General features: G+C 36.1%; 3 protein-coding genes across 9 annotated transcripts in view; all 3 read left to right on the top strand.

Moving 5' to 3' along the window:
- Nucleotides 1–17,924, top strand: part of tdp1 (tyrosyl-DNA phosphodiesterase 1) — a 73,956-nt gene extending 56,032 nt beyond the window's left edge. For both annotated transcript variants that reach the window (XR_012393304.1, XM_695082.9), the window contains one exon: nt 17,599–17,924. Coding sequence is in view for 1 of the 2 variants with exons in the window: in XM_695082.9 (XP_700174.2) it covers nt 17,599–17,672 (74 nt within the window). In the remaining variant the exon portion in view is untranslated. The remainder of the gene's footprint in view (nt 1–17,598) is intronic.
- Nucleotides 17,925–24,359: 6,435 nt separating this feature from the next.
- Nucleotides 24,360–30,478, top strand: kcnk13a (potassium channel, subfamily K, member 13a). The gene is given in 2 exon segments (NM_001110117.2): nt 24,360–24,890; nt 29,021–30,478. Coding segments are annotated over 2 exon segments (1,230 nt in total). The 5' UTR covers nt 24,360–24,553; the 3' UTR covers nt 29,914–30,478.
- An 11,716-nt stretch (nt 30,479–42,194) lies between these two features.
- Nucleotides 42,195–69,624, top strand: hmbox1a (homeobox containing 1a). Of its 6 annotated transcripts, none has more exon segments than NM_001030264.1 (9): nt 42,195–42,406; nt 54,985–55,518; nt 60,585–60,670; nt 60,963–61,073; nt 63,096–63,252; nt 66,156–66,238; nt 66,346–66,441; nt 66,697–66,812; nt 68,500–68,958. In NM_001030264.1, coding segments are annotated over 8 exon segments (1,326 nt in total). In that variant the 5' UTR covers nt 42,195–42,406; nt 54,985; the 3' UTR covers nt 68,644–68,958.
- The last annotated feature ends 2,465 nt before the right edge of the window (nt 69,625–72,089 follow it).

Genomic DNA, 72,089 nt, shown 5'->3' with positions numbered 1-72,089 from the left:
ATAATTTCACCAGATGATTTAAATAGCTCTATTTGGAAGAAGTTACTAGTTTAGATAAACTGGGGTGACCAAGCCTATTTTTAAGCAGAGCATCTGCATAAAATAGAATTAATCACAAGCATTTATAAAAACGACAGAGCAAAAATAAATGTTTAATAAACAGTGCTTTATGGTTTTCTGGACATGGTTGTCCTTGAATAAACAGTTTTATACAATAATATAAAAATGCTCAAGCAATATATTGTTCAACTCTAGTATTATTGTCTGGCTTTGGTTCCCTCGATACCTTTAGCGTATCATTTAAACACCTGAGCATCTCTATCCTTTTATGACCACAATGAACCCATTGTGTGATGCTACTTCCAGGTGGATGACACACTACATATGTCACATAGCTTAAATCATCTCAAGCTGTTTTCTTGAACATGAAAATGAGTTCACTATACTAAAATTTGCTCCACAGCAGCCAGGGCTGTCTCCAAAGTCACCCTCTATACCCTTAAATAATTGAAAGGTTTTCAGAGTTTACCTCCAACCCCAATTAGATACACCCAAACCAGCTAATTAAGCACTTATTTGTCAAAAGAAACTTCCAAGGAGGTGTTTTGAGGCAAGTTTGGGGTGCAATGGTTGAGGGTGCAGCCATTTCCAGTGGATGTTCTGATGTTTACTCAGTCACAGTGAGACATCACACACCGAATTAATTTCCACATCAGACCATAAGCGTATAGCGTAATCCTATCAGTGAATGTTTCTAAATAAATTATTATTTGCTTGATGTAATGTTTGTATACATGACAGAAACATAAAAAAATAATAGTAAATTTTATTTGTAATGTACTTTTTTTTAGACTCAAAGTGCTACAAGGCAACATACCAACAATACAAGGCAAGCAGAAACAGCACAACAATAAAAAGATGCAATAAAACAATAAGAATATGAACCATTAGAATAAAAAAATTACAAATTGATCATCCTAAGTCCTAAATAATGTTTTGTTATTAATAGACCACTTGATAAGTGTTAATTATTAACACAGGTTCTAACCAAGATTTTTAATTGAATGGATTTATCAACCAGCAAAGCTCAAACAAAACGTCATTCTTTCTGGTCCACTCAGTGCTTCAATTCACTCACTTGTATTCATTGTCTTTTCCGTGGACAATATCAGTAGACTAATATAGGAAATAGGGAATGAGGCTGGACTAATTCATATAATTAATTAAAAATGTTCCAATTATTTTAATAGTCTAACTATGCTCTATGTATGTGAGTTTTTTGGGACATTAATTGATAATGATGGTGCAGTCAGACCCAAGATCCGGCATGTTACTGCTAAGAGCATGCTCAAAAAGCTCCACCTCGATGAGAAGAATGCTGAACATGTTATTATCTCTTATATAATGTTTGACACAATCGAGAAGAATGTTTCCTAAGAGAAGGTAAAATTACAGGTTGAGTTCACATATCTGTTTGTATTTAATGCCAGAAGTGTATACATTTTAAGTAAATTAGAAAATTGAGGATGCAGTTTGTTGTCAATGCATCTTGATATACAGTACTGTGCAAAAGTCCTAGGCCTTATTTACATTCGGATCGACATTATATATTACTTCTCATTCTCTTTATTAAAACACATCCAAAAAATACTGGTTCTAGTTGGATTTTAATTGGGTCCAGCTGTTTAAGACAAAAAAAGGAGTTAGAGAAAGATGGAAGATTGAATAAAAAATACTGGAGTCTGGTTTGATCTGTTGTCAATATTGCCTGAATTGATGGGTTTGAGAATGCTAAAAAATACAGACAGGTTTTAATTCATCATGTAATTCCTACTAGAAAGCACCTAATTTGTAATAGTTATTTTTTTCAGCATGATCCCAAACAGACTCCTTTCAACAGCTAATGAAACAAAAATAGTCATGAAATGGCCTCCACAGAGTCCAGATCTGAATATTATATACAGCATGTATAAGTTTTGACTCCAAAAGTAATTTTGTTTTGAGTATCGTGTACATTTCCCATATGTTTGTATATTATAGGTATAGTTTACCTAGAAGCAAGGACTTGCACTTGCTCCATACCTTTTAGATGGATAGATTTGTGCAAAAAGTCTTAGCCTCCCGAAGCTGGTGGTGGCCTAAGATTTGTGCACAGTACTGTAGAATTGAATCGAATCGATAACATGATAATGGTAATCGAACCAAACCTGCATGTTTTGCTTTTTCCTTAGTCAAACACATCCGATTTAACTCTGATTTAACTCAGCTCATTATCAGAGATTCTAGAACTCTATCAAAATGGTTGTATGAGATGAAAGAGACATGCAAAATGTGCAGTGCTGTGGGCGCTTCTCGAAAAAAAAAACTCTATTTAGTCCATATATGCTATCATACAGTTTTTCCTGGGAGTCTCCTTTATTTTAGACCCACCTGCTGCCTTGCGTTTTGTTATTTCTCCCAGAAAACTCCCATAATTTCACCCCACCCCTGGTCCTCAGCTTTTTGGTACAGTCTGTAACATTAACACTCCTTGGTCACCAACTGTTGGTATAGTATCTGATCGCAGCAACCGCTCGAAACCCGGTTCACAGTACAGTTACAACACCACAGTGCAGTTACTAATCTGGTTCCTACCTGTGTTATTCCGACAAACACACACCGCCATCATACCCTACTTCCCCCACCCCGTGGTTTCCAGAATTTCAGAGACATGTTAACAGGTATGGTTTAGGTTGTTTTGAAGGCAAAATTGGATCACTGATAAAGTTGCCTATGAGTGCGTTTCCCAATATTTACACTAAACATTTTTGAACAGTACTGTGTATATCTTGAAGAAGAAAAAGGTCAGATGTTAATTGCCAGTTTTCCATATGCCAGAATGTATAAACGAACAGCCTGGTATTTAATGTAAATATGCATTTTGGTCATGAGTCAAGTATATGGCAGCTTTAGTAAAGCTGCATTGTTTTGAATGACGGCTTGCTTGCAGATGAACCCAAACTATAGCCTGCAGGACATGCTGATGACAGTAAATTAACTCATTATCATCTGCTGGGTAATTACAGTGTTTGGTAGCTGACACTACTGTGCAAATACACTGATTCAGAGGCAGGATGCTTTACAAGGCCGTTTCACTATTTTTGCATTAAATACATGCAGCTTTGCGGTAATGTCAGTAAAAAGATCCCACATTAGCATTGGTGTGATGACATGGTCAATTGTGCTGCTAAAACCTTTATATTTGTGTTAAAAACATTTCAAATAGAGTCTTGATATTTTAAAGAGCCCCTATTTTGCGTTATGAAAAGCCATATTTTGGTTTAAGTGGTCTCCAACAATAGGCTTATATACATGCAAGGTCAAAAAACACTTTCATTGTCTTATAATATGCATTTATTTTTAACTAATTGTCCCAACGACTCCCATATGATTCGTTTAGCGATTCATTTGTTCCCAAACCCCTCCTTAACATTAAGCTAATCAGCGCTGATTGGTCCGAGAAGCCAGTCTGTTATGATTGTTTAACTGCATGAGATAGCAATAGCACACAGAGTATGTGAGAGCCCAGTGCAGGAATGCATTAAAGCAATGCAGTTAAACACCAACATTATACTCCACTCTTAAGCCTAACCTCAATAAACAATGACACACATTCAGTATTAATCCACAGAGTGGCAAAAGTTAAACTGTTTTGAAAATTGACCGTGCCGCATGTGTGAGGAACAGCTGATGGTGGCCATAGCAAAGGCAAATGGCAGAGGATCACAAGTTCAGAAACGCATTTAAATTGGTTTTGGACACAATATGTGAACAGCCCCATGACGGTTTTATCTGAGAGATACAGTACAAGCACTGATCTATAAAAGATATGTGATTACTAGCCGCATGTACCGATTACAACTGATAACATACAATTAAACACATATTTGGCTACACAAAAAACTACACAAAACGAGGCAACAATTTTTATGACCTGGAGGTAGAAGAAACTGGTCCATTTGGACTGTAAAGGTTACTGACAAAGTCCATGTCAAAGTCTGACAAAATCCCAAGCATAGTAGTCTCTGCTACTCCTTCAATAGGAAATCCTGCGTTGCAGCATAGGTTATTGAATCAATCATCCGAAAAATGGCAGGAAAAGAGCACACAGTTGGCTATACTGTAGTATTGTTGTGAAAATGAACTTTAACCTTTTATTCCCAGCAGCCGAATCTCCATTTGTCAGTAATAACTACCTTTTGTCATGATCAGTCCCGTGGTCACCTGCACTCCATTAGTGTCTGAAGGTTCACGTATTTACCAAAACCGGCACTTCATATGTGGTGATGTACCCGTATCGACATCGTCACATTCAAGCTAAAGATCCAAACCCAACATGATTCATTTATTCGACTCTTGAGTCGACTATTTCGTTAAAGAATCAATATTTTTCAACGGGTCAGATTTAAACCTCAGCTGTATGTTTTCATTCACTTAGTGCTGCGTTACACACTACATGAAAGGACATTTTCAAAAACCCATAATACACTCTCAGAAAAAAATGGTACAATGTTGGACCAAAGAAGGTATAAATGAATGTCACTAAGGCAGTACCTTTTTATGGGACAGAATTGTACCTTAAAGCAAGAAACAAATGTGTGCTATTGCAATTTGTAACTTTAAGGATTTGATTTCTACCATAGGAAAACAAAATGTATTTTTGGTTTTTAAAACATGCAGATACAATATTGTACCTTCATCAAAGGTACAATCTGAACCATGAAGGTACATTGACATTGTGTTCCTTTAAGAACTATTAAAAGGCTTTTTGCCATATCCAAAGTTTTATTTTCAGTAAAACATCAAATGCATTTTTGATTAATGTTTCAAAAAAAATATTTTTGTGTAAACCCACCTTTTCCTCTTATAATGAAGAATAGAAAATACTTGAACATAAATCAATAGATCACGTTTTTGCCAAACATGTCACAACACTTTTCACAAAAATGCTACAGAAATACATTCTCCCATGTACAATATAAAACATTGTTTTCTTCGATGTTCACACAATACCTTTGTAATCACTAAAAAGTTAATTTAATGTACTTCATTTTAAAATAGAAATAGAATTATGCACAAGTATTGTAACAAGACATGCACAATGTTGATTAGTTTTACAATACTAACATGTCTGCATTAACACTTCGTATATGCAGGACTTTTGCCAGTTCACGTCCGTGTAAAGCAAACGCCAAAAGGTGCAGATATCAGTAATGAAACTGTATTTATCAGAAAATGCTGAACAAATCTTTAGTTAAAATGCCCTAAATGTTTATTTAAAAATCTATAGTTTTGTTTTACCAGTAGTTTTGTATTATAGAACTTAATAATTAATGATTATGAGTTTCTTTAAACATATACTTTTATATAACGATTTATGTTTTAATATGGAATTTATTCATAATCACTTTGCTTATTCAGTAATATTTAGAGTCGTCGTCCAACACTTATGTACTGTTTTTATAAGAACAATTGTGTATTTTCATTTAAATTGTACCACAAAAGGTACAGAACAGTATTATAAAAGGTATTTTCTGTACTATATAAGGTACAACTTTTACCAAGGTACAAAACTGGTCCTTAACTAACATTATTTCTACCACTGTGTGCCTTTTTTTCTGAGTGTAGGGGCTCTTTAATATTTAGGAATATTGTAATATTTATGCAGTTATTGTTTCACAAAGCCTATATCTTCAGTTTTAAAGAAAGCACATTATGTCATTTCATATTTATCTCCAATTTTTAAACCAGGTTCATAAGTAAAGGGTGCAGGAAATGCCATTGCTTTGTTTGGATGTGACATGATATTTAACCATGCCTTGCAGGGTAAACCTGAAATGATAGGCTCTGAAATATGGTTGTAGGTACAGCCGTTTGCAGAAAAAAAAAGCGCCTGAAGTTGTCATGGCACCTAATGCTGAAAGAAGAGCATGCAGACTGAACGTGATCGTGTGTAATTGTTTTTTTTTTTTTTTTCTGGTATTTCATTCTGTTTCTTGGTGTCAGCTGTCTGACATGCTACTGATAACATCAGGAATCACTAGTACTTATGTCAGTCTTTGTCACAGACCTTTTGATTGCTCTATAATTGCAAAGTAAATCCACTGGTCAACGTAAATGAAAATAGCAGTGCTTCGGGTGCTGTCGTCAGTTTGACGACCTTTCATCATTTTGAGAAAATGGAGGCGACAATTGATGGTACTATTGAAAGCAAAGGGTGTCATCAGTTCTTGAACTGAAGCAGAAACCCTCTGTGTTGCCATGGCAATGCAGGTCTTTTGATAACAGAGACTTTAAGTGGCATGAGTGGGCGTGGCCTGCAGATCAAGAGGGAAAGTGGGCGGTCCTCAGTGTGTTTAGTCAGTTTCTGCACTGATTACGCACTGATTAAAGTTAAGTTTCAATCAGGTTTTTATAGTGATCCCATAGAAAAGCCAATTCGACTTTTCATTCTTTTTTTAATTAAAGAAATTAGTACTTCAATTTGATCACCACTATCACAAGGAAAAAAAACATTTAAATATAATGCATTTTATATTTTTACTGTAATGTAAAGACAGACACTCATCATTCTTAAAAGCATTCACGTCAGTTAGACTACAGGTCTGCTATTGTGTCTTTCCATTTCATTCCATTAGGCCAGAGGAGAACTGGTTTCCCAGCTGAGCCTGGTTTTTCCCAAGATTTTTTTTTTCTACTTCCATCAGTTGGTGCAGTTTTAGTTCCTTGCCACTGTCGCCTTCCTTTAACAGTGACATTCATACTAAACCTAAATAAATCTGTTTTAATTTAACTAGATCTACACTAGCATTCCACCACTATTCTGCTTTCTGCCTGACATGCTAAATGTGCTTCACAAACTGAAAAAATTATGGCTTCTTATCCATGTACAGTATAGTGACTTTGACAATCTACATTGCATAAAGTGTAGTATGAATGAAAGTAACTTGACTTGATTTCAAATAAACAAATTATTACAAATAAACGCAACTTTAGTAAACAAAGGAGTCTTTTTTTTCAAAAACATAAAAAAACATTAAACAAGATAAACCCTAATCTTTTGAGCTATAGTGAATACTGTGTACAGTATGATCAGATTATAGATGGTATAATAATATGCTCTCATTTTCCCATATCTCATTATTATTTTTCTTTTTTTATCTGTTTATATTCAAAGTAAGCTAATCCCTGTTAAAATCAACCCTGTTAAACTTGCCAGCCATTAGAGTATACATCACAACACTATACTAAAGACGCAAATGTGTTTGCTTTACGTTTTTGAAAGGTTTCCAGTACAGACAGCAAAAAGATCCATTTACATGGACTTGCAAAAACCTGAAGAAAGCCTCTGGCCGCTAGTAACACCATGGGTCTGCACACATACGCATTCATTAGGCTTGTGCGTGGCGTAACTGTTTTCTCAGAATTGCATTTTTGTAGTTTACATCAGTAATGGCATGGTTTTCAAAAACCTTTCACTTTTTTTTAAATAACAAGATCAACAAACCCCTGGTCACCACCGTTTTTCAGCAAGGATCTGTCTAATTTTTTCGATTGCATTTACATGTGAAAAAGCTTTGATTTGTTTCACATTTTATCTGATGGACGATAAAATAATCTAATTTGAGTGTGTGCAAATGACTGAATGTGGAAGACAGCTGTTTTCATGGTCTCAAAGACTTTACAAACACACTGTAAAAAAATCCTGATTGCCTTACATTTTAAGCGGAATCAAATTAACCTGATAAATCCATTGAACTTATACTATGTAAAACTGACTTAAAACAGCTTACGTAACTTATTTTTAAGTTAAAACATGATTAACTTTGTTTATTAAGCTACAATGACCTAAAAACATATGCTGTCAGGACTAATTGATCATATAATTGTTTTACAGTGCAGCACTCATAAGATGCTCTGATGAAAGTTGTTTCCAGTAAGACCTTATGCAGCATTCACCTCATCTATCAGTGCACAAATGCTTAATAACAGCACTTTTCCTACCAATATTTTCTAATCCAATCGAATTAAGTGTGTCCTGCCACTGTCCCTGCTCAAACTCATTTGTACTATATTCTGTTTCTCATTGGACCTGTTCCAATGTCATCGATTTGCATAACTGTGTAACACTTAATATAATCGAGTAGCACAAACGGTTCTGCCTCTTCAGGTCATTCAAAGCTTTACAACTTTGCATCCCTCTGTAAAGCAGACTTCATAATATACCCAGAAGTCCATTTAAGAGCTATAATTAAACCTTTTAGGACACCGACAGATAACCCTGGGTTTTTCAAAGCAGATGTGCATTGCAAACTTTCATGCGTGCACCATGGCAACCGCTCTTCCATTCCTGATCTTTTTCACACAGAAGTGTATGATATTAAAATGTTCCAACGAGGTTAAAAAAAAGACTTTCTCTTGCACTTGATTTCATTTTTGCCTGGGAAATAATCTCGTCTCAAGTGTTATTTCTGCTGCCTGCTTCATTTGCTCCAGCATGAGGTTGAATTAATAGACTTTTGTAATGAATAATTTTGAATGCAAGATCCAAACTAATCCTTTTTAATAATTTATTATTGAACGTTTTGGAGAAACAGCTTTTTCTGTTTTTATTATTATTATTTTGAGAACAGATTACTTCGAGTTATGATTATTGCTGTATTTCACTAGCAAATCAAAAGAAATTCATCAGTTTGTGTTTTGGGACAGTAAAGATTTTCATCATAGATGCTTTTTCCTAACATTAAATGGGATAGTTCTTCCAAAAATCTTGTGATCATTAGTTTTATTTCCATTCATAAATCGCATTATCTCATAAAAGACGTGCAAATAAAGCAGCATTTCCATCCAATGAATCAAAGAGAACAAAATCGTTACTTTCTGAGTTACTTGTGTCAAATATCAACCATAAAAACAGAATTTGCTGGGGTAGGAGAAGCTGCGTGAATCTTTTCTTTATTTAATAAATGACTTTTACCTCAGAAGACGATGCCGACATGCAGTGAACATTTCAGATGTTTTACAGTGTGCTCAACCTGCTGGTTTGTCCATTCACACATTTTTGTCATCACATGATCTCTTATAACAAAATCACATGATCTTTTAATGTGCATACTAAAATTTGTTCAGTAACAGTGTTTCCATCATAGTTTATGTGCATTTTTTCCTATCGAATAAAAAGTTTATCCTGCTTAGTTATGCGCATGTTTTGTATGTACATTTTCAAAATGTATGCAGATCTTGGCATTTCTATCAACCTGCTTGACTTTTTCATCTGTTAAAAACAAAAGTAGATATATTTTGAAGATAAAAGCTAGTAACCTGTAACCATTTACTTCCATGGCATGTTTTGTTTCTACAATGGAAGTCAGAAGATTTATGTTTTCGGCTTTTTCAAAATACCTTCTTTTGTGTTCAACAGAATAAAGTAATTCGGATTAACGGTTTGAAACCACAAGGGGGGGGGGGGGGGTAAATCATGGGTAAATAAAACATTTGGGGTGAACTAGTGCATTTTCACCCCATTTATAGTTTTTTGTTCTCTTGTGTAAAAAATAGTAAAAAACGTTTTTTTTATTATTATTATTACTTTTTAATTCAAACACAGATAGAAAAGACAGGTTCTAGTTGGATTTTTTGGACATAATTGTTTAAGAAAAAAAAAGTTAAAGATTGAAGAATGACTGAAAAAAAATGGGGTATCTGTCTGGTTTGATCTGTTTTCAATATTGCCTGAATTGATGAGATTGTGAATGCTGAAAAATACAGACAGATTTTAATTTGTCATGTAATTCCTACAAGAACCTAAATTGTAGTAGTTTTTTTCAGCTTGATAATGATCCCAAACACACTGCTAATGTAATGAAATCTTATCATGGAGAGAAAACCATCTTATGAAACAAAAATAGTCATGAAATTGCCTCCACAGAGTCCAGACCTGAATATTATATACAGCATGTATAGGTTTTTATTCTAAAAGTAATTTTGTTCTGGATATTGTGTACATTTCCATATTTTCTTGTATATTAAAGGTATAGTTTACCTAAAAGTAATGACTTGTACTTGCTCCATACCTTTTAGATCAATGGATTTGTGCAAAAGTCTTAAGGTCTTAAGCGGCGTCAACGCAAGACGCAGATGAAGCGTCAAGCACAAGTGATTTACATGTTAAGTCAATGCAAAGACACTAATAGACATCCTGCGGCACAAATCACGACAATGAGGCGGCGAGAGTGACACAATTTTAATTATTTTTTATAAACTTTTTTACAGTAATAAGTACAGCAAAAAATGAAGGAAAAAAAATTACTTTCAAAAAAATGTACAGTAGCACAGTAATGACAATTTACATATCAAACTGTCATTTTAAAATAGGGAATGATTTTATTTAATTTTATTTTAGATGATGTTTTCATCTAACTTTTATTGTCATTTTACATAAGTTGTTATATATATATATATATATATATATATATATATATATATATATATATATATATATATATATATATATATATATATATATAAATATATATATATATATATATATATATATATATATATATATATATATATATATCAGATTAATATTTTATTTAGTAAGAACATCTGTCATTCTGACTCAGTTCTGTACAGTTCATGTAATCTCAGCCCCCGTCATCAACACCTGTGATATTAATACATGCTGAACCCAGTGACAGACGCAGACTTTATACCTCAAGTGTACCTGCACCTCTATATTAAGACTAACCTGATGCATCTCTGTGTCTATTTCTGACTCGACCGCTGCTGTTTCTGCTCACTGATGAGAATAGGATGGTTTCATTTTGTATTAAATCAGCTCAGAACTTTCCATCAGTTTCTGCTCCTCAAACAGACTCACTCTCCGTTTTGGACTAAAGGAGGAGGATCAGGCATTGTGATTGAGAATCACCTTCTCGAGTCTCGTTCTCTAATTCAGAGAGGAGACCGCTGAGTGCTGCTTCACATCCTCTCGTGGGAATCACTCACACAAAATTGAGAATTGCTATCTTCTAAGCCTTGTCTTTTTTGGGATGCATTCATAACAAAAATGTCCGAGCTGCAGTTTTCCATATCTTGAAAATGGATAGTGACTAAAATTATACATTCATTTTTTTATTGGACATTGTTATTTTCTGGAGATATTTTGGGGGGGATTTTGAGATTGCTTGCACTTTGGATGCTAACGGTTAATCATGATTGATTGAGCATCGATAGCCCCTTAAAATCAATTAAGTGTGGATTTCATTATTTCCCATTTTAAATATGGGGAGGAAATGAAGCAAGCATGCATAAATTTTTAATAACACTTGCAGATAAGTTGGAGAAACAGAACGGGATATCAGTTTACTGTGTGGTTTGTTCATACCTCATTAGCTAATTCGATTCACCAATCAGATGATTGCTAAATCACTTTAGTGGTACAGTACGGTGCGGCTTGGTAAACTTTTACTGCTGTTTCCACTGACAAAAGGGACCAAAAAGTGAACCGTACCGTACCACTTTTTGGGTACCCTTTCTGAATGGTACCTAGCACATTAAAAGGGTAACAAAAGGAAGAGCAAGACGCACAAGTGAACACTATTGTTTACAAAGATACGTCATCAGCTCGTGCACAAGCTAGAAGCATAAAAACAAAGGAAGCGTCATTTTTGAATACACAGCCGAAACTTTACACCGTAATAATACATACATATAGTAACGAGCCATGGTCGACCTGAGTGCAAACAAACCTTGTCGTCGTCTTGATGAACAGCCACAAAGCCAAGAATCTACCCTGCTGTGTTTACAAGGTCATCTAAAGAGCGAGCAGTTTCAATTTCTCGCTTGCGTTCACCGCACGTCTCTATTTGAAATAACAAACTTCTTGAGCTGATGATAATAATGTGCACGTGATTATTGAAGTGCTTTTTGACATCCGATCCTTTCAGGAACAGATAAACATGAAAGTAAAACGCGAAAAAACAAAGGAGAAGCCAGAAAAAACAAAGGAGCAAATTATTCTTATAGCAAACATAAATAAACTGCCGTGTTTAACTATTGTGTCACCTTTTGGACTATTATAAACTCGGAATGACGGAAATACTTTCTAACAGAGGTTACATGTGCTGGTGAAGATTAAAGATGCAGATACTGTGGACTATATGTTGCATGTTGTTTTTGAACCCAAAAAAGGACTAAATGTATGCTGTCTGTAGTTTTTCTGTAATTGGTAACATATCAAAGACTGTAAGAGTCTACATGTGTTCATATATGTTGCATTTATTTATTTATTTCATATAATTGCAGACGTCACAGTAGGCTATTTTGCTATTTTTACACCACGCCCATTGGTATTCTTTTGGCAGTGAAAACTCAAGCCTAATAAAGGTGACCCGTACCGTACTGTAGCACTCAGTGGAAACAGGCCGTTAAAGGGCCATGAAACCCCCTACTTTCGGTTCAAGTCTACCTCAGAATTTTTTTCAAAAAATGCTTCATAATGGGTTGCTCTGCAAGCAGAGGCAGGAGTGGGTGTGGCCAGCAGAGGTGGGGAGCGAACAACTTTAGTCAGTCGGCTCACAAAATGAGACAAACTGTGAGTAGATGCATGACCCTATAGTTTACAAAGTTGAAATTCAAAGAAATAAACATTAATTTAATGCCCTGCTACTTTTGTTATTCGTAATTTCATATACAGATAACCACAATTTATATCATTATAAAGATAATCATGTTCATATAAACACTAAAAATGAAGACTTCTCCCTCAATACACTGGTCTGAATGCAGACTCAATGCAGCAAGTCTCTTGCCCTGCTTGTTGCAACCATTAGCCCTGCTGGGAATCTGGAGGATTTAGGCAAACTCAGCAGCACGGCGATGTGTCTAAATGTGAACAAACTCCACTGATAAAAGATGAAGTCCGCCATTCTCCAGTTCTCGTACTGCTCTCCCGACAAAAAATGCTTGCTGGACACATATAGCTTTGCTGTATCGACCCTGACAGGATCGCGGGGAAAAACATGCAACAAACCCCATGGATCATGGAAATAATCACATACGAACCTACATGAATGGCTAAATACTGTGTGCTGTGGGTCCGTGGACGCGTCCTCACCCAGTCATCAATATAGGGTCTTACAACTCAGCACTGGTAAGTCTGTCTTGCTTTCGGAAAGCATGTGCAGTCATAAATAATTAGGATGAGCTCTTAGTTAGCAATACATCTCTCCATAGCAGTTCCTAATTTGCCACTAGCCATAAATAAGCAGGGGAGTTCTCGAGACCTACCAAAGCTCAAACTTCCCCCTCGCCCTTCAAATGGGAGGCAGCCCCGGGCGCACGAGGATCTTATGATCTAAGTGTGAACTCTTGAAAAGAGGTTTACTGATGTGTTGTGTCTATTGTGGATTATTAGTAATTAGTCGGATCATTAATTATCTGATTATCCATTAGCATATCATCTAACACAACTAATACATTGTAAAATGTTAATTTTACCCTCATGGAGTAAAGGCTTAACAAGGCTAATAATTAGATGACATTAGCCTTTACCACACTACGGACATTCATGAGTAAATGTTGGCCTTTTCACATTAAGCAATAGTTCACTCAAAAATGAAATCGTTGTCATCCTTCACTAGTTCAAAGCCTATTTGAATTTCTTTCTTCTCTTGGTTGCTGTGACACCAATTGCCTTTTTTTTATCCTACTATCGAAGTGAATGAGTACCAGCAACCAGCACTCTTCAAAATAACTTTTGAGTTCAGCAGACGAAAAACTCATAAAGGTTTAAAACCACATTAGGGAGAGTAAATGGTGGAGTCGTTTTCTTTTTTAGTATGAACTATCTCTTTAATATGTGCAATATTCTCTGCACATTTGGAAAGAAAATAATACACTACACACTAAACATGAATTTAGGTATTCACATGAGTAAATTACATACACAGTCAATGTAAACGCGCAAATAGAGGTCAATTACAAAGTGTTTACTGCAAATGTATGGAATTTACCTCAATAACATAATCAGTGCTCATTCAAAATATTCAACTTTCACACAAAAATTCATTCAAGGCGAAAAACATATCATGAGTAATCTAGAGATAGTGAGTGACACAATGGTCCACCTCTGATGTGTGAACCGAGAAAAGCATTAACTAAAACTATTTTGATCATATAAACACACACATGCTGCACCAGTGTGTACATGTCACATATTAACACATTGTATTTTATTCATTAAACGTGATAATTACATTAGCAATCATTGGTTCTTTCTTTGATTGATTATTTACAGTAAAACCATTTTCCTTTGGGTCAGGTTGCTTGCAGTTTTAGTGTCATTTGCACATTCTGTTATGTCAGTGACAATGAGCCACTTTCCCTAGCTTGAGCACGTATGAACAGTTTTTCAAATATGCAGGGCTAGATTAGCTCATCAAAGATATGTGTGTTTGTTGGCGCAGATAACCTAGTGGTCAGTGCACCAGCATATAGCATAACTGTGAGTTTGAGTACCAAATCACAAACATTTCCCAATCACTGCATCTCTCTCTTCACTTCCTGTCAAAAAAGTACTGTCCAATCAAAAAAAGGTGCCAGAAATAAAATAATGCCACAAATAAAATACTAAACATAAATGTCTGCACGTTTTTTACCCACTGATGATTAATTTTGTAAGTCACGGGGCATTTTTATGCACCCAATTCTGGAGTATGGAAGGTTTTGATGAGTTTTGGCGTCTTCACATATATTGATGTGGTTCCAGGCAACAATTAAGCCTGGATGTGAATGTCTGTGTATAGCCCTACCGCTGTGTGTTCCTGCTGTTAGAGGAATAGACTGTCTGTCATTATTGAAGGTTCTTGAATTTGTTGTGCTAATTAAATTATTAAGGCAGTGATGACTACAACTCATCTGAACAAGTCATTACAGGGTCACGGTCTGTTTTATTTTACAATATTACATTTTTAAAAATTAAGTTGCTTGAAAATTTGTATATACAGTTGAAGTCAGAATTATTAGCACCCACTGAATATTTTTTCCCAATTTCACATTTCTAAATATAATATTTTTAAAAACTAACTTTGATATCTTTTTTTCTTTGCAATCATGACAGTAAATATTATTTTACTAGATATTTTTCAGACACTAGTATTTAACTTAAAGGTGCAGTATGTAAGTTTGAAACCCAGTGATTGAACTAGGTATTGCATTCCTGAATCAAAACAAATCCAAGCGCAGGTTGCCAGATTGACCGACAGGAGCAAGTCTGACTATCGAGCCTAAAGGCTAATTAAAACTGTGTTCTATATAAAAGCAACGACATGCAATAAAAGGAAAATTCTCCATATTAAAATTAGTTTTTGTCCTAAATAACACCTTGAATTGATATATTAGAAACCGCTTCTATTTCTTGCAGCTGAACAACAGAAAACTGAAAATGCTCACCTCATGTATTCCTCCTGTGCTTTATTCAGTGTTAAATGCTAACAATATGAGTTTGAATGCCATTTTACATGACATTTATTGCCATACTAATGAAAAGAGCAGCAGATGGTTTACCTCAGATCTTGAAAATAAACCGTTTGAAATTCACCTTTAGAACTGTGACTCAGTGCAAGCCAACACATATCAGCGATTCAGCATCTGCATTTAATAATGTTAATGAGGTTTAATATGTATTAATTAGATTATAAACCTTATCATTTCTTGAGTGAGTGCATATTCTGTCCTTCTGAATGGCTGTATTTAAATTTCTGTCGTGTTTTGTCTGGTGCAAACAGCCAAACTACAGACAAAAATAAAGAGTGGCTAATAATTCTGACTTCAACTGTATTTGATAGTTTTTAGTTTTTAAATAAAAAAAAAAAAAGTGGTCAAGAAGTTTGTTTCTACATCAAATTTATCTTCTGTGAAAATCTTTATATATTTTATAAAGTGTTGTTAATGTTTAAATAAAATAACATACTTTGCTTTTGTTCAGCTAGTTGCCAAGAAATTTGTTTCTTCAATTTCTTTTCTTTATCGACAGTATTTTAATTCACCCAAGGATACAAATTTAAAAGGTTACAAAGTTTGATTTTTCTCTCAAAAACAAAAGGATATACTTTAAAGACCGCTAGCCAATAGCTATGTTTCTATCCACCTATCTTTATAAGCATTTTGGATATGCGCATAAAAAATTTGGTTCATGGAAACACCAAGATGGGCATTAGTTCTGAAAATGTGCATAAAAAACGTAAGCATAACTGAGTAGGATAAACGTTTTATTCAATAAGAAAAGATGCGCATAAACTACGATGGAAACACTTTTACTGAACAACAATCAGTATTAAAGTATTTTCAGTATTAAAAAACGTCACGTGATTTTGTTATAAGAGATCATGTGATGATCAAAATGTGTGAATGGACAAACCAGCAGGTTGAGCAAACTGTAAAACATCTACAGTGTTGTTTTGCTCATTATATAATACATGAATCATTTTAGTATTAGTGTTATTATATTATTAATTACCTTCAGAACTGTTAAGAGTGTCTGCGCTCTGCATCTCATGGCTTCAAACACTTTAAAGTGTTATTATATTATAAATTACCTCCAGAATCAAGAATGTCTGTTCTCAAACGCCATCACACATTCATTGCATATGCGCATTGTCTTCTGAGGCGCAAGTAATTTTTTAAAATAAAGAATAGATTGACACACCTTGTCCTACCACAGCAAATTCCGTTTTTACTTTTGATCTTTGGCACCAGTTTATTAAAAAGTGACCATTTCGTTCTCTTTGACTCGTTGGATGAAAAAACTGCTTTATTTTCACATCTTATATACAATATTCCTGTTTTGGGTATAAATTTAATTTCATCTTTGAATGGAAACATAGCTATTGACATATATAGTAGAAGTTAGGTAGAACTGTACCTTTAAGACCCAAATAAAGACTGGGCATGTTTTAACCATAAAGCAGTCCAATGATTTATTCAAACATCTCTAGTACATTACACCAAATATTCATCACTCGCATAAATACATTTGAAGGCAAATGTTTTGATGACTGACTGTAATGTCCTCAATTTCACTCAGTTGAAAAAAACTCCTTTGTGGAAAGTGACTCACTCCCATTTTCCAGTAAGTTATAAACATGTTTTACACAAAACCGTTTGACAGATCCTCCAAATCATTTAGTTTCATGTGCTTTTCATTGGCATTTTAACTGATGTGTTGTTTTTGTGACTGACTCCAGTTGTGTCAACTAGTTACCATGGATACCGCTGGTCTACAGTCTTTCTAGAAGTCTGTATCCTGCAATTCATTATTTAGTAAAGCGCACAGTTTGATCGTGATCCTCCATACAGATACAGTCTACACGCTACAGTATTAATGCCACAGGTAAGTATGGAGAGGTCAGAACCTTCACTTCTCTCTAGGAGTCATTGTTGGCCTGAAGCAAACATGTAATCCTGCGTCATCTCACAAAGCATAATGAGTTTCCAATGATTCCGTTTCCAGTAATATCTGCTCTTGCATTTATGAGGTTTTTTTTTTCCTTGCAGATCGGCCTTGGATCTGGAACATTCCATACACTCAAGCACCAGACACTCATGGAAATGTATGGGTGCCTTCTTGAGCTGCTGAGACCATCTGAACAAGATCGTATTAACATGGAAATCAGATCATCAGCATCTCTTTCTGGGTCTGTTCAGTTCGTCATATAAGCTTTAAAATTACATGCTTTTACCTTTGATATCAGTAGTTGTTAGAAATACACTATAATACTGTTATGGTTATAGTTATAGATACGATAGTGTATAGTTATTACTTAATAAAATGCTTTTTGTAAAAAAAAACATAATAATAAAATACAACAATAAAATACACCGAACTATGTAATCTTTTTTTTCAGTTGCGGTGTTCTCCTTTGTCTTAAAGGGCTGGTTTTTCAGTTTTTGACTCATAAAATAGCATAATATGTTTGGAGATATTTTAGAAACATGCAAAGTGATTTTAAAAGTCAAAAACGTACATACAGCAACTTTAAAGAGCAATTTACAGACTTAACTAGGTGAATTAGGCAGGTTAGGGTAATTAGCCAAGTCATTGTATAACAGTGGTTTGTTCTGTTAACCAGTGGTTCTCAAAGTGGGGGTCGGCACCCCCTAAGGGCAATGATGGTAGGTCGCAAATAGAATTACCATATTTTATCCATAACCTAATAAAGGGAAAAATTTGTAGTTTATAGTTACTATATACTACATACTACAGTAGCTTATAGTTACTAGTTCTATTGGATTGCGACCCCTGGGGTAATTACATTATATTAATGACACACCAATGGCGTCAGATGCAGCAGATGGATTTTATGACACCAGGTTAAACTTTCTGGCCCATTTACAGCACCCACATACATTAAAAAAAATTAAACGAAGAATAGACTATTGGGTATTGGGTGTCGCGAGTCACTGGCATTGTCATTTTGGGGATCATGAAAATGTTGAAATGTTTAGGAACCCCTGCTGTAGACAATCGAAAATATATATATATATATATTATTGACCATAAAATGTTTTTTTTATATATATATAAAAACTTTATTCTAGCCAAAATAAAACAAATTAGACTCTCCAGAAGAAAATTTCAAAAAATACTGTGGAAAATTCCTTGCTCTGATGAAAATCATTTAGGAAATTATCAAAAACAAAAAAAAGAGTGGCTAATAATTTCAACTATATTTTATAACTTTTATTTTTTTATTTTAAAGAAATAAGTTGTCAAGAAATTTGTTTCTACATCAAATTTATCTTCTGTAAAAATCTTTATATATTTTATGAAGCGTTTAGTTAATTTTTTTTTATAAAATAACATTCATTACTTTAGTTCAGCAGCTTTTAATTCACCCAAAGATAATTCAAAAGTTCACACTTAGATGATGATGGATTATAAAGCTTGTTTGACATGCTTTAAAGGGAAAAAGCCCTGAGCTTATAATGTCCTCGAGCCCGGCGCTCCCTAGTAAATTAACTTAAGTTGCATGTTTTTGGACGGTGGGAGGAAACCAAGGAACTCGGGGGAAACCCTTGTGAGCACAGTGGAAATGTGTAAACTCTGCACAGAAATGTTGGCTGGCTTGATAAGGACTTGAACCAGTGACGTTCTTGCTGTGAGGCAACAGTGCTGACCACTGGGCCACCGTGCCACACATCTAGAAAAGGAGGAGGGGTTAAATGGTGGATTCTTCAAAACGAAGATGACTGTCATATGGCACTTATAGTGGCTTAGGAATCGTCTGATTGGTGTATCATGAATTGAATAATGCGGGGCCAGCTGCAAGCAATCATAAACACGTGATCCTCTCCAAATTAGTTTATAAATAAACTTCACAAATTTAAAAGGTTACAAAGTTTTATTTTTTCTCTCAAAAACAAAAGAAAACACTGAACTATGTAATCATTTTTTCAGTAGCAGTGTTTTCCTTTGTCTTAAAAGGGCTGTTGGTAAGTTTTTGACTCTTCTAAGAGCCAGGACACACCAAGCCGACAGCAAACAACACTAGCTTCAATGAAACCCAACTGTGTTGTTGCCTCGCATCTGGATCAAATAGCTGTGCCTAAACACAGCAAACAGACAAAAGCCAACTAAAATGAGAGCCACATTCTGCGTTACCACACAGTGGGGGCCAGCAGTCTGGTTTAGCATTCTGCAAAAGGAAACCGAACTTCCGACGCACACAGACAAATTAATAGGTGCGTTTGACTTCATGCAGCGCTGCGCAGACTAATCGAAATCTGTCTTAAAGCGGTGCATGATGGTTAAAAGTTTTGTTCGGCATGTGAATATCATATGTGGCATTAAAGTACCGAGATTAGCCGATGCTGCATCTGAAGAGCGACTGCGGGAGCTGCGATGAAGACTTCGGTATTACACGATTGGCTGAGTTCACGGGATGACGACAACTACGTGTATTTCAGGTTTATTATTGGACAACTTCCATCTCACAAACTTCCAAACAAACAGTTAACTTTTTATACTATCTCTATCTTGTATATATCCAGCTTATTAAAAAACTTCAGGTATTTTACTAAAGTAAATCTTTTTTTAAATATTTGTTTATTAAGGCTAGATTGTTTGCATAGGTTTATTTTTGTCCATTTTATACAGACCCTTACTGTATATAGCTCCATATACGATTTAAATGATGTATATTTTAGCGAATAACCAAATATCAACTCAAATAAGTCTTACAGACTAGTATAATAGTCATCATTGATCATGCCACCCCATAACGTTTTCTTAACAAAATGTGATAAATAATTATAATTATAAAAAACTATAAAATAGTTCTAAAATAATTAATACTTTTATAAAACAGTTTTATCCTGTCAAACTATTAAAAATTAAAAGAAATTTAAAAGTAACATTGATATATCTTGCCTTTTCTGTGGAATTTCCACTGAAAGTGTAGTTCGCTTATTTAGGATTGTCCTTTTGTTCAATCTTTTTGGATTAATGTGATTGGATCAATAAATAATAAATCATTGATCTCGCCATGTGAATTGTGATAATGCAGAGAACTATGAGCTTCGAGGTGTCCGACCTGACAGCCTCATTTGCAGCTCCGCTCCACCTGTGCTCGGCTAATCTGGTTGATTGCTAGCTGCAGCCGTGGTTCAAGTCGAACGCACCTAAAGTTTACTCGCTTTGTTGCTTCACTACCTCACAGTCGTGCACTTAGAATGCTCTCTTCAGCCAATGGTCTGATGCTGATTCTACATGCTGAATCAGGGAGGCGACATGTGGAACACACCAAACCAACTAGCCTGACCAACGAAACTAAATGGCCAACCATCAGCTTGGTGCTGCCTTTCAACTTAAAAATACCATAATACTTTTGTAGATATTTAGGAAACATGCTAATTGAACAAAATAGTTTTTCTGGAAAGACTATGAAATACACAAAACAGTTTTGAATGTAGCAAAATTCAATGGGTAATATGGTGATTGAAGCCCCACCTTCTAGTACAAGAGCCAATCATCGATTGCTATACACTGACAATTCTCCTGAGGAGGAGCTCAGACCAGAGATGAGTGAGTTTCTCCAGATTTTGTGTGATTCGAACATTTAGAAATGAAATTAAAGACACAATTGTTGTTTCATTTTGTTAGTGATTCCGAGTATGAAATTTAATCATAAATTTGCCAAGCGATTTTGGAGAATTGGATGTTTGCACATTCAATCAGAATGCCCAAGCATACTGCCCGAAAGGTGTTTCAAAGATGGCCGCCGAGTGAAATGACTTGCCTTAAAGGGACTTTGGCTGAAGTCAGTTGTTCTCCTTTGAAAATCTGCATTCCAGGTTAGGATGTCTGTCTTTGTTTTGGTCAGTGTTTCTCAGCCCACTTCCAGTTTACCCAATTATAAATAGACAACCAGGGTTGCCTTAATTGGTAAGATTTGTATTCTGTTGAAAGAAAGTATGCTTATATTGAAGCCCAGCGATGTAGGTAAACAGAAGTAAACCAATCTATTTTCATTCATTGAAAAAAAAAACATTGTAAAAGCCTTTAAACAAGTTGTATTTACACCTTATTTTATGAACATCAGTAGGTAAAAGGGCACAATACACAAAAAAAAGGCAATCTTTCAAATCTATTTTCAGACTGATTTGATAGAGTTAAGATAAAAGAAGGACCAAATAAAATGGTGAAAACATCTTAAATTGGCTTTTTTTTATTTATTTATTTATTTTTTTAATGTTTGTCTATGGACATGTCCTTGTAAATGAATTTCAGGCGAGCTCCAGGGGCGGATTGATTTTTTTATTTACAGCTACAGTGAAGCAGTAATGTGTTTGAGGAGGACTCTGCTCCCCCGGCATCACTGATATATCCAATGTGATCAAAATAAAGAACAATTGCTGCTGTTTTTGCTCGTCCTGAAATTGTCATGTTGCCTGGCAACATTGGAAAAGTTATAGCTCGACATTGATATAAAGGAATTCCCTGTGGCCCAATCATTTTAATTTTTTTAAATAAACAATTATTGGGATTCTGTACATTATTTGAAGGTTAACTGAGACCTAAAACAACTGTACAGAAATCTTACAGCCAGCATTTTTCTTGTAGAACTTTTAAATCTTACATAACGAAACTGAAATATTCACTTTTACCGTGAACAGTCTGAATTATGTATATCTCTTGCACAGCCATCTGTGACATTTGTTGGACGCGTTTCAGGCTTTGATCAGATAAATATTAGAGAGCGCTTCTTCATTTTAAAAAGGTCTTTTTAATATTGATCTCGGATCATTAGATTAGATTTATTCCTAACAGAGCAGCCTGGCAGAAATAATTACTATCATTATAGGTTTACCATTCAAATGAGTGACTACTGTGTTAACTATTCCAATTACATCCCGGCTATTACTAATAATGGCCCCAGTGGTGCTCATAGATTTTCAAGCTTCAGTTTGAATTTAGATGCCCAAGCAGAATTAACATGTGTTGTTTATTATTCTCTTTTAAATCTTAAACAAACCTTTTTATTTTAAGCATTTTGGTTGGTAAGTATGCTTGTAATATATTTCTTTGAAAGAAATTTGTAAACCAAGCTTTTTTATCTCCCTAAAAAAATAAATCTTACACATAACTCATTTCCTTTATGTCATACCTTAATTGTGATGTTGAAAATATGTCTAAGCCAGGGGTGAGTGTCAGTCTACACTTCACAGGAACATTTTATTCTCTCTGATTCTGACACTGATGAAGTTGCATGCGCAATCGGGCTATAGCTGTCTCTTGTGACGGGTTTATGCTTCAACTGGGAGTCTTGGCTGAAGGCATTGTGTGGCAAGCTGGATTTACATTTATTCTTAGAAACTAAATCGATATATTGTTTGTTTCTGATTTTACTGAAATCTATTCCATTATCTAGGTTCAAATTTGTATTAGTCCAGCTGTGATCATATTTATTTTAGCTTATTAGTGTCTACCCAATATGTACACCAAAGGTTTTCCTATCTCCACAGAAGAACGCTAGAGCTCAAACAGAGTGTACATCGGGTTATTGATCACCTCCCTGACCCTTCTCCCCCGATCACTCAGCTAAGGTGTGCAGCCAACTCTAGAAAGAGTCCTGGAGGTTCCAAACATCTTCCACTTATGGATCATGGAGGCTACTGTGCTCATTGGAACTTCCAGAGCCGCAGAAATGTTTCTGTAACCTTCCACAGCCTTGTGCCTCAAGGCAATCCTGTCTCAGAGGTCTACAGACAATTCCTTTGTCTTCATGCTTGGTTTGTGCTTTGACATGCACTGCCAACCCTGGGACCTTATATAGACAGGTGTACGCCTTTTCAAATCATGTCCAATCAACTGAATTTACCACAGGTAAACTCCAATTAAGCTGCTGAAACATCTCAAGAATGATTAGTGAAAACAGAATGTACCTGAGCTCAATTTAGAGCTTCACAGCAAAGGCTGTGAATACTTATGTACATCTAATTTTTCAGGTTTTTTATTTTTAATGACAATTTTAAAAAACATTTTTCACATTGTCATAATGGGGTATTGCATGTAGAATTTTGAGGAAATAAATGAATTTAATCCATTTTGGATTAAGGCTGTAACATTTAAAAATGTGGGAAAAGTAAAGCGCTATCAATACTTTCCAGATGCACTGTATATGTATTCTTAGGGGGGATTAAAATATTGACCTTAAATATTATTTCAGAAATTGAAAACTTATTATCTAACAAAAACAAAGATGTTTTCCACGAAAAAAATATTCTAGAAAATTTTCTTGCTCAATACATTAAAAGTCACAGGTAAGATATTGCCAGAAATATTCTAGCTAAATTTGGAGTGGGAATACATTCGAAAAATTGTAAAAGATTTTTTACAATGTTAGAGTAATAAATAATAATAGTTAAGTAGATAAATAAGTAGCTACTGGTAACAAAAAAAATAGATGCGTTATTTTTAAAGCCTAATAGTTAAAACGGCTTGCCACATGCGCCGGTGCTCCGAGTTTTGTTCAATCGCAGGGAACGTGCGCTTCGTGTAATGAGGTCTGACTATTTAACCTGTGTCACTTCGTGAATATGTCAAGAGAGTTCATTCGAGTTTAGCCTACATAAACTGCTATTAAATGCTTACTGAAATATTGAACGCAATGCACGCGGCCACCTGATGGACTCACCCGAGACTAAAGTGGACTTAAATAAGGTTTTTCGATGAGACCCAGTGAGATGCATCACACGAGAAGAGCCGAACCACCAGATCCACCCACAATCTCATTCATCAGGATTTCAGCCTGCATTCAATGCACTGACAGAGGATGGTATGAGCATCTCTCATCATCATCATCATTGCTCATCTGCAACACATTTGTTGTACATGCAGCCCAAGAATAATGGAAGACGAGGAAGTTTCTTGCAGTTTCGTGCCCACTGTCGCCGTGAAATGTAAGATGTGGAGACTTTATTACCAGTCCGGTCCAGCAGTAGTCACATAATGGCATGTAGAGGCTCGTGCTGTTGTGGCTGTGGTCCAGTGAATGAAGATAATGCCCGGTTCATCATGTTGCTACTCCTCATCATCCTCTACCTTCTGTGCGGAGCCGCGGTGTTTTCAGCCCTGGAGCATCCGAAGGAGAAACTGGCGAAGGAAAGGTGGGCTCAGAGGTTTGAGCTGTTCAGCCAAAAGTACAACCTCAACAAAAGTGACCTGGAGAACTTCTTGAGACATTATGAAGAGGCGAACATGGCAGGGATACGGGTGGACACTCTCAGACCGCGTTGGGATTTTACCGGAGCCTTTTATTTTGTCGGGACTGTCGTTTCTACCATCGGTAAGGATAAAAACAAACATATCTCGAGTAGTATACATGAAATATTAGTAAATATATTTTACTAATCAAATTTAATTCACTTTATACTTTATATTTACAATTAAGGTAAACATTTTATAATACTACAATATTTTATAATACTAAATGTATATATAGGTGAGGCTAATAGTTTAATATTAGGTAACTGAATTACACAGCCAAATAGATTGATAGATAGACAGACAGACAGACAGACAGAACAGGCTATAAATGGATAGATAGATAGACAGACGGACAGACAGATTAGACAGAACAGGCTATGGATAGATAGATAGATAGATAGATAGATAGATAGATAGATAGATAGATAGATGATAGATAGATAGATAGATAGATAGATAGATAGATAGATAGATAGATAGATAGATAGATAGATAGATAGATAGATAGATAGATAGATAGATAGATAGATAGATAGATAGATGACCTTATAGGCTACCCTAATAAATGGATAGAAAGAACTGTGGATATAGTGACCTTATACCCTAATAAATAGATATAAAGGACTGAGGACATGTTGACCTTATACACTAATGGTTTAGTTTAGAATGTCACTAGGAAGTCTTTCATTGCAACCTGTTATAAGCTAATCAGTGTAATGAAACAGAAAACAGGCATGTTAAACCATTGCTTTGGCCTTCACATATTTTGAACGTGTAAATTTCAATGTTTTATCACTGTTTATATATTGGATGTTTCCCTTTAATATGGCAACAGAAAAAAATGAGTTAAGGAGTATTTAAGCTAAACAGTGCTGGGGAAGTATATTATTTTGGGTTCAGAATCTTATGTGATGGTAATTAGCATTTTACTCTCCTCTACTATAGGATAAAGCTATTACTGACTAATGTACGTCACCCACAGTAATTGCTTACATTGATTGGGCCAGGTTTGTTCATTGTTCATGTTGCTGTGTGTCAATAACTTGTATATTTGTAAAAATTCATACGGTTTGAATATGTCAAAGATACCAAGGTTTGCAAGCATTAAAACTATGGAAGTGTAATAAATATATTCTAGCAAAAACTTCTACCATTTTTTTCATGATTTAAGTATCCATTAAAATGTCATTCAGTACTTTAAAATAATTTATCAAAACATTTTGGCAGGCATATTTAAATCGTTCATGGAGCTGAATGCAGTAAATAGTCTCTATAAAAAAGGTGGAAGATAAACCTGTGCAAACAATCTAGTCTTTATAACCAGATTATTTAACAAAACATGATTACTGCAGTAAAATATTTGTAGTTATTTTTATAAGCCTGATATATACAAGTTAGAGATGGTATGAAAAGTTAACTGTTTTGAAATGTGTGAATCAGAAGTTGTCCAATAATAAACCAGAAACACATGTGGTTGTTGTCATGTTGTGAACTCAGCCAATGGTGTAATATTGGTGTCATCATCGCAGCTCCAGCAGTGACTCTTCAGATGCTGCTGAAGAGCATCTTTGGAGTGCTGTCGTGATGCTTTGATGCCACATGTACCAGTTACGTGGCGTCAGCACAGCGTCAACCCAGACAAAATTTCTAACCAGCATGCACCGCTTTAAAATTTTCGATTGATTGCGAAAAAAATTCCATCGATCTGCGCAGCGCTGCATGAAGTCAAATGCACCTAATGGTTCTCTGATTCAAATGATCTGTTTAGAGTGAGTCTCCAGTTATTGATTCACTGATTCAAATTATCTGTTTAGAGTGAGTCTCCAGTAACAAAATCAATGATTAACATGATCAATTCAGAGTGAGTCTCCAGTTAATGATTTACCGATTCAAATGATCTGTTCAAAGTGAGTCTCCTGTTGATGATTCACTCATTCAAACGATCTGTTCAAAGTGAGTTACACGTTATCAACTTGCTGATTAAAATGATCAATTCAGAGTGAGTCTTCAGTTAATGATTCACTGATTCAAATGATCTGTTCAGAGTGAGTCTCCAGTTGTGTATTAACTCGCTGATTAACATGATCAATTCAGAGTGAGTCTCCAGTTATCAACTTGCTGATTAACATGATAAATTCAGAGTGAATCTCCAGTTATCAACTCACTGATTAACATGATCAATTCAGAATGAGTCTCCAGTTAATAATTCACTGATTCAAATGATCTGTTCAGAGTGAATCTCCGGTTAATGATTCACTGATCCAAACGATCTGTTCAAAGTGAGTCTCCTGTTATCAATTCACTGATTAAAATGATCAATTCAGAATGAGTCTCCAGTAAATGATTCACTGATTGAAATGATCTGTCCACAAAGAGTCTCCAGTTAACAACTCATTGATTCAAATGATCCAGACAGAGCAAGGTTCCAGTAAATGATTCACTGATTTTACAAACTGATCTGAGTGAGGTTCAGCGTATAAAAGTGGTTTCACATGTTTTTACTTGAATTATCATGCATCATCAGTGTGGTTATAAAAGTATACCACGTTTTGATCGTTTCTCCACCACTTTCTTGCAAAATAAACACTTTCATACTTTCATTTTTATTCATTTTTATTATTGAAGTAGTTCAAAAACCAAGTACTCTTGTACTTTGATCCAAGTAATATTGAAAAAAAGGACTTTATATTTCAACTGGAGTAAGATTTTATGAGGCTATCTGTACTTTTACCATAATTTGTGTACTTAGTCCACCACTTCATAAATGTATGTGTTGCTGAATGACCATGGAATATGTATTCAGACATATTTTTTATAAATTCTATTAATATATGTAACATGCCTGAATTTAAAAGTGGAAAATTGTTACTATGCCTGTAGTGTAACAGGATATTGAGGTCATTTTGAACATAGAGAGTAAATTTACTGTTTAAATTGACAATAAGGTGGTGAATTTATATAGACTACTTACTAGAATTGCTTTTATTGTTTTACTGTTATTGTATGATATAAAATTGTACTAATATTGTATGAGTAAACTGAAATTCTTTGTTCTGTACATAACAAATTCACTTCATCCTATGAATACAAGTTGAGAAATATTGACATTGAGGTACAGACCTAATAAAGACGATGTTTATCTGCACTGAATGCTGTGGATCATGTGTTTAAGCAATTTCCCAGTTCCCCTTAGCCTATATTCCTCACTAATTCCTCGAAAATTTCCCACAGGGAAACCCAGAACTTCACAAACAAACCACACTCTCAGAAATAAAGGTACAAAATCTGTCACTAGGACTGTACACTGTAAAAATATCTTTAAATAAGCAGTTTTCCTTAATAATTTTCCATATTAACTTCTTAACTATGCTTTTAAATTGCATTATAGGATTTTGATCTATCCCCCAAAAGCTTTTAATGTTTGATAAGTGACTTTTGTTAACATTTTTAATAGTTTGAAGTGATATTTTGTCTGTGTTTGTGTTGTAAAATACAGTTCAAAAACCTGGTTATAAGCTGGCAGTACATTTTCTGTTATTTTACAGACTTAATTCTCTTTAGATCACTTCACTTCTCTATCTTGTCTTAAACAACTATTAAAAGTCACTTCATTAATCTACTTCATTAATCAGAAGTCGACCGAGCAGAGATAAAAACTCCCATAATGCAATTCACAAACATAAATAAACAGAAAACACCATCTCAAATATGAAACCTGTTTATTGACGGATATTTATTTACCTTTTACCTTTCAAAACAGACACTTTTAGGTGCTAACGTGTACTTTTAGCTTCAGTACATTTATTTCTAAGACCTCTGCTTCTGCTATTGCCTTGTTTTTTTTCTCCCCCACATGCAGTTTAGTGGTTTCATTGCATATCTCAGTGATCACCATGTCTTCAGACCTTAACTGAGGATGTTAATGAGCTTGTCTTCACAATGTCCTCCTCAATGGGGGCTTTTATGTGGAGGGGGGAAACATCTATGAGAATAATAATAACGCAATCCACTTATTATTAGCATTTCAATCAGCACGACAAGGAAAAGGTTGGAGAAGTTTCAGAATCTGTCACCAATAGCAACACTTTCTTCTCCAGCTTCGAGGAAGAAGAAAACAGCGTGAGACGGTTGGGCTCAATAAACAGCCTGCGGCAAATATTGTTTATTCGGGGTATAAATTAATGCTTCTTCCTCTCGTATGTCCCACAGGGTTTGGAATGACCACCCCCGCCACGGTCGGTGGCAAAATCTTCCTGATCTTTTATGGCCTCATCGGCTGCGCAGCCACCATTTTATTTTTCAATCTCTTCCTGGAGAGAATAATAACAGTGTTGGCGTTCGTGCTGAAGTCGTGCCATGAAATCCAACGTCGACGCAAGGGAGTTTTACCTCACGACAGCAGACAGGACTCAAGGCTAAACCATGAAGACAGTCTTGCAGGATGGAAGCCCTCGGTTTACTGTGTGATGCTGATCTTATGCGTGGCGGCAATAATCATTTCTTGCTGTGCTTCGGCCATGTACTCTTCAATCGAAGGATGGCGATACTTGGATTCGCTTTACTTCTGCTTTGTGGCGTTCAGCACCATTGGTTTTGGGGATATGGTCAGCAGCCAACGAGCCATTTACGAGAACCAAACCGTCTACCGAATCTGCAACTTCCTGTTTATTTTAATGGGCGTTTGCTGCATTTACTCCCTATTCAACGTCATCTCCATCGTGATCAAGCAGGTGCTCAACTGGCTCCTGAAAAAGCTGAAGATACCTTGTCGTCACTGTCACAGGAGGTCTCTTCGGCCCCGCAGGAACGCAGTCATGCCGAGCCATCTCCGAACACGCGTCCGCAACATATCCATAGACACGGACGCAGTGAACGACAGTGAGACGGATGGACGCAGACTGTCTGGAGAGATGATCTCCATGAGAGACTTCCTGGCGGCTAATAAGGTCAACTTGGCGATCATGCAGAAACAGCTGTCTGAGACTGCCAATGGTCATCCCCGGCCGGGCGGCTCAACAAACAGACACAATGGATTCTCTGGTGGAGTCGGAGCTTTGGGTATAATGAATAACAGGCTAGCAGAAACCAGCGTGGACAGATAAATATAACCTTTGCTAACAAACGAACACTGTTGGCTTCATGAAAAGCCAGATTGCACTGCCCGTAGTTTAGCTACACTGGAAAAAAATAACTGTTAATTAACAGTTTCCTTTTTTCTTGTGATTCACAAGAGTTTTCCGGTTATTTACAGTTGTGAATTGCATTTGATCTCTGCTCTGTCATCTTTTTATGTTGAAAATTCAACTCTTAAAGTTTAACAAAGTGACTTTTATTGACATTTTAGTTGTTTGATATAACATATATAAAGAAGTTAGTCTGTAAAATAACAGAAAATGTACTGGCAGGTTATTCTATAAGGTTTTTGTATCGTGATATACAACACCAACCCATACAATATAACACTTTAAACCACTGGTTCTCAAAGTGGGGGACAATGATAGGGGGGGTCGCTTGGTGATTTCAAATATATTGGTGAAGGTGAAGTCAAATAACTATTAGAATTGCCATATTTTATCTAAAACCCACAGAAAAATGGTAGTTAATAGATGAATTACTGGTTTGTAAACATTCAGGATGCGCTCACAGCGAGGTTGCAGAAAAAAAAAACGGGAGCACTAGCATTTACAGCGAGGGAATGACATTCGATGCGGAACAGAGTTTGTTGTTGTATTGGAGATAAGTTATATTGATTACATATTATTATATTGGATAAGGATAAGATATTGGATATTGCATGAGTAAAATGGCCAAGCATCCAGCCCCAAATTTACAACTATATCATTGAAACTCCAAGTGAATTTACAAAAGAGAAGTTAAAGGCCTAACTAGCAAGTCTTTGGATGCCTACAACTGTGTTCTGTGTAGTCATGTGCAAGAAATAATGTTTCATGATTACCAAATTCAAAACTTTCTGGTTCTGCCTAGCCCAAAACAAGAAAAGAAGACAGAGCTATACAAGGCCTGGGTAATCATCAACAAGCAAAACAACTACATTCTGACAGTGAACTGCACCTGTATGGCAGGGTATGTGAACGTACATGTTTACATTTTATAAGCATTCTGTGTCCGCTGTTTAATTAACCATATGTAACTGTTTTTGCTGAAATCATTGGCGCAATCAAAAATGAATAATGTGTATGATTCAGGATTGCGTGAACTTACCTGATATAACATAAGAACTGCAGAGTCAAGCATTTTTAATTAGGTCCTCATTCAATTCAGCTCTTATGATGGCTGTTAGCCACAGATGTCTGCAGTTGGTATTAAAAGCAAAGTGGTGTACAGAATTTTTTTTTTCTATTTTTGGACTTCAGAATTTGGCATCCTACTGCACAACATGACATGTTTGCTATCATAACCGGTGTTTTTTTGCAAACGGTATGCACGGTTAAACCCGTGTGACGTCATGAGTGATGTAGGCTGGCAATTCCCCTATAGTTACTCATTCATTCATTTTCTTGTCGGCTTAGTCCCTTTATTAATCCGGGGTCGCCACAGCAGAATGAACCGCCAACTTATCCAGCAAGTTTTTACGCAGCAGATGCCCTTCCAGCTGCAACCCATCTCTGGGAAACATCCACACACAATCACACTCATACACTACGGTATATTTAGCCTACCCAATTCACCTGTACCGCATGTCTTTGGACTGTGGGGGAAACCAGAGCACCCGGAGGAAACCCACGCGGAGGCAGGGAGAACATGCAAACTCCACACAGAAACGCCAACTGAGCCGAGGTTCAAACCAGCGACCTTCTTGCTGTGAGTAGACAGCACTACCTACTGCGCCACTGCCTCGCCTCCTATAGTTACATTAAAAACAAATTAAAAAGCGACAACATGCAAATAAAAGGCCATCAGCCTTTTAATTTATTATCATAGGACTGTGTGTTTAAGTTAGATTAATAAAACAGCAATAGCGTAAGCGGCAGCAGATTTATATTATTATAGCACCATGTTTAACTTGACACAACTGAATATGGAGGATGATCGTGGTGGTGGTCTCCAAAATCAAACCAAGAATACACTTGTGCTGAAAGCTATTCGCTATCATTAGATAGGGTTAATATTAAATTAAACAAATTAATATGACTTATTATAGAATGACTTATTATAGCCTATGGTTGTTAGACTGTTGCACTTTTTTGTGTTGTCAATATGCTCGTGTTTATAAAGGCATATTGTTGTGTATGCAACATTTGTATGTTTATAAACACTTCTGAGAAATGTAGGGGTCGCGAGTCACTGGCATTGTTATTTTGGGGGTCGTGGGCTGAAAAGTTTAAAAATCCCGGCTTTAAACTATTCAAATGTTAATAAAAGTCACTTTTTTAACATTTCAAGGTTAAAAGTTGTTGTGAAGAAAGGTCAATGTCTTATAATGCAATTCAAAAGCATAAATACTGTAAACTGGAAAATGACATTGAATACAAAATAATGAAAACTGCTAATTTATGGATATTTATTACAGTGTATTATTACTTTTATAATGCAGATGTAGGCTTGTACACAAAGTCTCTTTTATGTGCGGAATGCTGTAATCTAACCATCCATTGCTGCTCTAAAGGTAAAGAGAATGGAGAACTGAAGCTCAGGGCTGTTTATGAGATTGGGGTGCTTGGAAAGGCTTTGCTGCACCCCCTTTGACAAACTCTTTTGGTTGATTGGAGTATTTTTGTAGTCGGAGGACGTTATAATTGGGTTTGTTTGCCAAACTAGCACTTTTTAGGATAATAAAAATGCACAGATGTCATTGTGGGACATTTATGGTGGGGTCCAAAGTCTGAGACTTTCAGTAGTACATGTACATGTTTAGTCTGAAGGTGAATTTCAGAACTGTTATTTCATGGTTTGGGTTAAACCCTCTTTGGGTTTAATGACAGCTGTGCTCACTTTCCACAAGTCTCTGTAAAATGTTGAATTTCTGGTATGATTCGAGATGATCCAAACTGCACTGCATGGCCATCTGTACAATACAAACTGCCGCATATTCAGCTAGCCGATTTGTGAAATAAACGTAACATTTTATTTTAGTCTAGTCTAGTCTGACCTAGAATCAGTGTCACTATATGGTTGATGAGTTTTGGGGTCAATAAGATTTTCATTCAATAATTTTTCTTCAGCTTAGTCCCTTTATTTTATGAGGGGTCGCCACAGCGGAATGAACCACCAACTTATCTAGCATATGTTTTACACAGCAGATGCCCTTCCAGCTGCAACCCACAACGAGTACAATAATACACACTCATTCACACACATATGCTATGGCCAATTTAGCTTATTCAATTCACCTGTAGCACATGTCTTTGGAAATGAAAACTCCACACAGAAACGCCAACTGACGCAGCCAAGGCTCGAACCAGCGACCTTCTTGCTGTGAGGTGACAGCACTACCTACTGCACCACTGTGTCGCCCATTTAATAAGGTTTTACATTATTTTATTCAGTAAGGATGCATCAAATGAAAAGTTACGGTATTAACATTTAGATATTTAAAACAGTTTAAGTCTTTACATCATATATTGTTTATTCTGTTATTTATGGGTATAAATGAATGCTTCTTCCTAATATATTTCCAAAAGCGTGGGTAAGGGTCTCGAACCAGTGACCTTCTTGCTGTGAGGTGATGGTGCTAACCACTGAGCCACCGAGCCAAAGCGTCATGAAAAAACTGTATCATAACTTTCCAAAAGAATGGATAAATGTTTTTTGAACACCAGATCAGCAGAAGGTTTTTGAAGAATGGTTGATGAAAAATCTGCTTTACATTCTCCTAAATAATTAGTGAAATATCACAAACTAATTTCGAGAGGAGCACCTGATATGATTGGTCACGGCTTGTCTCTTATCTGTAATCATTAGTAAGCCAATTGGATTATTCCAAACTCACTATAAATACGCATGGGAGTCAGGTGTTCTACCAAGGAGGCTATAGACCAGGACCTCTAGCATTTGTCGCTGTCCTGCACAGGACTTACTAGCTGGCCTCTGTTTCACTAGCATTACTCCCTCGTCTTCTTTTTTTTGAAGAATGCCCCCCATCCACCCTATCTCCCCCCTTTTCCTACTTTGTGAAGTTTATTTATAAACAAATTTCGAGAGGATCACGTGCTTATGATTGTTCACAGCTGTTCCAACTTTAGCTAATGACAGATTATCCAATCAGACGATCCTTAACTCACTATAAATAACCAGACTTTTCTCATCTCAATATCTTCGTCTTGAAGAAACCCCCCACCCTACCCGACTTTCCCTCCTTTCAAACGGGCGTCACGGTGGCCAGCGATTAGCGCTGTTGCCTCACAGCAAGAATGCCCCTGGTTTAATTCCTTTCCAAACCAGACGCCATTTCTGTGCGGAGTTTGCTCGTTCTCCCTATGGTCGCGTGGGTTTTCCCCGGGTCCTCCGATTTCCTCCCACAGTTCAAAAACAAGCACTCTAAACAATTAATCCAAATAATTTAGCTAAACTCTGAGTACACCTTTCAGCATCCATATCTGACACTTAGCTACAACAAGCAAGAGGGGGAGTCATCGAGATCTACCTGAGCTCAAACTCCCCTCTCGCCTTGCAACGGGAGGGAGCCCAGGGCTCGAGGAAGCTCAGGGCTCTCTTCCGGGACAGCACGCCAAACTAGCTTTATTATCAATCATTAGCTAAGTGTGAACTCTTGAAACCAATGGGATCTCTTGAGAACTAACTGATCTCGTATCCCCTCACATGCTCATTGACCAAGCGGGAGCCCTGGGTTCTCCAAGCTCAGGGTTCTCTCCCGGGACAGCATGCTAAACCTGCTATTATTATCAAGCAATATCTAAGTGTGAACTCTTGAAACATCTTAAAAACCAGAAGATAGAAAACTGAGATTTTAAATGTGTAAAATAATTTCACAATTTTCTTTAAATGTTTAGCTAAGGTTTTCAGAGTTTAAAAGGTCAAAAACATGGACTCTTACACAATCCAAATTTGGAATGATTTTCATTGAAAAATATTCACATATCAGTTCAATTTCAATGTAAATTTCAATGTTGTCTCAGATTTTGGACCTATACTGACTCCCTTTTCCTCTTCTTAAAGATGTAAGTGATGCAAATTGTATTCATCCAGCAGTAGCTTACTCTCCTCTACACTGTGCAGGCAGGTTTGTATATCTGGGCAAGAGGCACAAGATGTGACAGTTAGAAGAGAGCCAGAGAGCTCACTTGCCATCTGTTACATGACGTTTTACTGCAGAATCTTCCGACTGTCTAACAGCTGTACAGAATGAATGTCTCCACAGCCTATTGATTGCTTGAATTGCATATCAGGTATTTCAGATGAACTGAAACCAAGTCAGAAGCGCACAGAACAAAATGAACCATGCCGTTTAGAACTGTTCCTGAGAAATATGTGCAATGCCAAAATGGGTATGATGCAGGACATCAGATCATTTTCTCCAGCACTTTGTATGTTGGCTTTTGAAACCTGCTTATTTGATTGTGAGATGAATGATTGTATGTAGAGAAGTAATGCATGATCAGTTACAATAAAAATGATTTGCCAATATCTTGTGAAAGGCTAGAATTATTATTTTAAACATATAGTCTGAGTTGTGACATTGCTGTGCACACGTGGAATGCAGAAGGAAGCGATTTGCTTTGAATGTGCAGGACTTGTTATTCATCAGCTGCTAAGTACAAGAATAACACAATGATAGTGCTTGCGCTAATCCAGTTATGCTAACATTAATATAATATATGAACAATTACCAGTTTTCAATTTCAAGCCGCACAACTTCAAGGTTAATATGACTGCTATTTTAATATATGACTTCTGCTTCAAATACAAGTTATACCATGATAAAAAAAACAAAGATAATCACTTTATGACACTGTGTATTAGGCATTTTTTATGAACTATTAAATTATTCACCTGACTGATCAGATCTATACTTTGCCAGAGTATTGAGTCAATATTTGCCTTCACCCCTACAATCACAGGTCCCTAGCCAGGGGGGATTCGGGTGGTTCAGAAGACCAACCCCTTACTGACAAAGGTCCAGAATTTGCCTCATTCATGAGCTCATTTGTCCAATTTTGACCGCTGTGCCATCATAAATAGGGAAAATAACCCTTCAAAAAAGGCTTTAAGACCAAACGGAATTGGATGTTGCTTCGATGTGACCAATGCTAACAAATATTTTTTTTAATCTGACATAAGAGAAGTCTTTTTACGCTACTGTATTGTTTTTAAACAGAGAAAACATTTTATAGGTAACTTTTATTTTAAATCTTTTTGAGACAAAAATTAAGCAATAAAAAGTTGTGACGCAGCAAAAATGGAACATATTGAAATCAATTTGAACATTATTTTGACTATTGTTGTTATTATTTATGAATTTATAAATGTACCGTTGTTACATGAAAGGATAGAAAATTTATATATATATATATATATATATATATATATATATATATATATATATATATATATATACACACACACAGTATGATGTAATATGATATAATTTGATATGATATGATTTGATGTAATAAATATGTATTTTAAAAATAAGTATTATTACACATTTCTTTATTCTAAATCTTTAAAAATATTTTTGTTATATCAAAAAGTGTAATTATGATGACTATCTGACAAGCTAATTCAGCTAAAATAGGGCTTAAAACATCACTAAAATGCAGTATTTAAATCTCTTAATTAAATAGAAAATGTGGCATATGACTGCAAAAAGGTTCACTCCTTTCACCAGGCTGGCTACAGGCCTGAATCATCTCTGGACTTGTAAGATTTGTGTTATTTTTATAGTCACCTGGTTGGTGGTGAAAGTCTTTTAACCAGAACCTGTCATTTAATAATCTTTCAAAATATTCATTCAAAACAGCTGATTCATCTAGGAATCAAGCATTTGACTCGCTGACATAAATCAGGCCAGAGAGTTGCATTTATTAATGAAATTTAAGCTAGTTGGTCATCCAGACAACATGGGATGGCAATGTCTAAATTCCACAAACTCGTACTATAAGCAGTAGTCAACAGTTGAAGAGGATCAAAAAGTATTTTAATTGCCCTAAGACAGGAATGGGTGCTTTTTAATAGTTTCAGGACAACTTTTAATGAAATGTTTTTAAATCCACTTCAAATGTTGACTTGACTATACTGTATACAGGGTGCGAATTACAGGGGGATTTGAGGAGATTAACCCCCCTAATTAACGCTTGATCCCCCCTGAAGGACATAAAAACAAGATGTATAGGAGGTCAGACTTTTAATTGTAAGAAATAGCTTTCTCTGATCTCTGATCTATATCTTCATTCAACTTAGTCCCTTTATTCATCAGAGATCGCCACAACAGAATGAACCAACAACTCATCCAGCATATGTTTTACACAGCGTATGCCCTTCCAGCTGCAACCCTTTACTGGGAAATGCTTTACTGTTGAAGTCAGAATTATTAGCCCCCCTTTGATTTTTTAATTAATTTTTTTTATATTTATCAAAGGGGCGAGGCAGTGGTGCAGTAGGTAGTGCTGTCGCGTCACAGCAAGAAGATCGCTGGGTCGCTGGTTCGAACCTCGGCTCAGAGGGCGTTTCTGTGTGGAGTTTGCATGTTCTCCCTGCCTTCGCGTGGGTTTCCTCCGGGTGCTCCGGTTTCCCCCATTCATTCTGCTGTGGCGACCCCGGATTAATAAAGGGACTAAGCCGACAAGAAAATGAATGAATGAATATTTATCAAATGATCTTTAACCGAGCAAGGAAATTTTCACAGTAGGTCTGATAATATTTTTTCTTCTGGCAAAATTTGTTTATTTGTTTTATTTTGGCTAAAATAAAAGCAGTTTATAATTTTGTAGACATCATTTTAAGGACAAAATTATTAGCCCTTTTAAGCTAATTTTGTTTTCGGTAGTCTACAGAACAAACCATCATTATACAACTTATACAATAACTTGCCTAATTACCCTAACATGCCTAGTTAACTTAATGAAATCATCATGACAAAGATAAAATAAATCAGTTATTATAAATTAGTTATTAAAACTATTATGTTTTAAAATGTGTTGAAAAGAAATCTGTTTTTCGTTTAACAGAAATTGGGGGAAAAATAAACAGGGGGGCTAATACTTCAGGAGGGCTAATAATTCAGACTTCATACCATTGTGAATGTATAATCGTGCCGATCAATGCTAGGAAAAAATATGATCCAACAGTCTGAAACTGGCAGTTCTAGACCACCGAAAGACATCTTAAGTATTTACAAAACATGTTTAGTGTAAAATAGGTGTTTATATCTGCATGTAGCTTTAAAAAAAAGAAAAAAGACACATAATTTATCAAATTTGACCTACAGTATCCTCTAAAATAGTCACAAAATATCCACCAAAACACTAAAAACGTATACATTTTATTAATAAATTGGATGTAATTTAAATACAATAATAAACTTTATTCACTGATGCCTGTATTAACAAACTACTACCAAAAAAATTTACCCCCTGCACCCTAACTCTGTGTATATACTGTATATATATATATTTATTTATTGTGTGTGTGTGTGTGTGTGTGTGTGTGTGTGTGTGTGTGTGTGTGTGTGTGTGTGTGTGTGTGTGTGTGTACATATATATACACACACACACACACATACACACACATACACACACATTTATTTATTTATTTGTTTATTTATTTATTACATTATTTCTTAATTGCCATACGTTTAAAGTCCAATGTAGTACCTACTCAGTACAATTTTTTTCCAAACAAACAGCTTTGACTCGTTTAAATTTTGCGACTACCCCATACATACAGGCTACTATTATGCAACAGGAAATTAACGTTCCATATTGTCATGAACACGCTCAAGAAGAAGACAGCGAGTCTCTAAATCTTGCATATCATGATGAACATGCTGAAAATGTGTCACCTCTTAGACGGTCTGAGAGAGAATGTGTATTTTTTGGGTAGACTATACCTATAATGTTTCCTTTATTACTCTTTGTTTTCGCTCCTTGTTCCTTCACAAACGGCCCATAAATATTGCAGTTAATTAATGTGAATTAAAATGACCTCAGAGTATATGTAAATGCATAATTTCACTGAAATTGGTGCATTTGCATTGTAGTGTTTAACAAAAAACTCTAGTACCTAATTATTAGGGATTTTAACCATACGAAGGTAGCTTATTATACAGTACAGTACATCTATTTGTTAATGCATGCTACAGCTTACTATGGTATTAGCTAGAGTGAACTGATAAACTGCATTAAATAATGTTGTATACTTTAGTTCTATCTACATTAGATGTATTGAATAATGTAGTTGTAGTAAGCATTTGTATTACCATAGAATTAGCACAACATCATAGTAGCCTATTTTACTATAGTAGGCTATGGTTCAAATACTCTATACAGTATTGTTTAGTATTCTATGGTCATTTTGCCACAGCCATATCACCCTGCAGCCCAAGACCGGTTACTCACTGAAGCTAAGCAGGGCTGAGCCTGGTCAGTACCTGGATGGGAGACCACTAGGGAACACTAGGTTGCTGTTGGAAGTGGTGTTAGTGAGGCCAGCAGGGGGCGCTCAACCTGTGGTCTGTATGAGTCCTAATGCCCCAGTTAAAGTGAAGGGGACACTACACTGTCAGTGGGCGCCGTCTTTCGGATGAGTCGTTAAACCGAGGTCCTGACTCTCTGTGGTCATTAAAAATCCCATGGCACTTCTCGTGAAAGAGCAGGGGTGTAACCCCGGTGTCCTGGCCAAAGTCCCTCTGTCGGCCCATACTATCATGGCCTCCCAATCATCCCCTTCCACTGAATTGGCTCGATCACTGTCTCTCCACTCCACCAATAGCTGGTGTGTGGTGTGCGCACTGGCGCCGTTGTCCTGTGGCAGCCGTCGCATCATCCAAGTGGATGAGTGCTGCACACTAGTGGTGGTGTGGAGAGACCCCCCCTCATGATTGTAAAGCGCTTTGGGTGTATGGCCATACACAATAAATGTGCTATATAAATACACATTACATTACATTTACATTTACATTACATTTTCCATGAGGGTTTTCTTAGTAGAAGCTTTATAACAAGATAAAGGTAAATAAATTTTGCTCAAACTGATCTTTCATGTTCACGTTGTAAGGTGAATTGATCACGACCTGGCTATTGAATTCACGAGCAGGAAAGTGGGATGATGCTGATTATTACTGTGCAAATCAATAAGTTATAATGAATGCTAGAGTATCTTTCACTCGTTTTCTGACCTAGCAACCTGTAAGTGAATATCAATTTCTTTAGGGGTTTGTGTGAGGTTTGTCATGTCTGTGTATGAGTGTCAAGTCATGACATTTTCTCTATCAACATCTGTGAGCAGCAGCAGCAGACCTAAGGCCTTCAGCAGCGTTCACACCCAGTAGATGTGACAGAGTCAGAGATCCTGCTGTCACATCAGGGAATCTCACAGGTGACGAGAAACACAACAGTTATATAAAGGATTTCCAATCCGCTTTTCCAAACGGCAAAGAATTCAGTTTTTCCGGGTTGTTATGTGTTTGTTTGTGTGCTGTCAAAATTGGAGAGAGGATCAATTCAGTCAATAATCCAATATCCATATTGTTGCATGCTTAATGTGTATGTCTTGCCATTTGTACAACTGCAGAAGTATAATCAATTCTACAAGTCGAAATAAGTTTTGATCAAGATACTCACTCGCTGAACAGAAACCTATTAAATAATAGCCTTTCGGTACAAGTTAACCTCATATTTCAGCTGAAAACAATGTCAGTGTTTAACACAAGGTGTAATAGATTGTCAATTTGTCATCTGTACATTAGAATGTGTGCAGTTTGATTTTATTTTTCTGAATAAATGATCATTTTTACTATGATTTACCATGACAGAAGGTTGCTGTTGGTTGTGGTATTAGTGAGCCAAATTCCCTCCATCGACCCTAACCGATCATGGCCATCCCCATTGACTGAATTGGCTCTATCACTGTCTCTCAACTCCACTAACAGCTGGTGTGTGGTGAGCGCACGGGCGCCGTTGTCCTTTGGCTGCCATCACATCATTCAAGTGGATGCTGCACATTAGTGGTGGTGTGGAGAGACCCCCCCCCCCCCCCCTTAAGGATTTGTGAATGGGAGTGTGTATGCTTATACACGATAAATGCGCTATATAAATACACACACTACACTTACATTACAAGTTGTCCACTGCAATGTCAATTAGTGTAGCAAAATAATACATAATCAAAAATATTGCTTGGCATTTTAGAACAGGAATCAGTTTAATTTAGTAAATATTAAAAGACTCTCAATAATAAAAACATAATAAAAGACTCTGACTGTTAATTTATATTAATTCACTGTAACTCTAAATGGTTGACTTGTTACTTTTCCATTTATATATGTGTGTGTGTGTGTGTGTGTGTGTGTGTGTGTGTGTGTGTGTGTGTGTGTGTGTGTGTGTGTGTGTGTGTGTGTGTGTGTATATGTGTGTACAACCCAGTACTGAGAAACATCTACTCATTTACACACACTACGGCCAGTTTAGTTTTTTTTAATTTACCTATATAGCGCATGTCTGTGGGACAACCTGGAGCACCAACGCGACCACGTGGAGAGCATGCAAACCACACAGAAATTCCAACTGCCCAGTCGGGAAACGAACCAGCGACCTTCTTGCTGTGTGATGACACTGTAATCACTGAGCCACCGTGTTCCCCTAGAAATAGATTATAAATTAAACAGTGCTACTGGAATGTTTAGTATTTTCATGAACAGCAGTGATTGTTGTAAAAGTCCACTAGGGGGCGCCGGTATGTTATTAAACTGAATTATCTTTAGTGCAGGTGTTAAGAAATTTGATTAAATCGAAAACAATCAAACACACATTTTTAACGTGTAGTGTTTTATAAAAATACATTTTTTTATAAATATCTGCATTATTTGACACATGAACGGCATTTACAAAGTTTTATTTATAAAATGTATTAAATAAACATATATAGACTCTAGAGAGAAATAACTTTTTAACGTTAGTTGAAATAATCACATATTTGCGTGATTAACTACCTAAAAAACAACAATTTTCATGTTTCAGAAAAAAATAAGTAGTATAAATCACGCAATCTGTCGTCACGTAGTCAGCGAATAAAAAGTCAGAAATGGCATTTTTGTCCGTGCAGTAGTTGGTGAAAAATGATCGAGGATGAAACTGTACCATATTCCACTGGATTTGTAGTCCAGCGCTCGACGGACTCGCATTGAGAGTCGCTTTCCCGCCCGCCGAGGGGAACTACAACTCCCATGAAACCACCGCAGCGCTTCTGTTAATATCAATATGGCTTCTGTCAGTCAGACAAAGGCGAATCAGTTTTTGCCTTGAAATGAAATCAAATTAGGTAAAGGTAGCGGGAGAGTCGGACATCGTCCTGTTTTGCTGGTTCATGTCAGGCGACGGGGATTAAAGGGCCGGAAACACTGTCAGTCGAGTGGAATAAATGCTGTGGTGCACGGAGGCCCCGCACGCGCACAATCAGGTAAGTCTGAGATGCCAAATTATAAGAAAGGCGTCATTTGTTAAATCCGTCTGGAGACGTGAAACATGCGTTCACCTGCAAATGACACTCGAGGGGGTGAATGGCTCGGTTCGGCTCCTGGTTCGCGTTTAAAGTCACATCTGCTCCCATTCTGTGACGGGATAGGGCTTTTGAAAAGAAATGCATGCAACTGTGCAACAACTGACACATTGTTGACATTGGCGAAATTAATAGTTGTCGTGATGCCTGTTTATTTTCATCATGACTGTTGTTATTTATGTATTGTGTATGCAAATAGTTATTGCTGGGGTGTTTTTTGTTTTAACAGGGTGCTGACAGCATCCAAGAGCTTTATCATTTGAACAGGCTAAAGGGTGTGTGTGTGTTTGGGACGTGTGGTAGATTTGGGTTTGATTTAAAATCTTTATTGCTATACTTTTTTTATTCGGTGATGTATTAATATTACCTTCACCATATTTGTTTGCATGTTTTCTTATAGATGCATGCATGTGAATAGTTTCCAAGTTCTTGCAATAGATGATTAGCAGTAAGCAGTTCAGACACTGATTATGTTTTTGTGAAAACACTGATTAATTTGCATTGGTTTATTTGTCTGGAAACATGTTAAATGCACAGTATGCACATGTGTATACAACTTTGCTGTTTACTTTGTAAATGCTTCACAGCAGTACATTGCATTCAATAAAATAGAAGCATTTTTATTTAGCACAGCTTTATTAAAAAAGAAAATTAATTAGCCATTTGTTTGTGTATTTATTTATTATTAGTAGTATTTTAAAGAGCAGAAAGTCTTAAATTTGCAGTTGACTGTCATGGCATTAAATCTTAAAATGTATTAAATTGTGTGTATTTGTTTTTAATATACATCTTACTATCCTTACATATTAATATCTTAATACCTTTGTATAAAATCAAAATACTCGTTTTATGAGAAATTAAACAAGACTACATGAAAATGTATTCCTTAAATAATGTTTGTCAGTGATTACGCATCTTTTTTATTTACCTTAAAAATAAATCAAAAATACTGAACAGAATGTTACTTTTTTGCAATATGACCAGATGGTTCAGTAAAAGTTGATATTACAGTGTTTGGGAGTAGTTATTCAAACCTAAGTGTAATATTTTACTGTTTTTTTTAGTAGAGTTAGCTAAAAAATAATCAACATTATACAAATTTGTATATAATTTTTATTTTTATTTTAAAGTGTTGCTAAAATAAATCACCTGTCTGCTGCTTATATGTTTATTTTTAAAGAAAAAAAAACTGGTTCGGATTCGGATGGTTTGGAAAGACCCACCCCTCACTGACATGTCCAGAATTTGTCCCATACATGAGCTCATTTGTCCTATTTTCACTGCCATGCCATCATAAATTGTGAAAGTAACCCACTGAAAAAGGCTTTCAGACCAAGTGGAATCTTCTGTTGGCTGTTTTGACTTCAGCTTATCCGTTTTGTTTATAAACAATTATTTTTTATAAGTCAAGCATCCAGCTGTGCAAGACAACATACAATTTGACATAAGACTCACTTCTGTATTGTTTATAAACAGAGAAAACATTTTACTTGTAGCTTTTAGTCTAAATATTGGAGCTTATTCTTGAAAGAAAAATTACCAATAAAAGGTGTGAAGCGCCAAAACGGCCCATATTAAAATAAATGTGCATACTAATTTGTCTTTTGCTGTTATTTATACATTTTCAAATGTACTTTTTTGTAAGAGGGGCTAGAAAAGATTTGAAGCTATAATTAGTAGTAAATTATTAATTTTTAGAATTCCGTCAGATGAGACGTTAAACCGAGGTCCGACTCTCTGTTGTCGTTAAAAATCCCAGGATGTCCTTCGGAAAAGAGTAGGGCTTTCATCTTGGCCAAATTTGCCCACTGGCCTCTGTCCATCATGGCCTCCTAACCATCCCCATATCCCAATGGGCTTCATCACTCTGTCTCCTCTCCACCAATCAGCTGGTGTGTGGTGTGCGGTCTGGCGCAATATGGCTGCCGTCACGTCATCCATGTGGATGCTGCACACTGGTGGTAGATGAGGAGATCCCCCTATGTGTAAAGCGCTTTGAGTGCTCAGAAAAGCGCTATATAAATGTATGTAATAATAATAATAATTTATTATTATTATTATTATTATTATTATATTTTAAACTTTTTATAATTCAAATGGCCAAATTCTGAGAAAAATTGAATGTAATTTGGGCCAGTTTGTTTTTTGCATAATAAATGACAGTAGGCCACAGACTTTAAGATACTCAGTTTTTTTTTAAAATGATAAATGATGTGATAAATTATTATTTTAAAAATAAGTATTTTTTCATATTTCTTTATTGTAAATCTTAAAGGGAAATATTTTAGGTACTTCAAAAAGTGTGGTTATGATGACCATCCCACAAGCTTATCCTGCTTAAAATGTCACTAAAACGCAATATTTAAACCTCATTATTAAATAAAAGCGAGCAACTACAAAAAGGTCCACTCTTTGAGAAAGAGAACCACCCCTTTCACCAGGCTGCCTCCGGGCCTGATTATATTTGATTTGCCAAAGTCACAAAAGTGGAAACTTCACATCCGTCTCATCCATAACAAAAAGATGTCACATCCATAACAAAGCTTTTTTTTCTCATAAATGCAAAAATGTAAAATAAAAATCAGTAATTTTTGTTCAATTATGAGCCAACTCTTATACTTTTAATTAGAATGATTTCTTTTGGTTTGTGCAGTTTAATTCGCAGAATTTCTACAAAGTTCTGTATGTTGTATACTGTGTAAACTCAGTCTTTTTGGGTCACATCAAAATATAAACCGATGTTTCAATATAATGTTAACATATACTTTCTCTGTGAATTTATGTTTTGACTTTTTACTGCAAAAGTCACATCCATAACGCTGGAATTGCTCTCAAACAATTACATTTTCTGTACTAAGTTTCTCTATTTACCTGCATACACCCATTACAAAAACTGCTGACCCAGCTTAAATATCAGTGAATCTGGATGTTTCCCTGTTCTTATACTTTACCTAAAGACGGTTTGCATTTACAAATCATGTTTTGAATTTATGAACTGGATTTGTGTATTCATGAATCACGTTTTTTTGTGTGTGTGTGTGTGTGTGTGTGTGTGTGTGTGTGTGTGTGTGTGTGTTTTAATCGTGTTTTAATTATACAAATTGGTTTTGTGTACTTTTGAATTGTGTTTTGAATTTCTGAACTTTATTTGTGTATTTATGAATTGTGTTTTTTCATTGTGAATTATGTTGTAGATATACGAGTTATATTTTGTAAATATATTTATTTTACAGACTTACCTGGCTCCATACATTTCAACATTTTTGTTTTATATGTATTCGGGCTGCACGATATTATAAAAACAGACATTGCATTGTGGATTTCTTGAACTGCAATATATTTTGCCATATGAATACAATTTCGCCAGATGACTTCGATAGCTTAAACTCGTAATTTAAGATTGATTGGGATGATTTTTAAAAACTTTTAAAGTTTTGTGCAGCATTGCCTTAACTTGGTCCCGGAGCCTAGTTTTGATCCAAGTTCCCTCAACACACCTGCCTGGAAGTTTTTAAAGAGCCCATATTATACATGAAATAGGGTCATATCTTGGTTGTAAGGGTCTCCAACAACAGTTTAATATGCATGCAAGGTCAAAAAACACTTTCATGGTCTTATAATCTGCATTTATTTTTACTTAATTATCCCAGCGACTCCTGTATGAATCGTTCAGGGATTCATTTGCTCCCAAACCCCTCCTTAGCGCGAAGCTAATCTGCGCTGATTGGACCGATGACAGTCTGTTGCGATTGGTCGACTGCCTTCAGTGAGAGAGTGAAATGCCAAACAGCTAATCAGCAATATAAAAGTAATCACAGTTCATACACGCTCGATAGTGTAGGCATGGATTTTAGCTGCCAGTGGGTCAATGTAAATACAGACTATGGACTTGAAAATACAGACGACTAACTATTTTATTGAGCAAAAACTCCAAAAACAGTTGAGATCTCCTAGCTTCTCACTCTGCTCTTTTCACAGACACACACACACATTTTGCACACACACACACACACACACACACACACACACACACACACACACACGCACTTAACCCTGCTCCTGACGACAACGCGCGCACACACACACACACACACACACACACACACACACACACACACACACACCTCCGGACGACAGCGCGCGCACACGCACACACAGACACACACACTACCTCCCCGTCCACGGAGCTCCGTTAACAAAGCAGCACGCGTCGCGTTTTTAACGTGACTTTGCACGCGATAAGAGAATATAGCCAGTTAACCTGATACAGTACACGAGGTTACAAGTAACAAATCACAACTAAATACATTTGCAAGCTAGAGTCAACGAGGCAACTTTAATCGCACGTACTTACACTTGAGAAATGGAGGAAGAAACCCATCCTGACGTCTATCAGTAAGTTAAGTTACTCTTTACTGATCCTTCCTTTAACAAACGCTGATGAAGTATTCTTTGTAGCATGTAGCTTCCAGAAGTTTCCAGTAGTTTCCAACTGCTTGGCTATAATGCTGAGGTTTCATCTTTGGGTAGAGACTCAATATATCCATCTGCAGTGTGACTTCAATCGACCGGCATGTTTGTGGGTGTGTGTGTGTGTGTCTCGGTTTCTGCGTCAGAGGGCGGGGCCTCAGGTTTGAAATCTCCCGGGTTTGCGCGTGCACGTGAATAACTTGGTTTCGTTCGTACGTCATGGCGAAACACCTAATGAATCAGTATCAAGGCGACTCGTTTGAAGCACTATGAGTCGACTCTTTTTTAGATGAATCAACCGTTTTTAACACTGTACACTAACAGATTTAAGCCTTAGCTGGATACTCCACTTCACTTAGAGCTGTGTTACACACTACATGGAGGGGAATTTTCAAAAACCCATAATATGGGCTCTTTAACATACCCAGAAAGAGCTTGATTGGCTGGTTCGGGTGTGTCTAATTGGTGTTGGAACTAAACTCTGCAGGACACCGGCCCTCCAGGACCAACTTTGGGCAACCCTGGTTTTGTGTGACCCTGACTTGTGTAATGTCCAGTTTTTTTCTGTTGATGTTGTTTAAATATAATTACAGACATAACATTTATCATAGAACCACAGTGGGCACCAGCATGGCAGATGTCTGAATGAACGATTTCACTGATCAGTGAAGGTCTAATAATTATTACCATCTGTTTATAGAGGTAAACTGATATTTTAAACATCACCACAAGTTACATATGAAACAAACGGGGTTTAAAAATAGCAGAGAATAGAAATAATGGGAGTTTTGGGGCTTTTTTGAATGGCGTGCTGATGAGGAGAACCATTGGGCATATGGACAAAATCAACTTTGATCTTCGGCTGCTGCAAAACAGATGAGTTTCCTGCAAAACCGCTGCCTCGGTACAATAGTTTCATAACTGCGATCTATGAATGCTTTTATGATTCCATGCATATGCCAGAAAAGACTGAATATGCAAGGAAACAATGAGCAGTCTGGACTCTAAGATTCCTCAGAGCAGTAAAATGTTATTAAAATTGCATGCACACCAGTAACCTTGTGTTTAATGCTCGATATAGCAAGATTGGATCTCTCTTGATGATTGTTGTGCTTATAGGTGCAGCTGCATTTTGAATTGTTAAACATTTATTTGTCATACTAATTGCATGTGTGCAGTCTGGTTAACTGAGCTGGTTTGTCTTCAAGTTTATTCTCAGTAGAAATGGTTGTGCGTGCCTGTGGTTGAACCTCCATATGGGCGATTCTGAATTCTTGTGTCGCTGTGGTTTATTGGACAGCTATAGGCAGTGATTATTCAGATTCAGGTCTGATATGTAAAATGGCACATTTCTTAATTTCTTAATATTATCTTGTTATGAACATTTTGTCACCCTATTATTGTATATGTGGTGTAAACATCCATGGGACAATATGGCATTTAATGTTTTCTTAATTTGTGAATTTCCACTGTCGATGCTAGATTAAATTTTTTAAATTACTAATTTATTTTTTCCCCTTCATAATTTGTGTTAGTATTTTTGTTTTAAAAGTTTAAAGTGTTAAACAAAACCATGTCCAGTTATTTGTAATAATGAAACTTTTTTTAACCAAAAAAAAGTAACTTTTTCTGAAATAAGTTGTACTTTTTTTTCTCAATTTATATTTTGTTCCTGTTAAAATTTCAAAAGTTGAACCAAGGGTGGCACAGTGGCTCAGTGGTTAGCACTATCACCTCACTGCAAGAAGGTTGCTGGTTCGAGTCCAGTTTGGGATTTCTGTATGGAGTTTGCATGTTTTCACCATGTTGGCATGGGTTTCCTCCATGTGCTCCGGTTTCCCCCACAGTCCAAAAACATACGCTATAGGTGAATTAAATAAACTATATTGACCGTTGTGTATGAGTGCATGCATGTGTGAATGCATTTGTGTGTTAGTGTTTCCCAGTACTGCGCTATGCGCTATGAAAAAAATGCTGGATTTGTTGACGGTTCATTTCGCTGTGGCAACCCCTGATAATTAAGGGACTTAGCTGAAGAAAAATAGATATAGTTGAACCAAACTTTTATTTTGGCAGGTTAACATCGTTGCTTAAGTTACTTCATGCGCTGCATTAAGTCAGGTCACACTGCACTTTTCTCCCCATAGACTTCCATTTATGAACATGCAAATGTGACAGACTGGCGGAAACGCAAGCTTGTGGGACAAGTTTTGCAGTGCACCCTGCCTTGGAAAGTTCAAGCTTAGTGAACTCTGACCTGCAAAAATGCATCACGTGACTGCGTGAGACCATTCGAAGATTAAAACATGACCTCTCTGGACAGAAATGTAAAATATGGACCTGTCGCTCACTTTTTTAACATCTAATCATCTTGTTTAATACCGCGCCTTTTCGCAGCATTATATGACAGATTTTCGTAAGCTGTAGTTTGACCATGGCATTATACTGAAAGTCTAATTTGATTGGTCTACGGAGTAGTTAATTACACACGCAAATGTTTTTCACCTGTATCTGTTACCCACTTGGATGTACTAGTGTAGCTGGGGGGTTTTACTTAGCCGGCAGCTAGCTCTCTGCAACTCTCACATGGTCGCCCACTAAAGCTAAGCAGGGCTGCGCCCTGTCAATACCTGGATGGGAGACCACATGGGAAAGCTAGGTTGCTGCCGGAAGTGGTGTTAGTGAGGCCAGCAGGGGGCGCCCAACCTGCGGTCTGTGTGGGTCCTAATGCCCAGTATAGTGACAGGGACGCTATACTGCTCAGTGAGCGCTGTCTTTCGGATGAGACGTTAAACCGAGGTCCGACTTTTTGTGGTCGTTAAAAATCCCAGGATGTCCTTCGAAAAGAGTAGGGGTTTAACCCCGGCATCCTGGCCAAATCTGCCCACTGGCCTCTGTCCATCATGGCCTCCTAACCATCCCCATATTCAATTCCATCACTGTCTCCTCTCCACCAATCAGCTGGTGTGTGGTGTGCGGTCTGGCGCAAAATGGCTGCCGTCGCGTCATCCAGGTGGATGCTGCACACTGGTGGTGGATGAGGAGATCCCCCCCCATTGTGTAAAGCGCTTTGAGTGTGCAGAAAAGCGCTATTTAGATGTAAGGAATTATTATTGTTATTAATTTTGCATGTACACTAGGTAAATATTAGGTTAATAGACTGATAGGCTGCATTCAAAATCACTTACTTCCCTTCTATATAGTATGTGAAAAACAAAATGCAAGCTGAGTAGTATGTTTGAATTCATAGAATTCGAAAAACAGTAGGTGAGAAATTCTCGGAAAGCCTACAAATTCCAGCGAGATTCTGTAGTGCACGTCCAATGGATGATACACTATCCTATCATGCAGCGTCAAGTCGTAAGTGGTTTCAGGCACAATGTTAATTAGTGAAGTTTATTTATAAACTAATTTGGAGAGGATCACATGCTTATTATTGCTTGCAGCCGGCTCCGCATTATTCAATTTATGATTTACCAATCAGATGATTCCTAAGCCACTATAAATACCCTGAGTTCCATATGACAGCCATCTTCATTTTGAAGAATCCCCCCTTCCAACCCTACTCCTCCTCCTCCTTTTCTAGATGGGTGGCACGGTGGCTCAGTGGTTAGCACTGTTGCCTCACAGCAAGAACGTCACTGGTTCTAGTCCTTACAAAGCCAGCCAACTTTTCTGTGCAGAGTTTACACGTTCTCCCCGTGCCCATGTGGGTTTTCCCGGGGTTTCCCCGTTTCCTCCCACCAAAAACATGCAACACAAGTTAATTGACTAATCCAAATCGGCACCATAGACATGCTCCTAGTAAGTAGTTATCTCTTAAGAGCAATCGCTATCTTTTCATTAGTTACTACAGCAAGGGAGTTCTCGAGATCTACCTGAGCTCAAACTTCCCTCTCGCCTTGCAAACGGGAGGGAGCCCCGAGCTCGAGGATCTTATGAGCTCAGGGCTCTCTCCTGGGACGGCATGCCAAACAAGCTTTATAATTAATCATCAGCTAAGTGTGAACTCTTGAAACTTATATTTAGTTAGTTAGTGCTGGACAGTTACAGGGTGTCCATAACGTGTTAAATTCCAAAATAAAAATAAGGCTTTAATTAGTCTCAGAGATCTTGAAAATGCAATCTAACTGGCACCATAAAGAAGTTTTTGTTTCTGTTTTGAAACCATTTTGGACAAATCTACTCAAACCTTTTTGGTCATCATCATGCAGAACAACATGGGCAGAACCAAAGTCAATTTGTAGTCTTTGGTGGAATAATAATAATAATAATAATAATAATAATATATATATATATATATATATATATATATATATATATATATATATATATATATATATATATATATATATATATATATACATATATACATAAATATATACATAAATATATATATATATATATATATATATATATATATATATATATATATATATATATATATATATATATATATATATATATACACACACATAAATATATATATATATATATATATATATTTATATATATAGAATAATAATAATAAAAAATAATAATAATAGTATAATTAACCGTGTTAAGGATGGTCAATAATAGTTGCATGCTTAAAAAGGTCTTAAAAGTCTTAAATATAACTCAAAAACTTGCAGATACCCTGAATAAATCAAAGGCGTTTTTCATGTGCATTTTGTCAGTAAAGCTGGTTCTAGTAAATATCCAGCACATGCTTTCAGGTGGAGCAGTGTTGTAGTAAACTGATAAGCTATGCAAAATTGAAATCGATTTAATTGGACGATAGTGAACTCAAGATAATGGTTCTATTATAATGACAGCAATTTATGTAGCTTCTCAATTAACTACGGCTCTGTGTAGTACATGCTGGTGCATCTGAAAGTTTGTGAAAATACTTCACTTCACAACTTGAGTCAATTGTTTATAGTGTTTAGATTTAATACTGGGCTACACAGTGGTTCAATGGTTAGCACTGTCACCTCACAGCAAGAAGGTCGCCGGTTTGAGTCCTGGCTGGGTCAGTTGGCGTTTCTGTATGGAGTTTGCATGTTCTCCCCACATTCACGTGAGTTTCCTACGGGTGCTCCGGTTTCCCTCACAGTCCTTGCGCTGTTGAATAAATTAAATCGGCCGTAGTGTATATGTGTGCTTGTGATAATGTATGGGTGTTTTCCAGTACTAGGTTGCAGCTGGAAGGGTATCCACTGTGTAAAACATATGCTGGATATGTTAGCGGTTCATTTCGATGTGGTGACCCCTGATGAATAAAGGGACTACGCAGAAGAAAAATTAATGATTTAGTACACACAACCATGCTTCCCTGATAAGATGTGCATGACAGTCACAGTTTTGCTTAATGGAATTTCTTTTTAATTAATCACCCTAAACCCGAATCAGCCTACATTTAATGCTATTCAAGAGTTCCCACTTAGATATGCTTGGCATTTATAGCAGGTTTGGCATGCTGTCCCGGGAGAGAACCCTGAGCTCGGAGATATTTAAGCCCAGGGCTACTGCCCGGTCTAGAAGCATATCAGGGGATCCGAGATCAGGTAGGTCTCGATCGCTCCGCCTTTAAGGCTGATTTATACTTCTGCGTCAAACGCCGGCATATGCTATGGCGCTGACGCATAACCCTTCGCCGTGGCCGTCGGCGTCGCTGACGTGCACCTCTCAAAAAATGTAACTACACGTCGCAACGACGCGTAGCACAAGCTCTGTGATTGGTCGGCTTGGTAGCGCTGACGAGTCTGGGCGGGACCGAGAGCCGCGTGAATGGTGCGAGCCTGATGGAGCGATTGTTTACAAGTGTGGAGTCCCGTGAAGGAGCTCCGGATGGAAATTTTTTTTTTATGTTTACCTCATAGTTAAAGTTGTTGCACGTCCGCCGGTTCCTGCCTCAAAATGAGCGAGTTTGAGCCACTTGTACATCCCGGAAGTGTTCAGGAAAAGCAAAACAGCAGCGAAGAAACTCGACACAGAGGAACATTAACACCTCACTGCCAACTAGCGTTTCGGAAGGGTTAATGCAGACCCACAGAGACAGCGCGTAGAAGTATAAATGCACAGCTACGGGCGTTGTATGCGCCGTGGGTTAGGCCGGTCACTTGACGCAGAATAAACCAGGCTTTAGATGGGGAGAAAAAGGAGGAGGTGGGGTGGAAGGGTGGGATTCTACCAAAAAGACGATAGTGCTCCTCTCGAAATTAGTTTGTGAGACTTCACATGATAAAAAAGGGGCATCAAGCAGAAAGCTTTGAGCTGCTCAACGGTTTCACAGATTTTCAAGCAACACTGTATGATTTTAGATCTTAATATATGTAAAATGCTGAGCAGCTGTGGAGATCAAGTTCATGCATTCAGTGAGAGAGCAGGTGTGAAAACCTAGAGGGTCACATGCTTCAGAATGTGTAATAAATGAAACCCCTCAATTCACTTACACAGAACATGCAGACTTGAAATATTATTTTGAGGGCTTAATATTTACAGACTTTGGTCCACATTACAGTTTGATTTAGTGTATAGCCCTGCTTTCCATTTATTATTCCAAAACTTGAAGAACTCTGTGATGGTTTTACATTAAACAGCTAATTCCAATTCCATGACGCGATACTGCAATTCTGTCTGCTTTTTTCACACTTCTTGTTTGCTACAGGATTAGGCATAAGCCGGTATAAGTTTTTGACGATATGATAACCTTGGCTAAACATACCACGGTTTGACGGTTTCACAGTATCACGGTATTGTGATAACTGCTCTAAAATAAGTTCTTTTTAAATGTCTGGGTAACACAACTGAACACAATTTAATTTGTTTTATAAAATATTTATAATATTTTGAAACAGTCAAGATGTCAGGCTAAATATTTTAAATAAGTCATTGACTTCTGCTGTTTTCATTAGCTTAAAAAACTCTGATTTCATTACAATATGTAAAAATACATAAAAAAAAGACTTTGCATATACCTTAGGAATGGTATGACAGAACATTTTAGTGGTATTAAAACCTTGACTTTTCCAAACCATGGAAAACCTTGAAACCGGTTATCGTCCCATGTCTTTATAGGATTACTGTATTGTTCTTTAGGAGATGCATGAAAATTACAGACAAATCTGAATGCCTAAAAACTCCTGGATTTATTGTTGTTTCTGCTGATTTGCTGTATCCGATGCCTCTAGATAATTAAACCTTTTGAAGCTTTTTAAGGGTGCTTGAGTGAGCAGAAATCTTTTTTTATGCATTTTATGCAGTGCAGACACCAGCAGACAGTCATATTCGCTCATCAGCAGAATTTATTCTTGAAGAATGTCGCAGGGAGGTTGAAATCTTCATTTTGTTAAAAGAAGCCTCACCCTTTTTTTCGTTTCCGTGATTGCATTACACTGCCATATGGAATGCATATTGCATTGGCACGAGTTGTGCGCTGCAGCGTCACAAGTTGTAGCTTCCTTTCAAAACTCCAGCACTAAAATGCAGAGTGTGCTACAGCATAATTGTGTGTCTATATGTGTGTGTGTGCGGGCAACAGTCTGGCATTGAGAGAACTATTCTCAGACAAACGCCTATACGGAGAGTGATTCATCCTCAGCGTCTTCACTAAAAGTAGGTTGGCCGCCTCGGATGGAATTTTTCTTGGCAGTTTTCCCTAAAGTTAACCTCCTTCCCCCTCCTCACGTGTCCCAGCTTTCTGCTGTTTAAAGTCTATTAAAAATTCTGTGGTAATGCATGCAGTGTCTTTGCCTTGACCTCAGACAGGCTCCGGACTTCTGTTGCAATGATTGGTCGATAAAGGTGCGGTGACTTTGACATTTCTTGGAAAAAATGATGCTTTATTCGGAGCTCATGCGCGTGTCTCTGCTGCATTCCCTACACCAAAACTTGTTCTTTGTCTAGGCTGTGTTATCATGACTTTCATACACTCTACACAAGTTGTGTTTCATCAGCACAAGTTTAAGGATTTCCTATGCCATCAATTCTCTAATACTGCAGATCTCTCTCTCTCTATTTGGCAGAATGTCCCATTATACAGATGAGCCTCGTTTTACCATTGAGCAGATCGACTTACTGCAGAGGCTACGTCGGAGTGGCATGACAAAGCAAGAGATCCTGCATGCTCTGGACACCCTTGACCGGCTGGACCGCGAACATGTGGAGAAGTTTGGCCATCGGCATGCTCACGGTGGGACCTCCGCCATCAATCACAGCAGTAACGCCACCACCTCTTCCAACTCCTGCACTACCTCCTCCAACAACCTCACAGCCTCTTCTTCAACGACCTCTACAGCCACGCAGACGGGTTTCCGTGGCAATGGCCTCTCCCCGTCTCCGAGCAACAGTTATGAAACCTCCCCTCCGCCGACCGCCCCCACCTCTATGCCGGTTGTAGCACCCCTGGTCCAAAATGGACGGGACGCCCTTGCCTCTATGTCCAATGGGAAACTCTCGCCACCCCGCTTCACTGTTAGCAACGTCTCCTCACGGGCCTTTCCCTTCGAGCCCCCCGATGAGGAAATGGACATCGATGACCGAGTCGAGGAGCTCATGAGGTCAGTGGAAAGGACTCGGGACAGGTCACTTAGGTGGAAATTGAAACCACATTTTTTTTTCAATTCATTTAATCTTTTTATTTCTATAGCGCTTTTACAATGTAGATTGCGTCAGTGCAGCTTAACGTAGAAGTTCTAGCACATTAAAAAGTGCAGTTTAGTAAAGGTCAGTCTAATATAAATGTCACTGAAAAATCCAATGATGTGCAGCTCCACAAGTCCCAAACCATGCAAGCCAGTGGTGACAGTTTCAGCCCCTTTGAAAGAAATAAGTTAAAAGCATTTGTGTTGCATTTGAGAATGAAATACTGGATGGTGCAACATAATGCACTAAAAAATTCTGAACAATTGTTTATATGTATTATATTATTAACATATATATATTTTTAGATTATATATGTTATACTTTTGGCTGCACGGTGGCGCAGTGGGTAGCACGTTCGCCCTTACAGCAAGAAAACAGCAAAAACACTCCAAAAACATGTGGCATTGGTGGATTGGGGAGGCTAAAATTGTCCGTAGTGTATGTGTGTGGATGAGTGTGTATGGATGTTTCCCAGTGATGGGTTGCAGCTGGAAGAGCATCCGCTGCGTAAGACATATGCTAGATAAGTTGTGAGTTCATTCCGCTGTGGTGACCCTAGATTAATAAAGGGACTAAGCCGAAAAGAAAATGAATGAATGAATGAATGAATGTTATAGTTTTATGTATATTGAATCTTTTACTTGTCTTGAATAGTTCAAAACAAGAAAACCACTCCAAACTTTGGTCATACCTGAACTTTTGGGTGTATTTGGATGGTGCAACAAACCCCAGTATATATTATTCAAAACGAGTCACAAATCAACTCTTCAGCCTAAAACGGCAGAATCCACACTGAATCTGACTCGCTCATTGACTATTTGATCATATCTGACAAAAATGTACACGTGTACAGTGGGGCAAATTAGCATTGAACATGTCACCATTTTTCTCAGAAAACATATTTCTAAAGGTGCTGCTGACCAACAGATTTTGGTACCTACCAAAGCAATCCATATGTGCCCAGAAAATAAAACTAATTAATTTACAAATCAAGTTATGCATAATAAAATGAAACGACACAGGGAAAAAGTATTGAACACATAAATAAAGGGAGGTGTAGAAAGGAAGTGAAAGCCCAGACAACAGCTGAAATGTCTCTGCCCTTCGTCATTGTAAATTAATATTCACTGCTTCAGTTCAACATCTACATGAGCAGGATGATGAAGATGAAATCAGGGTGGACATTTCAGCAAGACAATGATCACACAATGACACAGCCAAGGAAACTCTCAAATGCTTTCAGAGAAAGAAAATCAAGCTGCAGAATGGTCCAGCCAATTATCTGACATGAATCTACTAGAGAATACAAAATGAAGATAAAATTTGATAGATGACATTCAGAGAACCACTTACAGTTTTATTCTCTGTTGAAGTCTGTAAAAAACTCACACCTGAGCAATTCGTGTGACTTCATTCTTTATATGAGAGGCAGATTTAAGCTGCCATCTCCACAAACATTTCAGTAGTTCACTTTCTACTTGTGTCATTCCATTGTTATTATACATCACTTATTTTTCAGTTTTTTTTTTAGATTTATTTTTAGGTTTGTTTTGTTTGGGGTTTTACCAACATCTGGGGTCCGTTCTTCGTACGTGGATTACTCAGTTAGCTGGATTTGGATATTGACGGTTTGACACGATCCACCATCGTTTCGTTCTTCAAAGCTGATCCAAGAGTTGTTGTCATAGCAACAGTTCTGCTAGCTCAAACCTGACTGGGAGCAGGTTCAATTCATATAAACAGGATTAGATCGGCTTAGTTCAAGCAAAGATAATACAGAAAGTATGTTCAGTAGTTCACTTTCTCCTTGTGTCATTCCATTGTTATTATACATCACTTATTTTTCAGTTTTTTTTTTAGATTTATTTTCAGGTTTGTTTTGTTTGGGGTTTTACCAACATCTGGGGTCCGTTCTTCGTACGTGGATTACTCAGTTAGCTGGATTTGGATATTGACGGTTTGACACGATCCAGGATCGTTTCGTTCTTCAAAGCTGATCCGAGAGTTGTTGTCATAGCAACAGTTCTGCTAGCTCAAACCTGATCGGGAGCAGGTTCAATTCATATAAACAGGATTAGATCGGCTTAGTTCAAGCAAAGATAATACAGAAAGTATGTTCCGAATTCTGATATTTTCTTACAGTAGTAGTTATATACACTTGGGAAAATGGTACATATTTTTAAACTATGTATAAAGTTATAGTTATTAATAAAATAAATAAAGTTATACATATTAATAAAACTTATGCAATCTGCACCCTCGAAATGAAAGTACAAAGACTGCCACCTAGTGGTGCAAAGATAAAACTGACATAAAATACATTTATGCAGTCATAAACATGTTTTCATATTTAATATGCCAGTGATTTGATGCTTCACAAAAGTTGCAGACACCTTTATCAATATAAAAATGCTTTTGTAAACAACCAGTTATTCTTTACACCGATTAAAAAACGGCTACTATAATAAAGAAAATCTTTCTAAATGTAGAACTAAATACATTGATTTGCATTGAAATACATGCTGAATACTCTTGACACATAAAAGAGTAAAGCCTGGAGCTCACAACAATGTGGAAGGTTATTGCGTGTCATATTTAACAAGCCGTTTACTGCTAATTTGATGTAATTTTGCTCACATGGATAATTGAATATTAATCAGATGATGTCATTACACTGCTGTGCCGTCAGCCAATCGTTGCATTGCTGATCATGGTTTCGAGGATCGATAGATCTGTCCTTTACAACACACGCAGCGATCTCAGATCAGTTTATCCTGACATTCTAATCTGATTCGCGAACTTGTTTGAAGAACCAAATTAGCGAGAGATCAGTTATCAAGATTAAAAGATCCAGGATCTGCCAAATAATCTTAGATCATTTAAGCGAGGTACGAAGAACAGACCCCTGGTTCAACTTCATGTCAACAGCTCATTTAGAAATAATATTCCCAGGAAAAAAAAAAAACATGACATCAATACTTATTTTCCCTGTTGTATATGATTGGTGCAACATTAAAAATAATTATCTTACAAATTATGGACAATTAGGTCTTATTAAGAGTTATTAAGCACAAATCATTCAAAACAAATGACAAATCAACTTATCTGCCTAAAATGGCAGAATCATGAATCATAGCTGAACTTAAGAAGAAATCTGGGTGTGTTTGGATGGGGCAAAATCATACATGCAAAGCAAAAACAACTACTGTATGTAGTTCAGTTCACCAACATGTGACTTTATCAAGGGTTTATTACATTACTCATTCGCTATGAGTCACAAATTAATTTATCAGCCCAAAGCAGCTAATCTCATTATCTTCAGAGAAGTTCAGACATATCTGAACTGAAATGAACTGCTAATGTGGGTGGTGCAACATAATGAAATGTACGAAAAACATATCGTCCAATTCATGAACCTTTTTTTTTTTTTTGCCTGAATCATTAGAGTTTTCACATCCTAACTGAAGTAAAGTGTGTATTTGAATAGTGCAACACAAATGACTCTTCTGATCAGTTTTGTTACGTTATAAGTTCAAAATGACTTACAAATGAACTCATGACTTATTGAATCCTCTCACTCGTAACTAATGCTTGTGTACAGTTATTTGGATGAATCACTAAATCACAAATGAACTCCTCATCTCAAAGGGGTGATCCACAATGTATTTTTAAGGCTTGGTTGTGTCTATAAGATGCAAAGCAATGTGTGTTCATGCTTCACTTGTAAAATATCAGGTTATTGTTTCATATATCTTACTTTGAATATATACAGCTACTCAGCTAACATGAAAACAGCTTTCATATTTTCTAAGTTCTGCAAAAGTTCATCCTCATGAGGCTCTGATTGGTCAGCTAACATAATGCGCTGTGATTTGTGGATCGGCTCCATGTCACCAGGAAAAGCATCAAGACCCTTATAGCATGCGCTGTGCCTTTGCTGTGTAAATACAGTCAGTCAGTGTAGCTGTTAGCTTATCAGTTTGAAGCCTGAATCAGACAGAAAATGAAAAGGACACGGATGAACCTTATGCCTGCTCTCTAAAATAAAATCTGACGAGTGTCTTTCATATATATGTAGCTAAACTGTTAGCAATTCCAAACAGCATTTCCCGTTGTTTACATCCTTGTTTATGTCCTTGCTACAACATGCTGTTAACGCTTGAAACTGTGCATGTAATAGATTTATTTGAACAAATTAAAAAACCCACAATCCACAGCTTCGTCTGTTATGGTTGGAGCTGCTCCTTCTATAACAAGTTTTTAGCTAAATCCAGCGCTGAACTGGGAGAGATTCTGGAAGCTGTCCTTTGTCAAATGCTAGCTATATACTTTTTATAATTCTCTGGAACATGATTAAAACTAAACTGTAAGCAATTCTCTCTTTGCGTCACGTCCTTTGCCTAAATACAGGAACAGAACAAGCTCTGTGGAAATAGCAGCGTTTGGACTACATTTTAGCTTGCTCTGTTGTAACATTACAGCACCTCTGGCCACACCCCTTCACTATGCGAGGTGTATGCGCATGGTAAATGCCGTGAACCTGAAACATTTGTGATCTCGCTAACCCGGATGTATATGCTAAGCTTTACTAAGCTCAATTCTGTAAAAGCTACTGTCTTCCTATGCATTGAACTTTGAACGTCTTAGATTCAGAGATGTTGTTTATGTTCACACAGCTACATTACACATCAACTAAAGTTTAAAATAGGATATCGTAGTGGACCACCCCTTTAAAATCACCTAAATAACCAAGCGCTCATTAACCTTGGTCATATCTGAAGTAAAACTGTATGTCTACATTTTGTTAGACTTCAATTAGTGTTTTTAACACCTACTGTTTGTTCATATGCCAAAATACAGCTAAATATACACACTAGAAGCGCTGTTGTAGTAATAAATGGCTCTTTTAGAAATGTGAGCAAAAATAGCATTGACTTTTTTCATGTAATGTCTTTTTTAATCTCTCTCTCTGTTGTTGCAGAATGGACAGTGCTATAATTAAAGAAGAGATTAAAGCGTTCTTGGGGAACCGGCGAATATCACAGGCTGTAGTTGCACAAGTGACAGGTCAGTAATTCTGCTTTAAGCTTTTTGCTTCCAAATACACTGTAAATACACTGCAAATACATGGCTTTGCTTAATAAAAAAAATGTCCTTTAGTTGTTTAGTGTCATTAGAAAACAGAGCATTTTACTTTAGTATTTCGCTGTGCCACAACAAAGCACTGGGCTACATGTTCTTCTAGTAACATTTAATCAAAAGTGTCAGCTTTATGGCTGTTGTTTGTTAAGGTTGTGGGATTTGTCGTGGCAGGCCTGAGAGAGGAATATGCAGTCAGAGTGCGTTTAATTCTCTGCAGGTATCAGTCAGAGCAGGATCTCTCATTGGCTTCTCCAGCAGGGCTCAGACCTCAGCGAGCAGAAGAAAAGAGCTTTCTACCGCTGGTACCAACTGGAGAAAACGACACCTGGTAATTTCATTGACCCCAGCAGAACATCTTACTGGCGCGTCTGTCATCCAGCAATAACTTTAAATTTGACTCTCAAAATGCACTTTAAATCAGAAGACATTAGTGTTGGTCAAAATGTAGTTCCATGAAGATTTCTACTTGGGCTTTAATTTTAATGTGTTCATTTAATTTATTGTCAATGCTCATTTTTCATGATTATCTTTGTTTGTATTATTCTTGTTAATGGAGCTTATCATTAAAAAAATAGTTGATCTAAAATTTAGCATCCTAATGGATGCCTGTGCGTACAAAAAGTTTCCTTATCCACGAACGAGAGTGTAAGTGAAAATAAATGAGGAGGCTCATCTCTCATTCTCTCGTTGCAGATGGTCTGTTTAACTGTTTTCTCGCTTGTGAAGTGCTCAGTTTTTCCAATTACAAAGTCCGCCATGTAAATAGCAAATGCTATTTACTAATGTGTATTTAACTAATGTGTACTACAACTAAAAATGTATTTAACTAATGTGTGACGCAACTGACTCATAAAGGTAATGGGAGATGATACTCTGATTGGTTTATTCTCAAAACTCACCTATAACTCATTAAGAAAAAAACGCTCAACCCTGTTAGACCATGCGCTACGGCGCAGAGCAGATTATTCCGTCCTTTAAATAGCTAAAGTGGATTCTGACACGGCCATAATGCTTTTGCACCCTGCGCTTTGGACTTTGCGCCTAAATCGTCAAAATAGAGCCCTAAAAGTGCAAGATGAGCAACTATTAATTCGACACTAACTGCCTTAAGTTGCAGAGATTTGACATGCTCCAGGAATGGCAACCATTTATTTATTTTTTTACAAATCTGGATTCAGTTTGTGTAATATTAATTATTGATTAGTTGAAATCAAGAAACTGTTTAAAGTTTAATATTTTTACACTGAAATATTTTTTTCTCAAATTCTGTTTATTCCTGTTAAAATTTACAGCAATGAAGAAAAAAAAATCTTTATTTCCTCAGATACTAAATAATAATAATAAAAATACATTATTGTTATTATAATTTTTTATATATACATTTGTATTAACCTGTCTATTTTTCTGTCATGTATTTTCTTCAGGTTAAACATTTATTTTAATGAGTTGCCAAGAATGTAGAGTTAATTGTTGAATTAATTATCAAAAAATTTACCAAATTCCATTGTGTTCTGTATCATACGGCGAATTACATCTTAAAGACTTGATTCTGTGAATCATAGAGCCTATTTCTGAAATATTAGAGCTCTACATAAATAAAAAAATATATAGAGTCAGAATTATTAGCACCCCTTTTAATTTTTTTTCTTTTTTTAAATATTTCCCAGAGCAAGGAAACTTTCACTGTATGTCTGGTAATATTTTTTCTTCTGGACAAAGTCTTATTTGTTTTATTTCGGCTAGAATAAAAGCAGATTTTTTTTTTACAGAACAAACTATCATTATACAAAAACTTGCCTAATTACCCTAACCTGCCTAGTTAACCTAATTAACATAGTTAAGCTTTTAAATGTCACTTTAAGCTGTATAGAAGTGATCTAAAAAATGTTTAGTCAAATATTATTCACTTACATCATGACAACGGTAAAATTAATCAGTTATAAGAAATGAGTTATTAAAGCTATTATGTTTACAAAAGTCTTCTATCCGTTAAACAGAAATTGGGCAAAAAATAAACAGGGGGGGGCTAAAAATTCTGACTTCAGCTGTATATTCCGTGACCCTGTAGCTAGCCCTATCTAGAATGAATAATATCAATACAGTGCTGCTTTTTTAAATACACATAACTAGCTCATAAGCATAAAGTTTTAAATGCAGGCAAAATCTCTATAGACTCCTTCATCTCAGTCTCCCGTCTCCTTTATTTTGTTCTTAAGGAAGAAATCAGACATTCAGTGATTTAACTAAACGGTCATGACTCTAAACCCAGAACATTTTCATGATCATCTGCTTGATCTTCAGTGTGTCCTCATGCTTCACCTGAGCTGATGTGATGATTTTTGTGTCTCAGGTGCGACTCTAGCGATGCGTCCCACACCGATGGCCCTGGAGGACATTGTGGAGTGGCGTCAGACTCCTCCACCCATCAGCAGCACGCAGGGCAGCTTCCGCCTGCGGCGCGGCAGCCGCTTCACCTGGAGGAAAGAGTGTCTGGCCGTCATGGAGAGGTGAGACCATTAACTGATGCTCAGGGTCTGACTTTTATGAGGTATTCTGGAAAATGGATCCCTTTTATTCTGAAAAGACCATCCTTAAACATTTTAAAACGCTTTGCAATAATATGACCCTCTTTCAACATGTATTCTCTTATAAATTATTGGACATTATTGATATTTATTATGTCTTACATAATATTAATATTTATGAGCAATCTTTCTACTCATCTAGAGGCAAAGCTTAGAAAACACCTCTTATCAAAACCTGCTCAATCAAAAGGTTTAGTATCTATGTTCTATAAGATGTTAAAATCATGCTCGACAGAATCATCAGAATTTAAATTCTCTTTCTTAAGAGAAGAATAAAATGTAAATATTCCACTGGATAAATGGGAGGAAATATGTACAAAAGCTCAATCAACATTTAACAGCAATCTTAAATCAATACAGTACAACTGAATTACGAGAACATACATCAATCCAGTCAGGTTAAATAAAATTAAACAGAGTATCCCAGACACATGCATCAAATGCTCAGTTGAAAAGGGTACACTTTTGCACTGGATGTGGGATTGCCCGAAGGTACAGGAATTTTGGAAAGAGGTGGCTATGTTCATTTTTGAAAGGTATCTATAAACCTGCCCATAAAACCGGAAATGTTTGTTTTGGGAATTACATGTGTAGATATTGACTTCCCCAGCAGTACTTGTAAACTTATCGATATAAGTATACTCCAAGCAAAGCGTCTAATAGCTTTGTACTGGAGGAAAATGGAAAGGCCATCTATAGTAAAGTGGATCAATAATATATCCTTCTGTTCAGCTATGGAAAAGATTTCAAAAGATGTTAAAAGGCAAACTTACTGTTTTTGAGAAAATGTGGACACTTTTATATATCCTATTACAAATTCAAATTTCAGCAATTTATTAAATGAAACAGGAAAAGACGTAATAAACTGACATTGACTTCGCCTATCTACATATTCCCCCTATTTCCAAAGATTTATTTAAACAAGCCATTGTCATATTGATGATCTGGTGCATACCTTCTATAAATGATTTGTATTCTAAACAATTTTTTCCTAATGTTTTTTAGAAAAAAATCTGTTACTAATTTAAACAACCTGTACAATTTAAACAATATGTAATTATGATTGTGATGATATATCGTCATATTTTTGACATCTCAATAAAAAGATTATTCAATAAATAATTTAATAAAAACACAAAATACTATAATGTTTATATATATATATATATATATATATATATATATATATATATATATATATATATATATATATATATATATATATATATATATATATATATATATATGGTAACACTTTACTATAAGGTTCATTAGTTATTGCATTTACTAACATGAACTAATCATGAACAACACTTGTACAACATTTGTTAATCATATTTGAATATTTACTAATGCATTATTAACGTTCAAGTCCATGCTTGTTAACATTAGTTAATGCACCATGAGTTAACATTAACTAATAATGAACTACTGTATTTTCATTAACTAACGTTTATTAACATGAATAAATACTGTAGTAAATTTATTGTTCAGTGTTTGTTCATGTTAGTAAATGCATTACTTAACATTAACTAATGAGCCTTATTGTAAAGTGTGACCATATATATATATGTGTGTGTGTGTGTGTGTGTGTGTGTGTGTGTGTGTGTGTGTGTGTGTGTGTGTGTGTGTGTGTGTGTGTGTGTGTGTGTGTGTGTGTGTGTGTGTGTGTGTGTGTGTGTGTGTGTGTGTGTGTGTGTGTGTGTGTGTGTGTGTGTGTGTGTGTGTGTGTGTGTGTGTGTGTGTGTGTGTGTGTGTGTATATTTATTTATACACACAATATATACACACACACACACACACACACACACACACACACACATATACACTATAATACACTTTCCTATATTTTTCCCTTTACTGTATAGTATTTTAAATGTTAATCTCTGATGTCTCTGATGAATTTTTCGTTTTTGCTGTTTAACTGAACATAATAATTATGCTTCATATGTTTATTTGGAAATTTTATTGACTATGACAAAACATTAAAAATAGCTTGAATCTAGCTAAACTACATTTTCCAAGTAGCTTGCCAAACACTGATTATTATAATATAACAAATGCATTAATGGATCAATTTAATGGTGTAAAAATATATTCATTCATTCATTCATTTGCTTGTCGGCTTAGTCCCTTTATTAATCCAGGGTCACCACAGCGGAATGAACCGCCAACTTATCCAGCAAGTTTTTACTCAGCAGATGCCCTTCCAGCCGCAACCTTCTCTGGGAAACATCCACACACACAATCACACACACACTCATACACTATGGACAATTTAGCCTACCCAATTCACCTGTATCACATGTCTTTGGACTGTGGGGGAAACCGGAGCACCCGGAGGAAACCCACGCGAAGGCAGGGAGAACATGCAAACTCCTTACAGAAATGCCAACTGAGCCGAGGTTCGACCCAGCGAGGTGTAAAAATATACTAATAGTTAATTATACTGAACGCATTACTGTTAAAAAAAAAATTGGTAGAAGAGTTAATGTCAATCTGTTTATAAAATGTTAATTTATCTACTAGTTGATGTATTTTATTATTACTGAATATTTGTAAAAATAAATAAATAAATCAATCGTCTTAACTGACAGATCCATTAGACTACATGGATCAATCACTTGTTTTTTTATTTTATTTACAGCACTCAAAATGAAGCATTGTATACTTATAGTAAGGGTGTGGGTTAAGAGATAGCATTGACTACTGAAATAACCATCATAAAACAGTCAATAGTGGATCTTGGTTAAACAAAGCCTGAATGCAAGCTAGTACTTAAAGCTACAAAATGTGTCAATTTTTGCTTTTATATTCTCCTCCAGTTACTTCAATGACAACCAGTACCCGGACGAAGCCAAACGAGAGGAAATTGCCAACGCCTGCAATGCAGTAATTCAGAAACCAGGTAGGATATTTAAACAAGAAGCTCTATAAAGAAGATGAATGCACGTATAAATAGCTGTTATCGTGGCCCCAGACATTATTGATGAGCTCTGCTGTTATTTGATTAAGGGAAGAAGCTTTCAGATCTTGAGAGGGTCACGTCTCTGAAAGTTTACAACTGGTTCGCCAACAGACGGAAGGAAATTAAGAGAAGAGCCAACATAGGTAATGTTGAAGCCCTCTGGGGACCCATAAAGCTGGAATTACACGCAACAATGCATTCTGAATATGGACAATGGCTTTATTATTTCAGCATTGTTATCGCTGTTCTGCAGCCGCCTCATTTCAGATTTGCATTTGCTGAGAATGATGGAATTTATTGAAGAAAAAAAGAAATGTTATTTTTTTAAGAATGGCTTACTGTATGTGCTGATGAGCTCAGATATGTTATGGCAAGGTCTGTTTTTTTCGAAGAAGCAGCAATCCTGGAGAGTCATGGGATTGATGTCCAAAGCCCGGGAGGTCATTCTAACAGCGACGAGATCGATGGAAATGACTACGGTGAACCGGTAGCTGCTGACCAAGTTTTGGGAATGGTAAGGGATTTGTTTGTGATTATTTCTTTAGAATATAAAATTTTTTTTCTGAATATTTATTTCTGAATATTTAGGTTTTATTTTTAAGTAACGCTAAATTAAGATGAAAAAATTGTTTTGTTGAGTTATAATAAACATTTTTATTTTTAAATAATACTTTTGTTAATAGGTTTTATTTAAAGTCTTAGTTTAATTATAATGTTTATAGCAGGATTATTAATTTATAAATTTTAATTTGGCTTCTTTTTTCTTGTTTTCAAATGAAAATTTTTCCTTTTTTCTACTTGATCTATATTCCTATACGATATCTATTTTTGTTTATTTATTTTACTTTTTTTATTGATGCAATCTTATCCTAGTATCAATGGGTAACCGTTTATATATTTTAATCTAATGCATTTTATTTTAATATATTTATTTTTTTACATTTTTTATTTTATTCGTTTTTTATACATAAAAGCTAAAGGAAAATAAGAAATACTTATCTATTATTATCATTTATTAATAGGTTTTTAGTTAATTGAAATTAATTAAATAGAAAAAAATATTTAGTTTTTCATTAAATAATTTATTTCCTTTTCTATTTATTTATTTATTCTTTTTAATGGAATCGAATCAGTATTATCTTTGTGTTATTGGGTAACTTTTAAAAAAAATTATGGTTTAATAATTTTTTATTTGATACATATTTTAAAAAATTTTCATTTTAGTTGTTTTTTTTACAAAAAGCTAAAAGAAAATGAAAAATATTTCTCTTGCAATATTTCTCAATTAATAAATTGTATTAATAGGTTTTATATAATTTTTTTATGAATTAAACTTTAATTAAAATGTATATAGCTTGCCTATATATTTTTTTCTATTTTAAAATAAATTTGTTTTTATTTTTCATTTAATAATCTTTTTTAATTGAATCAGTGTTTGTGTCAGTAGTGGGTAACTTGTTTTTAATTTAAACATATTTTAATATAATACATTTTATTTTAGTATATTTATTTAAAATATATATTGTATTTGTTTTCTCCATAAAGCTAAATGAAAATATTTCTCAATCAATAAGTTTTATTAATAGGTTTTGAATTAAAAAAATTTGATTAGTTAAATTATAATTAATGTATGCAGCTGGCCTATATTTTTCTTTTTCTTTTTAAAAAAAATATTTTCTTATTTTTATTTATTTTTATATTTTTTATTGGATCAGTTTTATTTTTGTATCAATGGTAACTGTTTTTAATTTGAATTTATTATGTTTTATAAATAGATTTTGCATTTAAATTTTTAATTAATTAAATTTTAATTAAAATGTATATAGCTGGCCAAAATCAAAAGTTTTTTCATTAATTAACTAATTAATTAATTGTACTTTTTAAATTAAATTTGTGTTTATTTAGCATTATTTGTACATATTTTATACTTAGTTATTTAATCTTGTTTTTTTATTTATTTATTAACAATTCTAAATATACAAAACATGTAAATATACAATTATAATCTAACAGCACTACTTTAAAGTCTACCCACACTTTCTAATATCGGCCATGAACTGATATGGCCCCCTAAATACGGTGTGTTGATTGAACTGTTCATGCTCCTTTTGTCTAATAATGACACAAAGTCACTCAAAACAGGTTTGCGAGGCAAAAGCAGAGGGCTTCAGACCCATCTCTAGTTCTCTGCTTCCCTACAGGACGACAACACTGGCCCGAATGAGCACCAGGACCCCATCGCTCTGGCAGTAGAGATGGCCGCCGTCAACCACAGCATTTTGGCGCTGGCCCGACAAGGCGGATCAGCCAGCGACATCAAGACAGAAGTGCTGGATGATGAGTGAAACACGCAGCGCTGTTGTCAGTGGGGGGGATGCTGAACGGAGAAATGTGGGGTTACTGAAATACAGCCAAAACAGAACTGTTAGGAGTCTGGCCCGGTCACGGATGACCTAAGTGAACGCGGAGATTTCTGAAGACTGTTAACCCAACATTCCCCTCTTCCTTCTCCTCCTCATTAAGGAGGTGCTGCGTTCAAACTGATGATGAAACGCGTTCACTTAAAAAACGTCACGCCACACATCACCCTGCCATCTCACACTCGGATCGTGAATTTTTGCCTCTCGGTTTCTCCTTCTTTCAGGAAGTCTTCTTTGCAGGATATATAAGAGGTCAGGATCATAACGAAATGTTCACTGCCTCGCTCTCTCCAGGGAAAGTGTGACGGGAAGCGAATTCTCTCTCACTTCTTAACTTATTTCTTTTATGTAGGTGCGGTCCTGCGGAGCTCAAATGGAAAGTTCGAACTTTTACGGTTGTCATCAGGGTCCAGAATTAACACAAATCAACTATTTGCCGCATTTTACTAAGTATATTTAAAAAAAATGATAGCTATTTGGTAGGTCTTGTTGACAAATGACGACGTGTTTATTATAAGAAATTATTTTACATTCATTGCACACTGAGTCTAAAAAATTTTGTTGTTAAATGTTGCATGAAGTCAAAATTTACCATGTTTATTTTACAAGCACACATTGTTGTGCAAGGTAATCCATTGGAAAATTGTTTCGGTAATCTTAAATCAAAGTCTGAGCATTTGCTTCAGTGTTTGCAGTGGTGGTGCTTTACTGATGATGTCAGATTGAGAGCTTCAGCCACAATATTCTTAGCCACGCCCCTCTTACCGCTAGTTTGATATTAGGGAATGATGCGCAAAAAGAAAGCTCCGCCCCCTACTCTATATTTAGTTTCAGCTGAAGTCAGAATTATTAGCCCCCCTGTATTTTCCCCAGTTTCTGTTTAATGGAGAGAATATTTTAACAAAACATAATAGTTTTAATAACTCATTTCTAATAATTGATTTCTTTTATCTTTGCCATGATGACAGTAAACATTATTTGACTAGATATTTTTAAGACACTTCTATACAGCTTAAAGTGACATTTAAAGACTTAACTAGGTTAATTAGGTTGACTAGGCAGGTTAGGGTAATTAGGCAAGTTATTGTATAACGATGGTTTGTTCTGTAGACTATCAAAAAAAAAAAAAAAAAAAAAGCTTAAAGGGGCTAATAGTTTTGTCCTTAAAATGTTAAAAAAAAACAAAAAACTGCTTTTATTCTAGCCAAAAAAAACAAAACAAATAAGACTTTCCCCAGAAGAAAAAATATTATCAGACATACTGTGAAACTTTCCCTGCTGTTAAACAACATTTAGGAAATATTTAATAAAGAAAAAAAAAATCACAGGAGGGCTAATCATTTTGCCTTCAGCTGTACATCAACATACTGAAATAAGTCTCTGGAACATAAAAAAAATTAAAAATGTCTCAGAAAAATTAAGAAAATCAGAAAAATACTAATCCAAGGATTTTTTTCTGATTTTATAAATTCTTTTCTCATCTGTAGCAACAGTTTTGAGAGGTGTCTTGACTATTCCGAGCCACATTTTAAAAAACTTGAGCAAAAATATGAAATGCCATCTGACCAATTTGTTAACTTTTACTCTCGGCATGGAGCACTTTAGGACAAACAAAGTGTGAAATATAAAGACAGATTGTGACGGGTGTTTGAGAAACACTGGTGTAGCCGGTTGTATATTGGTTTTGTTGCCTGGTGAATGCAGCACACCTTTCCCAAGCCACTATTTGGTGTGTGTCTCACTACATTTGACATAATGTCAGTCTCTGTTCAGGATAATTTCAATTTAATTGACATTTCCAGCAAATCATCACTGTGTGAAGACTCGGCTTTGCAATTGATTGCAGTGGATTTATTAATACACATTGAACTCAGTGTGCAAGGTTTCTGTGCATGATTAATTTTAAGGATAACCAATATAAAAAAGTGCATACAAAAATGTATTTAATCAAAGATATCTGCTCACTAAATAAGTTTTTTTTTTAGGTCAGTATTAAGTTTTTATGTTCTAACTATTGAGGGCAAGTGTATATGTGTTATATATGTGTATATACACATAAACACACTGAGACACAATAACTTTGAAGTGGTCTATTATTATTTTGCTAGAGCTGTATACCCATGTAAATCTGCTTTTCAATTGGAAACCAAAAAGTTGGACCATTTCAATTTAGGCATTTTGGTATGACTTTATTTTGATTGTGCCTTTTGCACACTTTGTTGACTGTTACATTGCATCTACATACCAATTAGTTCTCATTTGAGTATTAGTAGTCTGTCTGCTTAATATCCGCTGACACTGCTTCACCAGCGGACATTCAACTGACTATAAGAAACTTTGCAACTACATGTCAGCTTAGACTAACCCTAACACCAACCTAACAGTTTACTAAAACTCTAATGAGAATCAGTTGCCATATAGTTTCAGTGTAACTTGTAATCAACAAAATGTTTTAAAGGGACCATCAAAATAAAGTAATATCTGCATTTACATAAAATGTGTTTGTGTGTCTAAAACAGCTTAGGACAGTGTGCAATAGAATTGAACAAAACACAAGGAGTCTTAACATTTTAATTTAAAATAGTTTTTTTTAATAACATTTTTTAAATAAGTTATTTTAATTTCATGTCATCTGAAAAGTGTCTGAGACACACAAAAATAGTGCAATACACATAGAAACAGCACTTTTTATTGTGTCAAGAGTCTTCTGAAAGTGTAGCATGCTAATCAAAGCATCAGATTAAAATCATACTACTTCCCTGCTGATAAAAAAAAAAGCTTGGATAATTATTCTTCCCTTTGCTAATATAAATGTGAAATATTTTTGTTTTGTTTTTTATATGCAAAAACCTTCCCTAGTTTCTTTTTAACGTGAAACATCTTCATATGATTGAAATTACAGGATTTTGAATAAAACAAAATGCTTTTTTTTTTTTTTTTTTTTTTTTTTTTACACACCAGTAGCTGTGAACCTGGCGAACATTAATTCTGGACTCTGTTTGTGACCGTAGAAGTTGCATAGGATTGTTGTTTGCAGTACCATAACCGGCCTGCTGGCTTCAGCAGTTACGTATTGCACTTTGAATTCCCGGCGGCGACTTATTTTTTGCGTTCCTGCCGCTACACAACTGTGCATATCTGCAGGGAGGTGTCGAAGACCGTCTGAAATGGACGCCTACAGTGCTCGTGAAGATTGTGCCATTATATTTCAGCATTAGCAGACTAGGAAAAATCAGCCGGGCTCTTCTGCGGGCCTCTCGAAAAAGCAATCAGCCGTTTATTGGAACGTACAGTATCTATATATGTATAACCTCAAAGTGTTCTGCTCAGCCAATAACTGTGCGAATGTTTCAGCAGCACGCGGCTGGAAA

Source organism: Danio rerio, chromosome 17 (genome assembly GCF_049306965.1).
Source record: "Danio rerio strain Tuebingen ecotype United States chromosome 17, GRCz12tu, whole genome shotgun sequence".
NCBI classification, from domain to species: domain Eukaryota; kingdom Metazoa; phylum Chordata; class Actinopteri; order Cypriniformes; family Danionidae; genus Danio; species Danio rerio.
This window is presented reverse-complemented; position numbering and strand designations above follow the sequence as displayed.

Excerpts from the sequence above, each read along its gene's own strand:
- hmbox1a (XM_005169831.6), top strand. The coding sequence starts at position 54,986 with ATGTCCCATTATACAGATGAGCCTCGTTTTACCATTGAGCAGATCGAC. Across the intron at positions 60,671-60,962 it reads TGTAGTTGCACAAGTGACAG|GTATCAGTCAGAGCAGGATC; the intron begins GTCAGTAATTCT and ends AATTCTCTGCAG. Across the intron at positions 63,253-66,155 it reads TGTCTGGCCGTCATGGAGAG|TTACTTCAATGACAACCAGT; the intron begins GTGAGACCATTA and ends ATTCTCCTCCAG.